Source organism: Camellia sinensis, chromosome 3 (assembly GCF_055761805.1).
Source record: "Camellia sinensis isolate YWXY chromosome 3, ASM5576180v1, whole genome shotgun sequence".
Lineage (NCBI taxonomy): Eukaryota > Viridiplantae > Streptophyta > Magnoliopsida > Ericales > Theaceae > Camellia > Camellia sinensis.
In genome coordinates, this window is record NC_138963.1 from 80,257,983 (window position 1) to 80,318,930 (window position 60,948).

The 60,948-nt window shown below is 36.5% G+C and overlaps 2 protein-coding genes across 2 annotated transcripts; one reads left to right on the top strand and one right to left on the bottom strand.

Moving 5' to 3' along the window:
* Positions 1–33,611: 33,611 nt before the first annotated feature.
* Positions 33,612–34,364, bottom strand: LOC114276707 (uncharacterized). The gene has a single exon (XM_028218526.2). The coding sequence runs from the start codon at positions 34,362–34,364 to the stop codon at positions 33,612–33,614; it is 753 nt and encodes a 250-aa protein (XP_028074327.2).
* A 4,952-nt stretch (positions 34,365–39,316) lies between these two features.
* Positions 39,317–40,208, top strand: LOC114276701 (uncharacterized). The gene is made up of 2 exons (XM_028218523.2): positions 39,317–39,475; positions 39,603–40,208. The coding sequence occupies exons 1-2, from the start codon at positions 39,468–39,470 to the stop codon at positions 40,153–40,155; spliced, it is 561 nt and encodes a 186-aa protein (XP_028074324.2). The 5' UTR covers positions 39,317–39,467; the 3' UTR covers positions 40,156–40,208.
* Positions 40,209–60,948: the final 20,740 nt, after the last annotated feature.

The window sequence follows — 60,948 nt, forward strand, 5'->3', positions numbered from 1 at the left end:
ATTGCATATGCCATGGCCTTGGTTTGCGTGCCCGTGTGCACGCATTTCGAGGCGCTTCATTTTCATCCATCGGCCTCTTATGCGAGTGCGGCTGAGGCTCTCTCATGTTAGTATAAGTCCATGTTGCATTTTATATGCCATGTTAGCCATTGAATTGCATATGCCATTGCCTCGGTTTGCGTGCCCGTGTGCACGCATTTCGAGGCGCTTCATTTTCATCCATCGGCCTCTTATGTGAGTGCGGCTGAGGCTCTCTCATGTTAGTATAAGTCCATGTTGCATTCTATATGCCATGTTAGCCATTGAATTGCATATGCCATTGCCTCGGTTTGCGTGCCCGTGTGCACGCATTTCGAGGCGCTTTATTTTCATCCATCGGCCTCTTATGTGAGTGCGGCTGAGGCTCTCTCATGTTAGTATAAGTCCATGTTGCATTCTATATGCCATGTTAGCCATTGAATTGCATATGCCATTGCCTCGATTTGCGTGCCCATGTGCATGCATTTCGAGGCGCTTCATTTTCATCCATCGGCCTCTTATGTGAGTGCGGCTGAGGGTCTCTCATGTTAGTATAAGTCCATGTTGCATTCTATATGCCATGTTACCCATTGAATTATATGTGCCATTGCCTCGGTTTCCGTGCCCGTGTGCACGCATTTCGAGGCATCTCATTTTTACAACATAGTGCATACTAGGCTGAATCTTAGTTGCATTCATGCATGTCATGCATATTGCATTGCGTTCGGAATAGGAGTTAGCCCGGGCACGGGAAACGAGGTGCGTTTCGTACTCCGAGTGACGGAACGCGTCTCAATTCCCCAGTCACCGACACTCCGGATCATCCATGATGGAGTTAGGTTTTGATGTGTTTTCATGTATATTCATTCTATATTGAATTGTGCAATTCAGCTCCTCGGCCATCATGCATCGATATGCGTGATTGGTGGCACGAGGATCGAGGCATGCATATATTTGTGAAATACATTGCCATGTCCCTTTCCTGCTCTCTGTTGCAGCAAAATCAAGAATCAGCGGTCTTCCGAGGCTTGGCACGCATTTCAAGAACAAGTGTAAAACAGAGGCTAATTGGGGCATCCCAGTGGATTTCCGCGCAAGGCAGCCCAGACATACATCATTCATCAGAAGCAAGGCAGTCCCTGGCTTGCACGCCAGTTTGACAGCTGCCTTAGTTAAATTGATTAATTAAATTAGGAATTTGTATATTGTTTGGACTGTATTATTTGGACTGTAATATTCTTTCATTTGGGACTGTATATTTATTTGGACCCTCTGTGTGAGGGCATAACTGTAATAAGTGTGCGTGTGTGTGTTGTATGTCTTCCAACCCCACGTCTTTCTCCCTTTTATTTATCCGCTTATGATGGTTAGATTAGGGCATATTTCAATTAGCATACAGTATGACAGCATGTTTGCATCATTCACCTGTTTTGCATGCACCGGGCTCGGCGCATCATACTAACTGCATTGTATTTTCAATTCCAAGTTGAATACTTGTTAGCTGTTGCGTCTCATATGCCATGTTTAGAATAGCTGAGCCTGCTATAGTTTGCATTCTTGCATGTGTTGCATTAGGCGTTTCTGTATACTTAGGATTCATGCATGATTTCTAATGAGTTTCTGTTTTGGCTTGGAGTACTCGGTGAGTTTTATGCTTTAGCATCCTTGCATGAGTGTAAGTAACTGCCATGAATAGCATGCTTACCATGAGGCTAATTGCTTATGTGATATAACTGCGTGAATGCCTGTGGGTGAAGGTTGGGTTAGTTGGATTGGGACAATTCATCAAATGTTTGTTTTAAGCCCACTAGATAGTGGCAAAACCATCTTTTCTAAGCCTACCCGAGGGTGGCAAAATCTGCATTTTAAGCCTACCTGCGGGTAGCAAACCATTTTCAAAACAAACGAACATGAAATGTTCTGTTCCAATTCAGGCGACTCAGTCTATACTTGTATACTGTGCGCATCACATAGTAACCTAGGCTAATAACCGGAATAAGAACACACAATGTTTTCAAAAATAGATATCATGGTTAGTAGAGGCCGATCTTTGATCGGGCGAGCGGGGGTGCTCACGAAGTGACCTTCCCCAATCGTACCCAAGTTCCCGAGCCGAGGCAACTTTGGTGATGACGGACACGTGGCCTCAGTCAACGAGTCAGGGTTTCCTAAATTTCCCAAAATAAAATATTTAGGTGGCGACTCTGTATCTGGCAAAGCAGTCCATGTTTGGCATTTCTTTCAAAATCTGTTTTCTCAAAACGATTTGCCGGATTTGGACTCTTTGGTTTTTTCAGATTAAGAACCGTGACATTTGAGAGTCCTGAGCTGTAGTGACCCCAAATGAACAGAACGGGAGCTCACCCTCCCGGGGCGTTCGGGACGTCTACAAGTATCCGGCTGCCTTCCCAGTTCGAGGTGCACAGCTTGCCCGATATGCCACAACATGGAGGACGAGAGAACTCCTGGCCCCCGCTCCTACTTTCAGTTGCACTTTGTCTGACGAGTGCTTGGATTGGCTCAATGAAGAGGCACAGATCGGTCCTAGCTTGGCATCAGAGGCTTCGACCAGCTCTGGGAGGGGGCGCAGGGATACTTAACTTGACTATGCCCCGGATTTATTGCTTTATTAGTACTTTCAAGATTTCTTTATGAATGTAATAAAAAGCAACTTCGATTGTATGCAAGAGCAGGAGAACTCTGTTTTGAAGTCAATGAAATTGAAGGTTGTGGTACTGAAAATTTTCCGCTTTGGTCCAAAAATGGTCTTAGTTATAGAAAGATTAATTTGAACAAAGTCAACTTTTATTAAAACTTTTCAAAACCATTTTCGATAAGGATCAGAACTGGACACGCCTGAGACCTGTCACTGAGGTGCACAACCCCAGATCCTTGCAACTGGAAAGTTGCCCCTAGTCTGAAGAGTACCGCAGCACTGCACGGCAACAAAAAGTTGCCCTTAGTCTGAATAGCACTGCACCGGAGATTCAAATGGAAGTTGATAGACAAAGATGACTGAGATGATCAAATGGACAAAGTTGATCGGGGAAAAGTTTATGGCTGAACTTCAGGATGAAGTTGCCCAAGTTTCCCGGAGATGGGAATCAAGCCTTACGTAGTTCAGGCTTAGGTTCACTTGAGTATTTTCACTCTCCTTTTACGCTCTAACTTTTGCCAAGGCCGCCCTTTGCGGGTTTTCAACCTTGCGAGCTCAGTTTTTATGTTTTCCAATTTTTTTTATGCTCTAACTTTTGCCTAGGTCGCCCTTTCGGGTTTTCGGCCTAGCGAGCCTCTCAGGGATAATATTTCTTCAACTTATCCATGTTGATCGGTTGGGAGAACTCTAGGCCATCTAGATCCATTAGAACCACAGCTCCACCTGACCAGATAGCTTTAATGATGTAGGGACCAGTCCAATTGGGTCTGAACTTGCCCCTTGGGTCATGGATGGGAGCTCGGTTGTCCTGGAGCTCCAAATCTCCTTCCTTTAGATTCCTGGACTTAACTTTCTTGTTGAAAGCTCGGGCAATTCTGCGCTGATAACCTTGAACATGGTACAGTGCTTTCAGACTTCTCTCATCAAAGAGCATGAGTTCCTCAATCCTGCTCTGCTGCCAATCTGCTTCGGCTATTTGACACTCAGCCAACACTCGCAATGACGGAACCTCAATCTCGATAGGTAGAACGGCCTCCATCCCATAAACCAATGAATACGGAGTCGCTCCGGTAGAAGTTCTAATTGAAGTCCTGTAGCCCCACAGAGCAAATGGCAACTTATCTGGCCAATCCCGGTAGGTTTCCACCATCTTCTGCAGTATGTGTTTGATATTCTTGTTGGCGGCCTCGATTGCTCCGTTGGTTTGCGGCCGGTATGTGGATGACTTATGGAAAGCCACGTTGTATTTTTCCAACAAGTCAATCACTTCCTTCTTAAAGTGGGAACCATTATCTGAAATGACCTCGTTTGGGACCCCGTAGCGGCAGATGATGTTGTTTCTGATAAATTTTGCAACGTGCGACGCCTTCAACAACGCATACGATTGGGCCTTGACCCACTTTGTAAAGTAATCTATCGCGACCAGGATGAACTCATGCCCATTCGACCCCTTCGGAGTGACAGCCCCGATCGCATCGATTCCCTAAACTGAAAATGGCCATGGCGAAGTCATGTTGTACAGCTTCGACGGCGGGATATTCATGCGGTTTGCATGAATCTGACACTTGTGGCATCACTGGACAAAACCGATACAATCCTCCTCCATGGTGGACCAGTAGTAACCCTGTCTGAGGATCTTCCGTGCTAGCATTACTCCGTTCATATGTGCACCGCATTCTCCTCCATGGATGGCCTCCATCAGGCGCTTCGATTCCTCGGTTTCAACACATAGCTTATACATTCCCAGATGACCTCTCTTATACAGCTTACCCCCACAGATGATGAACTGAACGGCCATTCTTCTGATCGCCCTTTTATCCTTGGCATTTACCCCTGGCGGGTATGCTTCCTTCTCCAAGAAATTCCAAATGTCATAATACCAGGGGTTTTCGTCCTGAACCTCATCTATAGCAGCGATCGACTCATAAGCTGGCGCAAATTTCTGGTCAATGATGACTGGACGCATCCGGATTCCAAACGGGATGTCTATCATGGAAGATAGAGTTGCTAAAGAATCTGTGAACCTGTTGTTCTCTCTTGGAAGATGAGCAAAGTTTAGCTTTTCAAACCGAGGAATTAACAAGTCCAAGGTCTGGTGATACATCATCATCTTCTCTTCTTTGACCTTCCAGTCTCCTTTTGCTTGAGACACAACAAGGTTTGAATCCCCGATGACGTCCAACTATCTTGCTCCTAGTTCCAGGGCTGCTTCTAGATCGGCAATGCATGCCTCGTATTCTACTTCGTTGTTTGAGACTTTGAACCGGAGTTTGAAGGCTAGAGGGATACGGGAATTGTCGGGTGCTATCAGCAACACTCCTATCCCATACCCGTACTGATTTGACGCTCTATCAAAGTACATCGTCCAATACTCGTCGTTGATGTGCAAAATGGCTTCATCTGGGAATAAGTATTCAACTGCTTCACCTCCTTCCACTGGATGATCGGCTAAGAACTCTGCCACTGCTCTTTCCTTGACTGACTTGCGCGTCACATATTTCAGGCCGAATTCGGAGAGCAACAACAACCAACGAGCTAGGCTACCCGTAAGTGCCGGTTTCTCGAAAAGATGTTTGATGGGATCGAGTCGTGAAACCAACATTACGGAGTGAGCCAACCGGTAGTGCCGCAGCTTCCTGGTAGCCCATACCAAAGCTAAGCAAGCCTTTTCCAACGGCGTATAGCGAGTCTCATACTCTAGCATCTTCTTGCTCAGATAGTAGATGGCTCTCTCCACCTTGTCCTCTAACTCTTGTGCGAGCATACACCCCATTGTGGTCTCGGTCACTGAAAGGTACAATATTAACGGTCTCCCCGACTCTGGCGATAACAACACGGGCGGGTTCTGTAAATATTCCTTGATCTGTTCAAAAGCAGCTTGGCATCGGCTGTCCCATTAGAATTTCTTGCTTTTCTTCAGGAGACCAAAAAGTGGTTCACAAGTCAAGGTTAATTTTGAGATAAACCGTCTTATGAATTGCACTTTACCCAGAAAGTCTCGCACCTCCTTTTCAGTCCTTGGTGGTGGCATTTCTAAGATGGCCTTGATCTTTGAAGGGTCGACCTCGATGCCCCTTTGTGTAATCAGAAATCCCAGCATTTTTCCCGCTGTAACACCGAACGTACACTTCTGAGGATTTAGCCGCAACCGAAATTCTCTGATCCTTTGAAAGAACTTTTGCAAGGCGGTGTAGTGGCCCTCTCTTTCTTTGGACTTGATAATCATGTCGTCACGTACACCTCAACCTCTTTGTGGATCATATCATGTAATATTGTAGTCGCGGCCCGTTGATATGTAGCTCCAGCATTCTTTAATCCAAACGGCATCACTCTGTAGCCGTAGGTCCCCCATGGAGTGGTGAAAGCAGTCTTTTCCCTGTCTTCTGGTGCCATCACTATCTGATTGTAACCTGAGAAGCCATCCATGAACGAAAGCAAAGCATGCCCCGCTGTGAAATCCACCAACTCATCAATATGCGGCAAGGGAAAGTCGTCCTTCGGACTAACTCTGTTCAAATCCCTGAAATCCACACACACTCGGATCCTGCCATCCTTCTTCGGCACTGGGACGATGTTGGCCAACCAAGTCGGGTATTCGGATACCAGCAGGAAGCCTGCGTCGATTTGCTTGGTGACCTCTTCCTTAATCTTGAGAGCCCAGTCGGGGCGGATCCTCTTGAGTTTCTGCTTAACAGGTCGGGTCTTGGGGTCAAGAGGGATCTGGTGCTGTACAATCTCAGGATCGATTCCAAACATGTCTTCGTAGGACCACTCGAAAACATCTTTGAAATCTTTTAATAAAGCGACTAAGCGCTCGCGTTCCTCTGAAGACAATGTGGACCCGATCTGGACCGGCCGCGGGTCCTCCTCAGTACCAATATTTACTGTAGTGATTTCATCAACCAGGGGTTTAACAAATCTTTCCTGCTCTTGTTCAATTAAGCATTGCAAAACCGGAGGAACTTCGTCCTCGTCGTTTTTATCAAAATTTTGAAAGTCTGAGTTAATGCAATAAATCAAGGGCACAGAAAAGTACTCAGAAATCACAGCTACTTGATTCTCATTAAGCACATCCAAATCGTCCGATTCTTCGGTTACAACAGACTCAAAAGAGAAAGAAAAAGATGACCTGGACAAGACTGTGGCATCCGGGTTATCATCCCCAGGATTACCAGACTCAGACTCAGTCGAGCTGGAACCTGATTCCGACTCACAAGACTCAGTGGAATCAGATTCCGGCTCACTACCTGACTCGGTGCTGCTGGATAAAAATCCCTCTTCATACTGCCAAATGAGAGAGGGTGTGATGGATGCATCCAAAATAGTTACTGGCGGGCCCGCAGCCGTCTCATTCCCGATCACGCATACCGAAAAGTTATCCCCCAAGCACTCATGGTCGATCGAAGGATCTGAAAGTAGACATGTCAGTGCTACTCCCATTTCAAGTTCGGTGTCCTCAGACTGCACTTTCTTATTCTGTTCAAACTCAGCTGATGGGTCTGTCTGCTCTTCGGCAACGTCATCCCTGGATAATTGCAGGTCGAAGAAGATCTCGAAACCTGGTACGCGCTTCCTCTCCGCGTTTAGCCATGGCTCTGAGAAGCCACAAAATGGAAAATCTTCCCCTTCCCAGACGAAGCGTCCGTTTAGGGTACCCTGAATGGGCCTATGCATCAGCTCAAAAGGCTTCCCGGCCTGCTTTGCTTTGGCTCTTCCAGCCATTTCCTTTCCCTTCCTTACCCAGTCCTCTTTGGTGGGCAGATATCCCAAGCCAAAGGTATGAGGGTTGTGTGGCACTTCGGCCAATGCTACGACGCCCTTCCGGCCACTCTTTCCTAATCCCATCCCGGGGATGTGTTGTAGCTTGTTCATGAGGTATACAGATTAAGCACTGACATATACTCCCTCATTAACGGCCATGATATTCTGCACAACCCGGGCCTCAGCCAGAGTAAACCCTGATAAGAACACATCCTCCATGCCGTGCTCGATTTCCAAGACTGGTGTAGACACTTCTGGCGGTGGATAGATTGATAAATTTTCGAAAAAAATGGCCACCCAATTCCCGTGAGGGTACTTCAGCATTTGATGCAAAGTGGAAGAGACTGCCTTCACTTGGTGCAACCACGGCCGCCCCAAGAGTAGATTGAAGGTTGCGGGAACGTCCAAGACATGGAATTCAATGTTGTGTTGTCCTGGACCAACTTGGGTCTGAATTTTGACAGTCCCCATCACCTCTCTGCTGGTGTTATCATAGGCTCTGATCACTTGAGTAGTCGGCACGAAGTCCGTGGGCTTCAACCCGATCGCATATGCCGTCCTTGATGGGCATACATTAATGGCGGATCCCGTGTCGATAAGAACCACTGGCACCCACTTGCCTCTACATTCCACGGAGATGTAAAAGGGTTTGTTATGATTTGCGCCCTCAGGCGGCAATTCTTTATCTGAAAAGGTTAGTGTCAAGGAACCTCCTCCCGGAAAGACCAGTCCAACCAGCTGCTCCAGTGTGGTATCTATAGAGAGTTTGGCCTTGTCCATAGCAGATAGGACAGCCTATCTGTGCACTCGTGAAGCCATAAGCAGTCCCCAGATGGAGATGTCTGCTTGTATCTTCTTTAACTGTTTGAGTACAGCCTCCTCTTCAAGCTGTTTCTCCTTCTGTTTCTCAGCTTCTTTATCCTTCCTAGATGCCTCTGGCTGGTCCAAGTACGGGGGCTTGAAATACCGCCCGCTTCTCGTCATATGGTCGACCTCTCCGACATACCAGGTGTCATTTGGCTGATGGTTTCCCCAATCTTCATCTGTGTGGGCAAGACATAAATCATCGTCCTCCCACCACATTCCATCGGCTGCCGACAGACACCTGTCTGGCTCCGGTATGTTTGTACTCTCAGTACTTTCAGCCCACATGCCCGCAGCATCTTCTGTCTTTGTGCACACAGCACTTTCGGTCTTCTCATGGACTTTGGCTTTCCAGATTCTCTCAGAATTCCAAATCTTTTCTTGTTCTACCTGCGTTAGCGCAGTTTGTTGTTCAGCTTTCCCTGCATTCACAATGCTCCTGTTCTGAGCGAAATTCTTCGTACCGGTGCTTTACAGCAATGTAATCTGACTTCCGGCCCTTCCGGCCACAGCTAATATTCTTGCCCCTGCTGGGCTCTGTTCTAGTTGGGGCTCTTCCACCACATCCGGTTGATCATCCAGCCATCTAGTGGCCTCTGTCGATTCCTCATAATCAAACTAGTTGACTGTCGCGCTCCTTGATTCTTGGTCATCGAAAAATTGTAGGTTGCCAAAGTCCTCCTCCACAGCTGTCAAATCATTTGCCCCTTGCTCAAATCCTTCCCCCTGGATTACACACAGCTCTTCCTTCTCTGGCAAATCTATACCCAGCCCAATCTGGCCTATTGACAAGATGTACTCACTCGGATCATAGACTTCCCCAGCAAAACTCTCAGACAGTTCAATCCCAGACTCAACAATTCCATTCTTTTCTGAAGTCTGCCCTGCCCTATCTTCGATGGTCACCACCGTCGGCTCTGGTTGGGTTGTGGAGATGTCCAACATGCACAAAGAGTCGGTGTAGTCAGGAAGGAGCACCTCTGGCTTGGGTAGGTGGGATGGGGTGATATAGATACTAGGATCGTAAGATGTGACCCCAGTTTGGATAAAATTGATTCTATTGGGAGGGGGGAGCTTGGTTATGCGGTGGGAGAGGATTGGTTGTGACATTGGGTTTGTCGGGAGGCGCAATCACCTACTTGTCAATAAGATCCTGGATCTCGTGACGCAATCTAAAACAACGGTCGGTGTCGTGACCGTGTTGTTGGTGATACGCGCAGTATTTTGCTGGGTCATAAAAGGGAGGGAGTGGATTTGGTAGTAGCCTCGGCTCCAGGGGCTTCAAATGCTTTTTCCTGATTAATACCCCTAGAGCTTTGGACAGGGGCATGTATAAGGGTGTGAAGGTTCCTTGGCCTCTGGGTTGGTATTTGGTGGTCTGCGTGTTGCTTTCAGATGCACCGGAGAAGGGCGTGGCTGCCATGGGTCTTGGAAGGGGAGGGGGAATGGTGGTGACCATGCTCACCTCTAAAGCTCTTGCAGTTGCAGCGCCACTCGGGCCTGTATTGTTGTTACGGTTGAAAGTCCTCCTTGGTTGCTCCCTATCTTGGTCGATTAGACCCTGTTTCATTGCATCTTCAATCTGTACCCCCATCTCGTGCAGGTCTGAAAAAGTAGGGAAGGGGAGTACAATCATCTTTTGCATCAATTTTGGCTGGAGATTGCACACAATCATACTGATCTGGTCTTTATCGGTCGGCCTTAAAGTCATCATCGAGGCCTTTGCCCTCCACCGGGTTACGAAATCCGAGAAACTCTCCTTGGGCTCCTGCCTTGTTGTTTCGAGATCATGAGTTGTAATCTCAATTTGGGTGTTGTAAGAGTATTGCGCAACAAAGGCTTCAGCCATTTCATCCCAACTCCGCTTGACATCATCCTCCAACTTTGCATACTAGATGGCGGCTACACCCGACAGGGTCCGGCCAAATAGTGAAAGCTTCTGGGGTCTAGTTAGGCCCATTGGCCGCAGTATATCTGAGAATAGCCGGAGGTGGACCATGGAATCCCCAGACCCGTCGAAGCGATCGATCTGCGGCATTTTAAATCTATCCGGTAGCGTCACGGCCACATCGGTATATCCGTCTTCGATATCCGGAATAGCCTTTACCCCTTGTGATTTTTTAAAAAACTTCTCGAGCTTGCTCAATTTCAGTGCTGTTGGGTCTATTTTGAACTTGAAGGGAGAGTCCGGGTGGTTGATAGGCGTAGGTGCCTTAGACAGTTGAGGCAGAAGTGGGGGCGGAGCCGGCCCCGTTGGAAGGTCTGTGTCCTCCTGGACGTTCTGGACATTTGGCAAGGTGTTCCGGGCATTTGGCAGGACATTCTGGACAGTTGGTGTCTGCTCTGGTAACGGGATCCCTGGTGGGGGAGGAACTGGATGTGAGGCTGACGCTCCGGCTTGCTGCTGGAGTAATTAGCTCCGCCTGCTGGGCCCTGATTGTGGCCTGCTGTTTAGAGAATTCCGCTTGGCGGACAGCGTCCTCCTGCATTTGCTTCATGCTCTCTTGGAGCTGACGCATCATTTCCTCCATTCCAGCTACGCTCTGCTGATCCTGCTGACTGACCGGTATGTGTATTTCTATGGCAGAAACTAAAACCTCAGCCCGACTGTTCACTGCTAGGGTAGACCACAGTTCTGGTAACCTCTGCTCAGACACACTGCGTTTTCTTGGCCTTCTTCTGACAACTGGGGGTAAAGAATGAAACACTGGCTGTCCGTCAACCAGATCCTCGAATCGATTGAGCCGACGACCTCTTGTCCAGAGTGTTTGGGGAATATCTATTTGGCCGGAAGCAATTGTGCTAAAACTGTCCTAGCAAAAGATAAATAAAGCAATAAGGAAATAAATAGCCAGATAAACGAACAACATAACATCTTAAAATGAATACACAACACACGGCTGGGCATAACAACACACGGTCGATAAGCTGAATACACATTGTCCTCAAACACTGATCATTGTCCCTGAATCACTGTTCCCCAAGACTGAATCTGATACCCACGGATAACTGATTCTCAAACACTGACTGATGCCCGTAGGCCTGATGCCCATACTCATAAACTGATACATGCATTTCCCTGTAGAGACGCACTCTAAAAGCACATAGCAGATAAGTGAGAGCCAAAACACCCCTATGTTGAGGTAGGGTTTTCCCTGTCCTATTTTTTCAGGAGCTAGGGTTTCACTACGCACACAAAAGTTTCGAACAACCTATATCGGGTAAGCAACCTGTCCTAGTTTGGAATGGTCACTATGGATCCGAATATGCACTAGGTCGAATGGTTGAAAAGGGTGCCCCGGTAAAACCGGGGTTTGTGTTCCCATACTGGCAGAGCCCATAACCGGTCAGCCTTATGGTCATGCCTTGACAAGACAAGCCTCCGGCAAACCGTTCAGGAATAACAGATGGCAAACACGGTGTCCTAGGCGCACCAATGCACATGCAATGCAAAGAAACACACAAGTGTAGTCAAAACAAGATATCATGAGTTCGAGTCAAGTTCTCTAAATCCCCAGCGGAGTCGCCAGAAACTGTAGACGTCCCCGAACGGCCTGGGAGGGTGAGTCCCATTCTGTTCATATTGGGGTTCACGGTTCTTAATCTGAACCAAAGAGTCCAAATCCAGCAAATCGTTTTGAAAAAACAGATTTTGAAAGAAGTGCCAAACATGGACTGCTTTGCCAGATATAGAGTCGCCACCTAAATGTTTTATTTTGGGAAAATTTAGGAAACCCTAACTCGTTTACCTAAGGCCACGTGTCCGTCATCACCAAAGTTGCCTCGGCTCGGGAACTTGGGTACGATTGGGGAAGGTCACTTCGTGAGCACCCCCGCTCGCCCGATCAAAGATCGGCCTCTACTAACCATGATATCTTTTTTGAAAACATTATATGTTCTTATTCCGGTTATTAGCCTAGATTTATTATGTGATGCGCACAGCATACAAGTATAGACTGGATCGCCTGAATTGGAACAAAACATTTCATGTTTGTTTGTTTTAAAAAAGGTTTGATGGTGCTACCCGCAAGTAGGCTAAGACGTGGATTTGCCACCCTCAGCTGGACATAGAAAACATGATTTTGCTACTATCTAGTGGGCTTAAAACACACATTTGATGAATTGTTCCAATCCAAATAACCCAACCTTCACCCACAGGAATTCAGGCAGATATATCACATAAGCAACTAGCCTCATGGTAAGCATGCTATCATGGCAGTCACTCACACGCATACAAGGATGCTAAAGCATAAAACTTACCGAGTACTCCAAGCCAAAACAGAAGCTAATTAGAAATCCATGCATGATCCTAATTATACAGAAATGCCTAATGCAACACATGCAAAAGTGCAACTATAGCAGGCTCGGCTATTCTAGACATGGCATATGAAATGCTATAGCTAACATGCATTCAACTTGGAATTGAAAATACAATGCAGTTAGTATGAGGCGCCGAGCCCGGTGCATGCAAGACAGATGAAATGAATGCAAACATGCTATCATACTGTATGCAAATTGAAACATGCCCTAATCTAACCATCATAAGCAAGTAAATAAAAGGGAGAAAGACGTGGGGTTGGAAGACATACATCACACACACGCACACTTATTACAACATTGCCCTCGTGCAGAGAGTCCGAATAAATAATATACAGTCCCAAATGAATAATTACAGTCCAAATATGTACAAAACCCTAATTAATTAACAAATTAAATTAGGAAAACAATAAATTGGCATGCAAGCTAGGGACTGCCTCAAATCTGCTCCGGATGATGAATGATGCATGCTCCGGTTGCCTTTGTCGGAAAATCCCTTGTGATGCCCCGGTTTGCCTCTGTGTGCAATTGTTCTTGGAATGTGTGCCAAGCTCCGGAAGGCTGTCGATTTCTGATTTGCTGCAACAGAGAGCAACAAAGGGGCATGGCAAAGTATTTTCACGTATGTATGCATGACTACTCTTCGGGGAGTGTAGTCCTTGATCCTCGTGCCACCAATTATGCATATCGATGCATGATGGCCGAGGAGTCAAATTGCATGACTCAATATGAAATGAATGCACATATAAACACAACAAGACCTAAACTCCATCATGGATAATCCGGAGTGTCGGTGACTGGGAATTGAGACACGTTCCGTCACTTGAAGTACGAAACGTCCCTCGTTTCCCGTGCTCAGGCTAACTCCTATCCCAAGCACAATGCAATATGCATGACATACATGAATGCAATTCTAACATGCAACCTAGCATACACAATGCTATGAAATGGCATACACGACGCACGAGGTAACATGGCATACGCAATGCGCTAACATACAACCTAGCATACACAATGCTATGAAATGAAATGGCATACACAATGCACAATGGACTTACACCAACATGAGTGGACCTCAGCCACACTCACATCAGTAGCCATTAGATGAAAAATGAGACTCTCAAAATACGTGCATGCGTGCACGCAAACTGAGGATCGAACCTAAGGCATAGAAATACCACTCTACCAAAGCATGGCAAGGCATGGAATATGGTATGCAAACATGAAAATTTTAGCACTGAAATGTGATACTAAACAGCCCCGAAACATGGAAAGATGGCACCCGATGCATGGAATGAACTTCGAAATTCGAAACTAGGCACATGGAATGACTTACAGCTATACAAATCATGCATTATTTGATCATGAAGCATGAAGACAGATGCAAGATAGTCCCAAAACATGCATATTTCCAGTTTATAACAAGTCTCAAAAATGAACACAAATAAGGCTAATCTATCATGCAAAAATGGCCCTAAAAGAGAGATTAAACACAAGGGGACAGCATCTGGCCCCAAATGGAAAAGATCCCTTCAACAAAGTTGAAGAGGGGCTCAAAACAAGGTACTTTATAGTTTACATCAAGCCACGAAAATAATCACAAATAAGGCCAAACTATCATGCAAGAAAAGGCCTAAAAGAGGGGTAAAGAGACAAGTGGTAGCTGCTATTCTCAAACAGAGGAGAGCCCTTCAACAATGTTGAAGAGGGGCTCAAAAAAAAGATATTTCACATTTTATGGCAAAGTCCAAAACAGCTCACAAATAAGCCTAAAATACTATGTAAAAAATTGGCCTAGAAAAGAGATAAAGAGGCAAGTGATAGAAGGAGACCTCAAATAGAAGAGATCCCTTCAAAAATGTTGAAGAGGGGCTCAAAACAAGTTATTTTACAGTTTATGACCAAGTCCAAAACAACTCACAAATAAGCCTAAAATACTATGCAAAAATTGGCCTAAAAGAGAGATAAAGAGGCAAGTGGTAGTAGGAGACCTCAAGCAGTAGGAGGTCCTTGATCAAACATGAAAAGGGGCTCAAAATACGACTATTTACAGTTTGGGTCAGAGCCCAAAAATGCTTGAAAGCAAGGCTTAGATATAGAGCAAGAAAAGACTATAAAAGGGAGAAAGAGGACTCACCCTTGAAGACCAATGAACCAGTAGCTTTTGGTTGAAGAAATGGTTCTCCTAACCTCTGGAAATAACCTCCAAGTTGCTGGAATGGAGATGGAGGTGTGGTGTTATGAGGTGGTGTAGAAATGGTCCAAGAACAAAGGTATTTGATGGTTGAATGAGAGAGATGGAGGATGTATGTATGCAAGGCTCCAATTGGTTTTTGTCAACCCTTAGAAATGATGGAGAGGTGCTGGTCTTATAGAGGGAGAGAGGCAAGGAAAGGGGGGGAAAATGAAATTCAAATTTCCCCCAAAAGAGCCCCCCTCGAATACAGGATATAGGGGGAAAAAGAGGGCATATCTGTAAGGAACCAGGTGAGAGGGTCATGGCCGGCCAGATTTTGAGGGTTCAGGGGGCCGGCCGGCCACCCCCATGGCCGGCCGACCAAGGGTCAAAAGGGGCAATGACAATTGCTGGTCGGCCACCTCATATTGGTGGCCTCTCATGTCTGCACAACACAACTATGTGGTTGAAACCCAAAGAATGTGAACCAGGAGAGAGAAAAACCCATTTTTTAGAGGGGTTCAAAAGGGTCAGGCACAATTACTGGTCGGCCACCAAATATTGGTGGCCTCCCAGGTGTGTATAACACAAATATGGGATTTAGGGTTCAAGAAAGTGGCCCCGGGGTGGTCAACATTGGCTTTCAAGTGAGGAAAACGGGCGTCGGAGAGCGATGAAGAAATAAAGCTGGCTTTTCAGAACAATTGCTGGCCTCTCACCCTCCTACAAGCTTCCTAACTATGAAAATAAGGTCTCCACCAAAAAAGAACCAAAACGGATGCAAAACGCAGGTTCGGGGACCGAAACGCGAGGCTCAGGGCCCCGAAAATGGGCTGTTAAGCACCAGAGGTGGCATTCGACCACGAAGTTGGTCTCTCGGGCCACAGTGTCCCCCAAAAGGGAGTAAATAAGGCGTATACCAAAAACCGGAGCAAACGGAGGTGGTTAGGTGGTCCCGAACCGAGGCACACGGCTGTCGGCTCTGAAAAATCGAAAACTGAGCTCCAAACGGGAAAAATGGCCTACGACCACGAAACGTAGCCTACGGCCACTGAGAGATGATCTACGAGACCTCTCTCTCCCTTCGGGAAGAGAAAACAGAGAAAACAGAGCCTGGTTCGCAAACCGAAGCAAGGCACGAAAGAGTCCCGAAGTCCAGAGGCAAGGCTTGCAGCCGGGACTCTGAAACTTCTGAACGAGCACAATATGCAATATCACCGAGCGCTCAACTGGTGACGTCTGAGTCTTAAGGTCAGTCAAAAATGGGGTGTCTACAATGTGTTGCATTAGACATCTTGTATAGTTAGGAATCATGCATATTTTTCTAACTCATATCTTCTTAGCTTGGAATACTAGGTGAGTTTTTAGTGCTTTAGCATACTTGCATGAGTGTAAGTGATTTCCATGATTAGCATGCTTACCATGAGGCTAAATGCTTACTTGCTAAACTGCTTGAATGTCTGTGGATGAAGGCTTGTTGTTTGAATTGGAACGATTCAACAAATATATGTTTTAAGCCTGTTATTCTAGTAACCGGTGAGTATGTGTCAAAGTAATCAAGACCTTCTTTTTGTCTATACCCTTTGACCATAAGTCTTGCCATGTATTTGTCAATTGATCCATCCGCTTTCATTTTTTTTTTTGAAAATCTACTTGTACCCAAGAGGTTTACAACCTGGTGGCAAATCCACTAATTCCCAAGTGTAATTTTGCAAGATGGATTCAACTTCACTATTGACAGCTTCTTTTCATAAAGGAGCTTCAAGACTGGACATAGCCTCTTTAAAAGTTAAAGGCTCATTTTCTAACAAATATGTTAGAAAATATGGACCAAAATATTTTGAAGTTCTAGCACGTTTACTATGCCTAGGTTCTTCCTCCTCATTTTGATCTAACTCTTGCTCTTGATCATGTTCTTGATCCTGACTAGTAATAGCATCATGAGATCTTTTATTGTTTCTAGTCTCTTGTCTACTCTTATTTGGAGATACATGTTCAAAGAAAGATGCATTTCAAGATTCAATAATAATATTTACATGTATTTCGGAATGTTCTGATTTATGAATCAAAAACCAATATGCACTATTATTCTTAGCATAACTAATGAAAATGCAATCAATGGTTTTAGGACCTCTCTTAGTCTTTTTAGGATTAGGAATAGCCACTTTAGCCAAACACCCCCACACTTTTAAGTATTTGTACGATGGGACTCTTCCATGCCACAATTCATAAGGTGTTTGATTAATTTTCTTTCGGGGTACTTTATTTAAAATATAATTTGCAGAAAGTATTGCTTCCCCCCACAAGTTCTGAGGTAATCCAGAACTTATTGACATGGCATTCATCATTTCTTTTAAAGTCCTATTTTTCTTTTCAGCAATTCTATTTTTCTGATGTAAGTAAGGAGCGGTGGTTTGATGAATTATTCCATGTTCTTTACAAAACTCACCAAAAGGTGATTCATATTCACCACCTCTATCACTTCTAAGTTTCTTGATTTTCTTACCAAGTTGATTTTCAACTTCATTCTTATATTGAATGAAAGTTTCCAAAGCTTTATCCTTGGTTTGAATTAAATAAACATAACTATATCTAATATAGTCATCTATAAAAGTGATAAAATATTTTTTCCCACCTCTAGTTTGAATTGATTTAAAATCACAAATGTCACTATGGATTAATTCAAGTGGTTCCATACTTCTTTCAATTGAATGAAAATGAGGTTTGGATAATTTTGCTTCAATGCAAATTTCACATTTATGATTTGAATCAATGTCAAATTTAGGTAAACATTCTATATTAATTAATCTACGCAAAGATCCATAATTAAGATGTCCTAGTCTACCATGCCATAAATTTGAAGACTCAAGCAAGTAAGAAAAAGATTAATAACTGAGGGTACAACGGTCATTACATTCATCATGAAAAGGCCATCAGACATGTAACATTTTCCTACATATAACCAATTGTTAGTAAGTACAAATTTATCACTCTCAAATACTAGCCTAAACCCATTCTTACTTAACAAAGATCTGGAAGCAAGATTCTTGCGAATGTCTAGTACATGCAGCACATTTTTTAGAGTGAGTTCCTTTCCAAATGTCATCTTCAGAACAATCTTCCCTTGTCCTTCAACTTTGAAAGTTGAGGAGTTGCCTATAAAAAGTTGTTCACCATTGTCCAATGTACAATAAGATGTGAACATCTTTTTGTCGGCACAGATATGGCAAGTAGCACCAGTGTCCACCTACCATTCTTTTGGATTTCCGACAAGATTTTCTTCGGAAACAACTGCAGAAAGATTGATGTCATCTACACCATTGGAAATATTGTCCACTTCGGTCATATGGGCTTGAGCAGGCTTCTTGCTTGTTTTTCTTTTGCTTTTGCCTTTACTACGGCAATCTTTGGCCCGATGTCCCTCTTTGTCACAGATGTAGCATTTGCCATTAAACTTGTACTTTTTATTTTCTCCCCTTTTAGAGCCTTGTGAAGAACTTTCTCCAAAAGACTTTCATTTCTTAGCTTTTGGAGCATGTTCCACCACATTTGACTTAGACTTCATAGGATGCTTACCGGCCCGCTTTTCAAAATTGCGGTTGTCCTCCTCAATCCTCAAACGCACAATTAATTCTTCCAAAGACATTTCTTTGCACTTGTGTTTGAGGTAGTTCTTGAATTCCTTCCAGCCTTGTGATAATTTCTCAATTAAGGCTGCAACTTGGAAGGATTCACTGAGAGACATGCCCTCTGCGTGAATGTCATGCATAATGAGTTGGAGATCTTGAACTTGGCTGATCACAGTCTTAGAATCAACCATTACAAAATCCAGGAATTTGCCAACCACAAATTTCTTTGAGCCATCATCTTCCGTTTTGTATTTTTTCTCCAAAGACTCCCAAAGTTCCTTTGTTGTCTTGACAGGACTGTAGACACTGTATAATGTGTTGTCAAGTCTGTTCAAGATGTAGTTTCGGCAAAGGAAATCAGCATGTTTCCAAGCATCAACCGCAGCAACCACTTGCCGGTCAGTTTCATCCTCTTTCAAAATAGGAGCATCTTCACGGAGAAAACAAGCCAGGTTCAAAGTTGTAAGATAGAATAACATTTTCTGTTTTCATATTTTAAAATCAGTTCCTGAGAACTTCTCTGGCTTCTCACCTTGATTTACCAGTACTATCATAATAGGAGAGGGGGTTGGCGCAATTGTAGCCACCACACTAGTACTTGTTTGGGTATTAGTTTCAGTAGCTATGAATTCTAAATTATAAAACAAAATTAGAATTAGAATTTATACTACACAGAAAATTAAACCAAATTCACGGAATTAAATTCTGTAAAATAAAAGAAACAAGAAATGTAACTTTTATTTTTCAATTAATTTAGAAATAAAATAAAATTTTATTTAACCAAATTAATTCTACACAGAAAATTAAATTTCTGTAATACTTCAATAATTAAAACACTAAAACAAAATTTTAATTAATGAACACTCAGAAATAATTTCTGAAAACCAAAATTAATTTCTGAAAAAATTCCACAAATAAATATTTTGAATTGTTAACGACACCAGTATATTACTACTAGTTGTTAAAGAAAATAGACAATATATTACTACTATCCATCAAATAGTATATAATTACTATTTATTTTTCCAACCAGAATATTATTTTGTAAATCCACAGAAAATAATTTTTTGTAAAAAAAGAAAGAGAAAGGGAAACAAACGAAAAATTCTATAAACAGAATAATTCGATTCTGTCTTAAGATTGTTGGAACAATCTTCTATGTAAATAAAATAAATTGAAACAAAGCCAAACAAATAAAATAAATAACGTACCGAATTTATTTATCGAACCGAATTCAAAAATAAAAGACCAAGTCGAGTATGCGACACTCTGTCCTTAAGACAGATTCGCCCCGCTTCGGTGCTTACGGACTAATGGCTTCTATCTCTCAGGATACAATGATCTTCACAAATTTGTAGTAGTACTCCAAACAAATTTGTTCGGCAAACTAGAACCTTATGTTCTATACTCTCTTAATTTTTCTCTAAAACTAGAATGAAGAATAAATAATGCAAATGAGAAAATAGGACAGCAAAAATGTAATTTTCAGACTATTTTGGATGATTGAACACTGCTGGAAATGTTGGTATTTATAGCCAACCAATCTGAGTTGAACATGTATCAAGGAAGTGAACATGTGTAGTATTTAAACTGAATAGATACTGCATCGTTTCAACAGATAACTGCTGGGCAGTTAAATCTGTTGAAACTGCAGCAGTTTAAAAACCTTTCTGGAATATTTTGAATCTGTCTGGCAGTTTGAATCTGTCCGAAAATTTAAATCTGATTAACCTTAGTTTGAATCTGTTCAAACTGCTTAACAGATATGCAACTGCTATGAATAGATGCAGTTCAAAAACCTGGATAGATCTGCTGGACAGATTTGAATCTATCCGGGTTCAAACATATGTGAAACCTGATGGACTGTTTAATCTGTTAGAAATAAATGGACATAAAATTTAAATTCAAATTTTGAATTAATTTCTCGCAATAATTTTTTGGAAACATTTCAAACGAATTTTATCCAAAAAATTAATATAAGAACCGACCTGACCCACAACCCACACTCACGCCCGGCACGGCTCGACTGGACGGAAGGCCGCGGGGCGGTGGCGTGCGTTCGCGTGTGGTGGTTTGAGCCAAGGTTCCATTTATCCATAACTCCTACCTTCTACAAACTTGGGGTGCCCCTTGGGACCCAACCCAAGTATTGTAACCTAGAGCTTATATACTTAATAAAGCTCTCTTAAAGTTTCAATGTGGGATAACCCATTTTAAGGAAACCTACATTTAATTCTTTAAATGTCCATTCCACGAACCCAAAAACGACGTCAACTTCCCATTCATTCATAATTGGTTTTGACGAACCGTCTTCACCGTGTGACTTGCCATGCGGCAAGGAACACGTCACCGCTTCGAACCCATCCCAAAAGACGTTTGGGGCCTACTCCATTTTGGGCTCAAAGTTGGCCCAAAATAAGCCTTATAAAAACCAATTTTCCAACACTTTCTTGCGCTCGAGTGGGATTTGCAAACTCTCAGTACTTTGCACGTCTGCAAAAGTACTGGAGGGGTGTTTTCCACGCTCGAGCGGCGCTTCCTACGCTCGAGCGGGTGGGCGCTCGAGCGGTTTGTATGTTGCCTGCAAAAGTACTAGAAGTGTGTATTCTGCACTCGAGTGGGACTTCTTGTGCTCGAGTGGAACAACTTATTGTGTCTGATGCTTGAGAGTTAACTCTTGTGCTCGAGCGGACTGTGCGTATATCAGATCACAAAAATGACTTTTTACATCACTTTTTTCAGATATTTTCATCCTAAAACCTAAACTTGAGACCCTCTCTCTCTAAAACCCACACACTCTCTCTATATTTTCTTCTAGTTCTAGTGGTTTCTCCACCCATTCATTTTTGTTAAAAAGATAGAGCATCTCAAGATCCACACTTTGATCCGAATAGAGTTGGGTTTGGACATCTATGGAGTTCCACCTTTGCTTGACTCATCTTCTCTTTTGAGGTAGGGACTTACTACACTTTGTTATGGCTTTTAACTTAATTATTTGTGGTTGTGTAACAATGGTGGGTTTTGGGAGTATTATGGACAAACCTAGGGTTTGGAATATAAAATCAAAAGAGGGGTTTTAAGTAAATGTGAAATAGATGGTCATGGGGTTAAATGTAAGGTTGTATTGTGGCCAGATGCTTGATTTGGGCCACTTGGGTTGCTATTTGAAAAGAGGAAAGTTTTGCTCTAAATGGCTCGAATGTTTATTTTGTATAAAAATATGAAATTGGTGTTGCAAATATGAAATTGGTTGGATATTGGTAAAAAACGGTAGAATTGGATATTTATATTCTCATACTTATGGAAATTTGAATATATCTGTCTTGAGATTAAATATCTGTTTAGAAATATCTGTATTGGGCTATCAGTGGAGGATAGTCGTGATTGTTGTAGAAATTGCATGAGGATTAGGTCAATTGAAACTAACCTCTTATTGATTGTCATTGAATATGACTATGTTTAAATACATTGTATATGTATGACTGATTGGGAGGAGAGAGGGGATGTACTCACATTGTTTAGGAGAAGATAGGGGATGAACTCCTTTGAAAATTAAGTTGGCCAGAGTGTCTAGGGTGAAAGTCCTGAAATATTGTATATACATGGGTGCTGATTCCCGCGGACGAAATTTCCGTAAAATGGCAAAGTGAAGTGTTTATGTGTTGGTTGCATTGATTGGAGAACCACCGAGTTGTAGTCTCGGTTGGATTGTTGAAATATAAATGAAATTGGCTCATAAATTGAGATGATATAAATTGACTATAAATAAACTGAGGAAAACAAACTGAAATATGAATATGGGTACCTTGTGGTCATATAAATGAGGATGTTTTATTTCAAGCATTGCATAAGAACATCGTACTTATACATTTGTTAAATCTCATATATATTGTGTTAGATTGTTTTTACTGGGCTTTGGCTCGCCTTACTTTGGGAAAATATTTTCAAGTACAGGTGACATACCTCCTCCAAGGACGTAGCTTGGGAGGACCTTGGAGCCAAAGACTTTTTTTATGTTATTTTGTATTTAATGTTCGTTCAAGCCAACGGCTTTATATGTACAGAGCTTATGACTCTCTTTTGTTGTAACCAACCAATGACTTGTGAAGATGTAAGCTCGTAGGGCATTTATTTTGTTGATCACTAACTAGTGTTGCATGCTATAGATTCAGGATGTACATTTATGAACGTATATTGCATGTCTTACCTTTTGTAATATGGACTATGATGAATGAAAATATTTTATTTCTGTTATTCTTCCGCTTATGAGTTGGGTTTATTATATTTTTTTTGGAGGCGTTACAGTAAGGCACCAACTACCAATACACCCTAAGAACAAAATAAAAGAAACAGCAGCCAAACCCCTCAAGGAAAGGCATCCACCAAGCATTCTATTAGATGCAAACCAAACATTGCTCTACCATTACCCCATTCTTTCACCTAAGCAAAACCTTATCTATCTCAAATTGCAAATAAAATCATGAACTGTGAAATGGTCTTCCTTGGTGCTTGACTTCATCCATAAAGCCACTCTACTTTTTATCAATTTGCATAGCTCAGCCAGATTAGGAGTGATTGCCTTGAACACACATTCATTCCTATATTTCCATATGGACCACAGCATAGCCAGGGGAATTATTCTCCAAATCCTTCTTTTCTTCTTCTTTAGACTCACCCTAGTCCACCATTGGAGAAGGTCTTCAACTGATCTTGGAAAGGCACCTTGGATATCCCACCATTTTAGCATCACAATCCATATAATCCAAGAAAGGGGCAAAACATCAACACATGCTGCAGTGTTTCATTCTCAAATTTTCAAAAAATGCATAAAGTTGATGCATTGCCTGAGAGGATGACACAGCGGAATACACGAGGATTAGATATCGTTCTAATAGACGAAAAAAGCTCTTGAATTCACAAGAAAAATAAAATCTTGAATCCATAAGGAAGACAAAGAATTCTCAAGAAACTGAATTATATTGTATAAAAGTTATCTTTGCCATAAAGCTTACATAGATATTTATAATAATGTAAATCTTAGAGATCAAGTATTCTTGGACACCAAGAAAACTGATATTAGGAAATAATAAACTAATTTAATTATTGAAAAACAAGAAACCTACAAAATTAGGAAAATAAAATATTCTAAAATATTTATATTAAATTACAAGAATTGTAATCAACTAATATATCAAAAATGTTAAAAATAAAAATGTTACCCAAAAAGCAACCTAAGAGAGGGGTAAATTAGGTTTCTACAAATTAAAATTAATAATATCACAATAAAATTAACTACTAGTACAACAAATTATTAACAAGCACAATGATGAACTTAGCAGTAAATGATCAAGCAAAATAACAATGAAGTATAACTAACATACAGGGTAAATCAAATGATTAACACATGAATATTAGATAACTATAGCAGTAGTAGGAAAGTAAATAGATTAAAGAAGAGGAGACAAACAGATTTATAGTGGTCCGGCTTCAACCAAACCTACATCCACTCCTTAAGCTTCACTTGAGATTTTTCACTATCTTCTAGCTTCACAGGGGTGCTAGCAACCTCATAAGCATGGAGCAATCCTCTATAGATTTTACACAGACTTCACAAGCCCAAACTCTTGCAAATCTTAGGTGATTCACAATCACTCTCAAGATTTCAAGAACATAGTGTTTGCAACAATTTTACAAGATGAAATGGTATTTTTGCTTTCAAAGAAAGCTTACAATAAATATCTCTCCCAGATGGATATACAAAATGAAGTTCTGGTTTTTCTGTAAACCTCACACAGGAAAGATAGGCTTAAAGCTATACGTCTCAATGTATAATTTTTGAAAGAGGATGTAAACAAAAATTGAAAAACACACCTCAGAGAATTTTTCAGAGAACAGATGTGAGTGATTATAGATCAAAGAATATTTTCTGATTTTTTGTAACTTGTTTACATTAGAGGCTTTGGTATATATAATAAAACTTATAGCCATTTATAGCTGTTGTATTCAATTGAATTTATAGCCATTTATAGTCATTTATAGCTGTTGTATTCATTTGAATTTATAGTCGTTTATAGCCGTTGTACTCCAACATTACTAATTTGAATATCTTCTACTCCATCATTACAAATTTGAATATCTTCCACTTGAACCTTTTGAATCTTTTGAACTGCTGCTGTGCTGGGCTGTTTGAACCTCTTGTTTGGGCTATTTGAACTCCTGATTTAATCAAATATTAAATACATTCTAATAACATTTAGGATAAAGGTTTAGGTGAGAAATAATGAGACAAAATAAATTTTGATTCTATTTTTCTCTTTCAAATAAATTAAAACATAATTAAATAAATCATCGAAATAAATTTTGGATTTTCTTTTTCTTTTTCAAATAAATTAAAATATAATTAAATAAATCATCAAAATAAATTTTGGATTCTATTTTTCTCTTTCAAATAAATTAAAACATAATTAAATAAATCATCAAAATAAATAAGTCTAACAAAAAATATAAAAATTTTAAGAGATATTTTGAATATTTCAGTTGATTGTCCCACTTCCAAAATTTGTATGTAGAAAAGTTTATTTTTTGAAAGTTCTTCTCTATATACTTCAACTAGTTGACAAGATCAATTAGACAAGTATTGAAAATCAAATTAAATTGCTTCATAGCAAGAAAAACTTATTTTATGTAGAACTTGCATGCTTTCTTGATTTTGCACCATCTCTGATTCAATTGACCCTTCAATTATCAATCTTGGAACATCAAGCATAGCATCAACCAATTTCTTTGTTGCATGGAGTAGCTATATTATCTCTTCTTTTTATTTTCTCGTTGTTACTGGGCTCAATCCGATATCCTTCTTCTTCAATATTTTTATGATCTATACGTAAAACTTTCTCCCCAATATTCAAATTAGCAAGTGTTGATGCATTATCAACACTCGAACAAGACTTTGTATCTTCTTCATTAGTTTTACAAACAATCTCACCACAAATAATAATTAGATGTGAAGTCTTTTATTTTGGAACTACAATTTCATTGTAAATTTTTACAAACTCCGTGAAAGTATCTTAATTTGTATATGACAATATATCTTCATGATCATAAAAGTAAAATTTTCTTCATAAATTTTTTTTCATTATTAACTATGAATGAATTTTGTCTTTACCTTTGCAAACTCAATAATTTTGTAATCCAATCCACCACTTCAATGCAATTTTATCAAGTTTGTAGCATGTAAATATAACCTTATTTTCATGAGGAATCTTCATGAATTCAAAGAAATTTTCAAGATCAAGAAACCAATCAGGAAAATCTTTTTTTTTTTTAAACTTACTTGAACCGTTAAAATATGAAATTTGAGCAAAAATGGCATAAGCTAACAAATTAGCCATGGGAGAATCTTCCAACGTAATTACTGTCAACTATGGTTGCCTCTGGTTGACGATTAGTCCCAAATCGGCAAATAGATTACAAATCTCATTGCGAAGTTTGTGCACCTCTAGCTGATGTTTCTCAATTTCATCCAATATAGCTTTCACCCTATGATCAATGTCAATAGGGATTGTGTGTTCTCCATTGTCTTGTGTCATTGAGCTAGGTGAATCCATACTCTGATACCACTTGACGCAGCGGAATACATGAGGACTATATACTGTTCTAGTAGATGAAAAAGACTCTCGAATCTACGAGAAAAAAAGAATCTTGAATCACAAGGAAGAGAAGGAATTCTCAAGAAATTGAATTATATTGCATAAAAGTTAAATAAAATTTGTCTTTACTATAAGGCGTACATAAATATTTATAATAATGTAAACATTGGAAACCACGTATTCTTGGACACCAAGAAAACTCAAATTAAGAAATAATAAATTAATCTAATTCTTGAAAAACAAGAAACCTAAGAAATTAGGAAAATAAAATATTCTAAAATATTTATACTAAATTACAAGTATTCTAATCAACTAATATATCAAAAATATTAAAACTAAAAATATAAAAATTCTTAAAATCCTACATCATAAGACTTCTATTCTTTGAAGGAAATATGCAATTTTACTCTATTCTTTCATGCAAGCCATCCAAAAAATTAAACTTAGAAGGGATGTATTTATTATTATTATTATTAAATTTTTTTTATATCCAGAACACCCCCAAGGAAGAATCTTTAGGATCTACCCTTACAAGTCAAACTGGAGAAAAGCTAACCGATCCACTTAAACCGTCGGACTTCCACTTGACTAGTAAGGGATTCGAATCCAGATAAGTGAGGAGAGAAATAAACTCTCTTACCAAATCGGGTGGCCCTTGGTGGTTAGGAGGGATATACTTAACCCATACTAATTTACTGGTTCTAAGAAAAGACCCAAACATTGCTACCTCATGTTTATAGGCAGATGATACAGTGAATTGACTTGAAGTTGTACCTACCCAAGCTAGGATTTAGGGATTTTATTGTGCTGAAAGGTACAGTAGGCTACTGTGCTTCTTTGTGGAGAGTTATCCCAAGCCTCTTTCGATAATCCGAACCGTTCATATTGTAGGATTCGTCGAGTAGATTAATCATGCGAAAAATCAAATTCATTGGATTTTTGTAGCTCTATAACAAAAGCACATTTGTTTTTATAAAAATTAACAGTTAACATAACATTCATAAACTTTTAAAAATAATTAGGACCTAATCATGAAGTTACAAATATCTAATTAATTCGATTTTTTGTATGAATAATATTCTTGACAAACTCTATAATATGATGGTTTAGATTATTGAAAGACACTCGAGATAACCTCTCACAAAGGGGCATAGTAGGTTGCTGTGCATTGAAGGCACAGCAGCCCCATGTCCAACCAATAAGGTCTGTCAATCTGATCAGATCTAGTAACAGGTGCAGCCTCTAAGAATGTTGTTAGTCTTCTAACCTCCAAATCTTCCCAATCATAGAGCTCCCTTTTGAATTGGAAATTCCACCCTCGCGATGATCTTCTTCTGACATAAATTGCACACAGTGATTCATTCTTAACCATCAACAATCTAAATAAAGTTGGGAACTCATCTTTTAGACAAACATTATAACACCACTTATCCAACCAAAATTTGACTCTGTTTCTATCCCCAATCTTTATTTGAAAATTGTTCAAGTATAGCGTAGACAACCTGTGCCTCAGCATAGCAAGTATAGCCCACACATTCCACTCACATTTGTTCTTTATGTTCTTAAATTTCTACTCAAATCTATCATACAACCTAACAAAATTAAAAAGTGTAAAGCAAAATGGGAGGTTATTATAGCATAGCACCATTTACCACAAGTGTCGTTAGGATTAGTCCAATGATAATGGTGGTCTCATACAACTATTAATATGTTAGTTTATACATGTGTTTAGGTTTTGATAGTAAAATTTAGAATTTACTGTGCAATCTAATATGTGTATGATTTGGTTTTCTAATTGCACAGAATTAAGATTCTCATGGGTAGATTTTTATAAATAGTCATGTGAATTATAAGGTTTCTATGAAAAAGATTGAGAGGTTAAGGTGAGGGAAAAATAGAGATGGGCGAACGAGAGAAAAAATACTGTGGGCATCGGGTGAGTAAGGGCTCAACTACCTTTTTGCATAGGGTTTGGGTAGTGGTGTGAGTTTTGAGTGTTTTGGATATCTCACATATATTTTCTATTTTATTCATAGTGGAAACTCTTTCTCCCGTGGATGTAAGCAATTTAAACAGAACCACGTAAATCTGTCTGTAATTATTTTTTCTCTTTGGTATGTGCGTAAATGTTTTGCATTGGTGGAATGTGGCATAAATCCCAACAAATGTCTCCATCAAGCTTTTATAGTTAAGATATGAGTTGGTGATTCTATTTAATTGAATGATTTTGTTATGTTAATAAATGCTATAAGTAACTCACCTTCTTTTGTTTTATTTGTAGTTATAATTTTATTTTATTTTTTGTTGTTGTAAATTTAGCATTTTTTTAAGATTTGAATGATTGTTCTTGCACCCACTGCAATTCTCAATTTGTTTAATTCAATTTTGCTATGAATACAATATATATATATATACATGGAGAAGGATCCCCTCCAGTCCAAAATCTGAACTAGAGGGTGCTATTTGGGTCCATGGGGTCCATTACGGGCACTGTTTTGATAATTCAAACCGTTCATTTTATCAAACATTTCGTGTATTTTATCCACACACAAAATTAGGTCAATCCAATAACTATAACTTGTTCAATTTATTACGTTTGTTACTAAAAAAAATGTATGATTATTTTTAAAAGCATAATTGTTGTCTACTTTTTTAGTGAATAATTGAACAAATTATAATTATCGGATCGACCTAATTTTTTTGTGGGTGAGATATACAAGATACCTAACAAAATAAATGGTTTGAATCATCGAAATGAGACTGGTGGGCCCCACTGACCCAACCAACGTATTCTAATCTAAAATCTAGACTAGAAGGAATCCTTCTCCCTTACAATCTTCATTAATGTAGTTTATTTTAAAAGGGGTTTGTTTAATTATATTTTGTTTTCAATTTTATAATTAATATCATGTTTATGAACTTATTCATTGTTGAAAAAAAAATGTAAAAATTTAAGTGCACGAGTAATTTTAACAGAAAGAGACATAGATACAAATCAAAAAATAAGTTCCCACACATAGAACTCACTCTTTTATGGACTTAATTCATTTTGCTTTAAAAAGAAATAAATAAATAAATAAATAAACTTAATTGCACAATTAAAGGGAAATTTGGCCATAAACCCCCCTTACCTTCTTTTTCTTGTTAAAAGGACCAAAATATATATATATATATATACTTTCAAAACCCCTCATAATTATAAAGTCTTGTATAAAGGACAAAAAAATTCAGATTTATATTTTATGTGACAAATTTATCCCTTCACACACACTCTCTATCTTTCTCCTCTTTTTCTTCATCAATTTGTCATCTCTCTCGCAGCTCTTTCTTTCTCTATCTCTTTCTAAGAGCTTTGTCCACTGCCATCACCACCATCACCTTCTCTATTACTACAACTACCATGACTACCATCGTTTTCACCACCTTCGTCGTCTCTACTAACATCGTCTCAACCATTGATGTTGTTCGTCATCGCTACCACCGCCAATGCCACTGTTTCACCACTAGCATCTCAACCACTAGCGCCATTCGATGCAACCATCGTCATTCTTAGTGTCTAAGACTTCAAATCTGAGATTGATGATCTCAGATTTAAGATCTATCATCCCAGATCTATATTCTCTCCCTCTTTTTCTTTTTGTCTCCTCATCATGCTTTGTTTTTACGACAGTAAAATTTTACTCTGGTTTGAACTAGATTTAAGGCAATATATGTGTTCTCTCTATCTCTCTATTTCTCTATTTTTTTTCACTGGTATGTCCTCTATTTTTGTTTGATAGAATGAGAGTAAAATTTTACACGGGTACGTGCTCTGATTTTGTTTGACAGAATGAGAGTAAAATTTTACTCTAGTATAAGCTTTGTTTTTGTTTGATAAAATGAGAGTAAAATTTTACTCTGTTATGTACTCTATTTTTGCTTGATAAAATAAGAGTAAAATTTTACCTCTAAAGCAATATATGTGCTTAACGATATAAAATTTTACTTTGAATCATAATAAATTTTACTCTGATTCAGAGTAAAATTTTACTCTGAATCAGAGTAAAGTTTACTAGGATTCAAAATAGAATTTTACTCTGAAATATACTGTGATGATGACTTTACATGAGAGCTAATATATATATATATATATATAAAAATATATATGAAGGTAGTATAGTAAAAGAAATAAGTTTCAAAATATTATGGGGTTTTGAAAAGATCTAAATAATTCTTGTCCTTTTTTTTTTTTTTTTGATAAGCAAACAACTTTATTGATGAAGAAAGCAGAAAACATGCCACTTTACAACAACAAAGCTAGGACAAAACCTAAGATTGGTGAGGAACCAATCAAAACAACACAAAAAGAAGAAGAAAAACAAAACAAAGCAACAACAAAGCACTAGAGTAGTAACAACAATACAACAGAAGCTCTCCTGTAAAAAAGAACTGCAAAAACTCCCCTGTAATGACCACAAACACTCCCAGAACAGCAAAGGCAGTGGCAGCTATGCAGAGGCAGTAGCAATACCACAGTAGCTCCCACAATAGAATAACAGAGGCAGTAGCAATACCATAGAAGCTCTCCTGAAGTACACATTTCTTCATAGACCAGAAGAAACACTAACACCACAAACATTCCCAGAACAGTAGTAGCTGTGCCTTTGAAGCTCAACACAAAACATCAACCAAGAGGCAACCTGCTAATTCCAGTATAATCTGATGCAAATTAGTGACTATCTCCTCCACTGAATACTGCATCCCCACAATATTCAATTTACTCCAAAGGGCTACCCTTACCTTCACCAACTCTGCAAATTTAATCCAATCTACTAGTTTGCCACAAAAAAGACCATCATTCCTTATTTTCCATAATGACCACAAAACAGCTAAAGGTACCATTTTCCACAATCTAAGAATCACCTTACTGAATTTGACTCCTGACTACCAGAGCAATAGATCCTCAATTGAACTAGGTAATATTCAGACCAAACCCCACCACTTCATCATATCAATCCACACCTTCCATGCAAATGGACAAAACAACATCAAATGATGAACTGTCTCCTCCTCTGATTTATAGAACATACAGAGTGAATCTGATTCCTCATTTAACACTCCTAAATTTTTTAACACAGCTGCAATTTTAAGTCTACCTCTCCAAGCTAACCAGCCACAAAATTTTACCTTGGAAGGAGCAAGATTTTTCCACAAAGCCTTAGTAACAGTGAGAGTTGGACCTTTTGAAGACATCCACCACTCCCAGGCTGTTGCTACTGTAAATGACCCTTCTGGATTGGCCCCCCACTAACAATAATCCTCAGACTCTAAAGAGAGATTAGGTGCTACCCTAAGCAACTCATACAATCTTTGTACCTCATCTTCCTTCCAAGCTAACGGCGATCTTTTGAACATTAAGTTCCACTCATTTGAATGACCCCTCCTCTGGTAAATCTGCTGAACAGTGCTACATTTCTCCTTTGACAAGCTATACAATCTAGGAAACTCCTCCTTTAGGCATAAGATGTTCATCCACTTATCATTCCAAAACTAAATTCTACCATCATTCCCTACCGATATTTTAAGGTTTAATAAATAAAACTTAACCATAGCAGGTCTTCTATCAACAAGTTTGAGGATATCACTCCAAACCCTGGACACTGAAACAGTAATAGACCTAAATGGGATCCACCTACCCCATACCACACCATACTTACAACATATAATCTGTTTCCATAGAGCTCTATCCTCTAACCCAAACTGCCACCACCATTTAAGCAAATGACAATCATTGACCTCTCCAAGATTTCTTACCCCTAAACCCCTTTGCTCAATGCTTACTGATATCTCTGTCCAGTTGACCATGTGAAGCTTCTTCTTTGTATTAGAATCTCCCCACAAAAATGCTGCCTGAATCCTCTCTAACTGCTTAGCCACACCCACAGGTAGTTTAAAAATTGATAGGAAATATGATGGTAGACTGGATAGAACTGCCTTAATCAATGTGATTCTACCAGCAAAAGAGAGCATTTTTCCTTTCTATGAAGCCAATTTCTTCTTGACTTTCTCAATCACTGGTTTGCAAGTGCTCTTTCTTCTTGGATTTGCCCCCAGAGGTATACCCAAATAAGTAATAGGAAGCTTTTGGCTATGACAGTGTAGAACTGAGACAAAATCTTTGATATCCTCCTTCTCATTAACACCAACCCCACTCCACATACTCTTGTGGAAGTTAATTTTTGACCCAGACATTAACTCAAAACACCTTAAGATTCTCTTTATAGTGACCAATTCCACTCCATCCGCCGCACAAAAAATAACAGTATCATCTGCAAATTACAAATGAGAAACCTTTAACTCATTAAGCCCTATAGTTACCCCTCTTAAATAACCCAACTCCTTTGCCCTTTCAATCAGCAAATTCAAACCTTCAGCAGCAATGTTTAACAAGAATGGTGATAATGGATCACCTTGCCTAAGCCCTTTTTCAGGTATAAATTCAGCAGATGGAGAGTCATTTACCAATATAAAGATCTTAGCTGCTGGTATGCATGTTTTGATGCACTTCACCCATTTTTTCCCAAAACCAAAATTCATCATCATTGAAAAAAGAAATTCCCAATTTACTGAATCATAAGCCTTTTCAAAGTCCAATTTCAGAATAATTCCTCCCATTCTAGATGATTACCACCAATTCACCACTTCATTAGCAATTAATACGCCATCTAGAATAAACCTTCCCCCAAAAAACGCTGACTGGACTTCACTAGTAATTGATGGCATTATTTCTTTTAGCCTTCTAGACAAGACTTTAGCTAAAATTTTATAAACTGAACTAATAAGGTTGATTGGTCTGTAATCACCTAAGTCACTTGGGTTCTCTTTCTTTGGTATCAAAGTGATAAAAGAACTATTCAAACCCGAGACCAGCTTCCCATTCGCATGAAATTCAGTCATGAACTGTAGAATCTCACTCTTCATTATCTTTTAGCATTTTTGAATGCAAGCCATATTAAACCCATCTAGCCCAGGAGCTTTATTCCCATCACAATCATGTATAGCTTTCCAAATCTCTTGCTCCGTGAATGCTGCTACCAGATTATCATTCTGCATAGAGTTAACAGATGAAAATATGCCAGAGAGTTTAGGCCTTGAACACCACTCCTCAGTAAATCTTCTTACAAAGTAATTAAACACTGCATGTTTAACCCCATCTGGTTCCACCAACCTCACTCCCCCCTCCACAACTGAATCCAACATATTTTTCCTTTCCCTAGAACTTGCCATCATATGGAAAAACCTTGTATTCTTATCACCACATTTAGCCCACACAATTCTAGATTTTTGATGCCATAAGCTCTCTTTTCTCCTACTCAAATTCCACACTAGACTTCTTACGACCCTTTTTCTAACCATTTCAGACTCAGATAGAGTCCTTGATTCAGCTACAAAATCAAATTCATGATACTCCTCCTCTGCCCTCTTTAATTGAGCATCCACATTTCCAAAAACCTCAGAATTCCATCTCTTTCGATGGGCCCTCAGATTAGCTAACTTTCTCTTTAGTTTGAATCCAGCCTATCCTGGATCAACAGCTTCCTGCCAAGACTCTTCACTTCAACTTTGAACTTAGGATGGAGTAACCAAGCATTAATAAACCTAATTGGTTTTGAACCCCAATTTCTAACATCTTCCTTTAACAGTATTGGGCAATGGTCAGATATATTTCTAGGTAGTCCCCATTGCTTAAATGAATATTCCTCAAGCCACCTACTATCCAAGAGAAACCTATCTATCCTGCTCCATCTCTCCCCATCTTGAGCATTACACCATGTGAAACTTCTTCCCAACATAGGCAAGTCCATTAGACTTAACTGATCAATTAACCCATTAAAATCAGTCATGCCTCTATTCCTTCTTGAGCATCCCTTTCTTTCACTAATATACCTAATCTCATTAAAGTCTCCACCCACACACCAAGGATTAGTGTAATGGGTTTTTAGTCTACCCAGAGCATCCCACAATTGCCTTCTCTTAACTACATTATTTGGGGCATAAATATTGACTATAGTCCATTTAAAATCCACTCCAACAATTCCTGAAAGCATAACAAACTGTCTTGAACTGCAGCACTCCTTAAGTCTGAATCTATCTGGATTCCAAATGCATAACAAACCTCCTGTAGTACCTTCTGCATCCTCCCCCATGAACTCCATCTTTTCAAATGGCCACATCTGCTTAATGAACTCTTCATCCATGCTACTCTTTTTTGTTTCTTGTAATAGCACTACATCTATTCCCCCATCTTTCATCATTGCCTTTATTTTCCTCCTTTTTTTTCTGGTCTTGTTAGACCTCTAACATTCCATGTCATTATCTTCATAAGGAACCAAATATTACACCTACTCCCCTGCATTAGCTACTTAGGTTTCACCAGCCATTCCCTTGCCTTCAATCCTTTCCAAATCCTATTTTTCCATCTGAATAATTTTGTTTATAGCTTCTTCTTCTTTGCCTCCAAAATTTATGCCAAGTAGCTGCCCCATCTGGACTGTTGCCTTAGCTTCCATAATCATCATTCTACTTCTTCTACTGGACTCAGTATTCATTGATAGAGAATTCGACAAAGTTGCTGCAATGGCTCTGAAAATAGCACCTCTATTAAAGCTTTGTGGAAGCACTCTTCCCCTATGTAAAGGCAATGTCTTACCTTTAAACCCAACTCCTCTATCACACCCCTTATTTCTTTTTACTCTATTGAGAACCCTTCTTCAAACTAGTGCACAGCTCCTCTCTCCATCCTTTTGAGCTGCTTGTGAGCCGACTTGATTGAACTGTGTCTGGGCTACACAATCACTCAAATTTGACCATGAATGTCCATTGGGCCTATTTTGATTGGCTACACTTTGGGCTCCCTACAACACTATTTCTAAATTAATATTGGACCGACCCATTTCAGATCCTTTCAGGCTCTTCATAGACCCTAATGTGAATATATTGGCATCAACATTTTGAATGCTCCCAACCACCTTCTCTCTTGAATTTTTCACAGACCTCATTATTCCATCACAGCCAGAGCCCCTACCTATTGAGTTTCCCTTCTCCAATGTGTCTTTTGCCCTGCTTGTCACTTCAGCACTAAGTAACACATCATCACCACCTTCACCTTCGTTGACCAATTCCTTCCACCCTATAATGGTGCCGGACACCATATCCTGCCTACTGCCGGAATGTGAATTTGTAGCCCCATTAAGCTGAGTATTGTCCAGCCTGTGTTTATCCCTAATGGGAAACTTATCTGTTCACACACTCGAACTGGATAATAATTCCCTTTGTATTCAAGTGTTACCACTTTGTTGATAAACTCTCTGCTTTTTTGTGATTATCCTTATTTTACGTCATTGAAAGGAAACTAGGTTGCTTGTATCCTCATCCAACCGAACTACATCGCCCCAAACTCTCCCAATGTCATTAAAAGTTCTTCTATTCCATAGATTAAAAGGTATGCCAAAACAAAATAACCAAACACACTTTTCACTTTCAACCATTCTCCCATTTTCCCATTCCTCCATTGATGTACACCACTCATATACCTATTCCTCCAATCTTACTTTCCATTCCTTCATCTGTTCCACAGACTTAAATGTTAGCAATGCAATTCTTGTCCTTTTAAAAGACAAATTAGACAATGAGTGATCTATCACTAAATGTCCCAATGATTTTCACATAATGAGAGGGGTAATCTTCTGTAAAAATCTTTTTCCTTATATTTGTGTTTCACTTGTTATTTTGTTATTTCATATTTATATATTGGGTAATGCTATGATACACATCATATACAAGTTATGACAATCATAACTCAATCTTATTAAAGTCTTAACTAAAAAAAGAAAAAGAAAAGTTATAACTAAACAACATACAATGTATAATAAAAAATAAAAAAATCAATCATAATAAAAACAATATCATAACCAACATCACAATAAGTCATAATTAATATAACAATATATATATATATATATAACCAAATCGTAACTAGCACGTTAATAAATTATGATGAAAGGGCTCAAATGTGATAATTAGATATAATGAATCATAATTAATACTATAATATCTATATAACGAGGAAGCTCAGGTTTTGAATTCAGATGTGACTTTTATCCCTTTGTCAAAATATAGATCATTAGATTGAATTCAATCCAATGGCTCACAATGTCTCTCTCTCTATTTGGTCCAAAATATGGACCATTTTCTGCGCACACCTCTCTCTCACAGACACTCTCATCTCTTTCTTTCTGATTTCAAATTTTGAACACAACCCCCCTCTCTCTCTCTCTCTCTACCTCCATCGGACGTGCTTCCCTGTCAGAGCCCAACGCCGGCGACCGAACCCCAAACCCCCTATTAGTCTCTTCATCTTCTCCCTTCCTTCCTCCCTCTCTCTCTCTGCCATCACAATCGTCATCAACAGTGGCAGCCCCAAACCCCCTTCAATATTAACGAAGCCATTGCAAAAGAGATCAGAGATGTGAGAGATTCAGAGATGGATGTATGTATGTATATGCATTTGTGTGTATTTTATATATAGATTGTGCGTATTATATGGATGTATGTATATATATGCATTTGTGTGTATTAGATACGATTGTGTGTATTTATGGATGTTTGTATATAATTTCAGAGATTGATGTATGATTATGTATCGGCGTTGGTCACCCTTTAAATTTAGGCATTTTCTTCTCTCTCCTCTCTCTCTCTCTCTCTCTAAAAATTGTTAAGGAAGATGGATTTAGGAGGGTTCTTCAAACCCAAAGATGGAAACACCCATCAAAATTCTTCAACTAATAAATTGCCATGTACACTGTTTTCACTCACTTCTTTATTATTTTACTGTCTAATTTGAGTTGAAAATGTGGTGTCATTTTCATGTTTTTTGAATTGAATTTGTTGAAATTCATGTTAATTAATGTTTGTTCAGCTATATTTAGGTGAATTTTCCTTACACTTCAACAATTAGCTTTGAAAAAGAACTACAACAACAATAACAATTAGTTTATATCACAATGGCTTTGTTGACAAATAGGGTTCTGTCATTAGAGAATAGAGAGATGAGCTCTTGCCAAATTTTGGCATTGTTATAATTTGGCACCAAAAAATAGCACATGAATTGGAAGTGTTATTGCCAAATTTTGGCTTTCGCGTGAAGGGGAAGCACACCATTAGAGTTGCTCTAACATGCAATTTCCATGTCATTTGAATCTTTAAAGCTGCTTTGCCACATTCCTAAGCATTTTTTTTTATTGTGGGGTATAGGTTATTTAAGAAAATGGAAGTCATTGCTGCCACCGTTGATAGTAATAAACAGAATTGACATTTTTTTGGTGGTGTTTCTTTTGATAAGTGTGTATAAATGTGCACTATCTGAGCATGTTAATGAACAGATTTAAGTATTCATTTTATGTATTATCAAATATGTAAAACAATTATATGTATCTGTTTACATGTGGTATAATCATAATAAGTTGCAAGTCTTCCCATTTAATAACTTCTGTTGTGGGCAACTTATTTTTGGCCTTAATTGGTTCCATATTAGTGTATCAGTTTTATGTTTTTGGGCCAAAACTTGAAAATTGAACTGCAAGTCCACATGACATTTGGTTATATATGATTAGAGACAATGCAAATATTGAGAATACAGATATCCCAAATATTGAATCAACTCTTTTATATATAGATACGATTATGGTTACTGATGGTTTTCAAGATGGTTTTGAAATGGGTTTTGAAGATGGTTTTGAAATGGGTTTTAAGATGGTTTTAATTTATAAAAGAGTAAGGATTGAGGATGATTTTCTTTTTTTAAAAATGGTTAAAGCTGATTTTAGGATAAGTTTGGAATTTTTCAAAAAGACTTGCTGAAAAAAAAAAAAGAAGAGAAAAATAGTAAGGATTGGAGTACTCCTATCAAATTAAGTTTTTAACCAAAATTTCAATTGAATTTGATAAAAAAAAAAAGAAGAGTAAAGATTCGAATTATCATTTAGTTGTTGATGGATGGCAGATATTATTCTGAAGGGAAAGAAGAGAGTTGCAGATGTTATGCCAATTGTTACAAGGCATGAGTGTAAAGAACTTGAGGCCGAACTCGAGGTATCCTATTGTTTATTCAGTTCAATTCATGTGTCTAATATGTATGTGTAATACCATATACATTTGATAGTTTGAGAGCGAATTGAATCTGAATTTAATCCAATTCTTTCATTTAGGGAAGGAATGTTCTAGAGATGAATTATCTAATTGGACCTTTTGGCACCAAGGTTTGAATTTTTGGACCTTTGTTGTGTACTGTGATTTCTGCTTTACTTTGATTGTGCTTTCATTTGTATCCAATGAGTTCTGCTTTATTTCTATGCATTTTGATCCCAATCTAATATGTATTTATAAAATTAATTTGAAATGTTTGATTTCTCACATGGTTTTGATTTATGAAATGAGCTTGATTCTTTAATGGGAAATAGGTGTTGATTTTCTATGGTTTTGAAAAACTTTTGATTGATAAAATCATTGGAATGAAGACTGAAGTGGGTCTTTCTGAGTAGAGAATTCTAATTTTACATAACGAAACAGATGGTGTTTTTTTTTTTTTATAAAAAAAATTGGAAATTGGAAGAAGAAAAGAAACATACATTTTTTGTGTTGGATGGGTTTATTTTTTGTGGGTTGAGAAAAGAATGGGTTGGTTTTTTGTATTAATTTTTGACTTTTTATCTAATGTTTCAAATTTAACCAATATAGATAGGAGTTAAATTAATTTTTTATTTTTATTTTTATATATGATTATGGATGTATATATGTCTATACATATGATTCCAATATGTATATATATACATATGAACTTTTATCAGGTACTACAGACTCTATAAATTTTAATATGATACGTACAAATTACAACTATATTTTAATCTCAATATTATTTATACCGTACCTTTAAATACGGACATACACTAATATATATATATATATATATATATAACCAAATCGTAACTATGGCGTCAATAAATTATGGCCAAAGAGTTTAAGGCCATAATTAGGTGAAATACATAGAATTTTCGTTAACTTATTATGTGTGTGCAAATCTTGTGCACTCCTTACAATGTGGCCAAAAATATAAGAATTAAAAATTAAAAATTTAAAAAAAAAAAAAGGGCAAAAAAAGAAGTCAGGCCAAGTAAACCCTTTAAAAGCAAAGCATCTCTCCGTCTCTTTCATATCGCATGCTCACTTTCCCTTCCGCTTCAGGGAAACCATTATAAACCTTACAAGCAACAATATTCCATAACCACCATGACCATCTCTCTCTCTCTCTCTCTCTCTCTCTCTCTCATATTTATCTACAACTAGGAGGAGAATAAACAGTCATGGCCAAGTACACAGTCTCCCTCACATATATATATATATATATATACTAATTTATTTTTTTTAAAAAAAATCATTGGTTTGGTATATGAATTCTCTACATTTAAACTCCAAATTTCTGTGTGTTTAACTTTCAGATCATCGTCATCAACCTCACACCAAAACCCTTCTCCATCCTCCTCCTCCACCACAACGAGCGTCCGCGTCACCGCCCTCGACGGCCTAGTAAACGTGAACTCCCTCTTCACAATCGCAGTCTTCGTGGGCCTCTCCCTCGCCACCCCACACCAGCACAGCCTCAACCCATCAACCTGTGACGCCGGCATCGACGTGGCGAAAAAGCTCTTAGTCTTCGAAGTGGTGTCCTTCAGCTTCTTCCTCTTCTCGTCCTTGGTGGCTCAGGGACTCAAGCTTGCCATCAACATATTGAACAGCAGAGATGTGGATGAGGCGTTTCGAGCCCACATTAATATCAAGGTCCTGAGGTTTGGGATGGGTGGTTCGGCCGTTGGATCGGTGATGGGGTGCTTGTTCTTGATGCTGTCGATGATAAATGTTGTGGAGATTAAGTTGGGGACCCTGTCTTGTGGGAGTAAATCTACGGTTATTTCTGCTGCGGCTTTGATTGTGTTGGTGACTTCTGGACTTCTTGTTTATGTTTCTACTGCTGTTTATGCGTTTCTGCACTGAAAAATAATTGGGACTTGTTGTGGATTCAACAAGTTCTGTTTGTTTCTTCTTCTTCTTCTTCTTCTTCTTCTTCTTCTTCAAAATTTTTATTTTATTTTCTTGTATATTTTCTTGTTTTTTCAAAATTTTTATTTTATTTTCTTATTTTTTATGAACCCAAAGTTTTGCAGCCGAAAGTTCTTTAGAAAATTCAATGATGGTTCAAAAAATGTTTACACCTCACTAAAAAAAAATCTCTTATAATTTGATTTATAATGATGTGACGTAATATACATTAACTTTTAATTTGTTATATATTCAGTTATGTATAACCTATTTTTCTTGACACATCACTATAATAAATTTAATAGGGAGATTTGGTGATAGCCCCCTCACTATCTAATTTGTCTTTCAAAAGGATAAGAATTATATAAGTACTTTCAAAATCCCCTAATATTTTAAAACTTATTTCTTTTACTGTATTACCCTCATATCTATCAGCTCTCCTATTAAATCATTTTCACTATATATTTCAGAGTAAAATTTTACTCTGTATAAAAGTAAAATTTTACATTCTGAAACTAAAAATAAAATTTTACTCTGTATGAAAGTAAAATTTTACTCTGAATAAGAGTAAAATGTTACACTCTGAAATTAAAAGTAAAATTTTACTTTGTATAAAAGTAAAATTTTACTCTGTGGTTCTGTCAAATGAAAAAAACAGAGCAATAGAACCAGAGTAAAATTTTACTCTGGTTCTGTCAAATGAAATTAGATAAAAAAAACAACAAAAATAAATAAAAAACAAACAAACAAACAAAAACAAAACAAATTAATCAATAAATTAACATATCTAATTGAGAAGAAAAATTTCTAAAACTCGATCAACAATCACAATTCTCAATGAAAAGAATACATGTGTTCAACAACACTCACACACACAAATATATATATATATATATATATATATACACATATATTCAAAACTCAAATCTGTGTTTAAAAAAATATGTATAACCAAACAACTCCGCCCGAACTCTTCTCCACGTGGTCATTGCGAACTCGATGGATCTTCAAATTGCAATAGAAGCTTCAAATTGAGTCTAATTTCGCTTCGAGATAGCAAACACAAGTCTGATTGCGATTCAGTTAGCGAAGTCGATCTGCAAGTCGTTCGAACTTAGAGTTTGCAACCTTTAAGCCAGATGCAAACTGAAATCGCAATTCCAATTAGAACTTGAAATCCAAAGTTCTCATCGAAGTTGACTCAAAGAACAACGAGTCACAAGAGAGAACCCAAGGTCAGATCGCGAAGGACTCCAGTTTGTAATCGTGAGTTCCAGAAGCTTGAATTCAGGTTAATTGTCAAATCGGATCAATTTTGCGATGAAGTCCTTGGTTTCTTAACAGACGCAAATTAGATTAAAGCTTCAAACTATGCTTCAATTCAAATACACAGGTCAGATTGTGATTGCTTGAACCAGGTCAATGTTCTAAGTCAAAGATTGAATGAATCTTAGGCTTAGATGAACTCGATTTTGGCTGGCCAGAGTCATAGAGACCAAGAAGGTGGAGAGAGAGTGGGTGGAGAAGGTAAGAAGATTTAGTTGAGGGTATAATAGTCTGAAAAAATATTTAAATAATAAATTTTGTCCTTTATACAAAATTTTATAATTATGAAGGGGTTTAGAAAATTTAATTTTTTTTCTTAATCCTTTTAACAATGAAAGGAAGGTAAAGAGGGTTTATAACCAAATTTTCCAATTTAATAATCTAATTTGTAGGCTTCCAGCACTACTATATTTTTATTTTAGATGTAGCTTTATTTTTTAAGACTAAGGCCTCATTTGACATGCCAGGGTTATATTCAAAAAAAATCAAAAAATCATTAAAAAAATTAAAAAAAAAACTTATAACTTATATCAAAAAATCAAAATTTTCATTTTCTCTCTATTTTTTACACATTTTTTATTAAAAAAAATTAAAAAATCATTCCAAATATAATAATTTTTTTCCTCATATTTTAACCAAAAAATCAAAAAATTACTAAAATAAATTGTTCTCAAACAAGGCCTAAATATGGACCGCAACAACATTATGTGGCTGAGAACTTTTAAATAAGTTATATTTTTTTAATTTTATTTAAAATTATCTCAAAATTTTTTATTTTTCTTGAGTAGAAAAATTTTAAAAAGATTTTTAAAATAAATTCAAAAAAAAAATTAAAAAGCAAAATAAGATCCCAAAAAATCATTCAGTATGTTTGGTTTTAGTTTTCTGAATTCAATTTTTTTTAATTGAGTTTTTTATTTTTCGTATTTTTTTGTTTTTAGTGAATACTTTTTAAATTTTAAGTAATTTTTTTACTTTTTTAAATGCACCTTACTTAGATGTATCTAAATAGTAAAATATTTATGAAAAAATATTTTAAAAAATTAAAAAATACACAAAAATATGAAAATGTACTGAAATTTTGTATTTTTTTAATTTTTTTTGTATTTAGTGTATTTTTTAAGGATTTTTTCACAAATATTATAATTTTTAAGTATATTTACGTTAGGTGTGTCTGAAAATTAAAATTTTTTTAATATTAAAAAAATTTATTGAAAACATTAAAATACAGAAAATAAAAAAATAATAATTTTATGAAAACTTTTTTCTAAAAATCAGAACTAAACAAAGTGATTATTTTTTATTTGCATTTAGATTTTCCAAACTTTTCATGAATTTTTTTTTTAAAAAAAATTTAAAGGAAAATTAGTGAAACATCCCTCTCCAACTTTGTATAGTAGGAGAGGTCCAAGATATTTTTTTTATTAGCTAAGGTCTCTTAACATTTTCACAGAAAAAATTTGAGTTAGAAAAATTTCGCCCGGCTTAGAAAAATTTCGAACCCAAGATCGAAATTTTTCTGAATCGGGCGAAATTTCTCTAAGTCAAATTTTTTCTGTAAAAATGTTGAGGGACCTTAATTACTATAAAAATATTGTATATCCTTTATCTTATAAAATTTTAATATCAGGAATTTTTTTTAAAAATCCCCATTAATTAATTCTTTGGTTCGTCACATCTAGTCAGAATTTAGATTTATTTTTTTAAATTAAAATAAAATTCAAAAACAAAAAAAACCAACAAAAAAGTTTTTTTTTTAAATTTAAAATTTAATACTTAGCCATATTCTCAAAATTTTGATGCTCTTAGCCAGAGTCTCAAAATTTTAATGCTTAGCCACATTCTGCTTTGATGCTTAGCCACATTCTCAAATTAATGTTTCAATGCCTAGCAAACAACTTTAATGCTTAGCCACATTCTCCAAATTTTGTTGGTAAACGCTTTTTTTTTTTTTTTTTTTTTGCTTTTTGAAGTGATTTTTTAGTGACGATTTTTGTGACGATAAAATTTAGTCTCTTAATTTTTTTATTTTTTTTTTTTTGTAACAATTCCACCTTTGAACCCAAAAACAAAAACAAAAAAATTATTTCTAAAACTTTTATATGTTATAGTGGTTGTTCGATAAGAGCAAGCAATTTTAATCCTTAAAAGTTAAAATAATTTTGCTAATATTATTTTTTGGCTTGTTATAATGACAAAGAATTTATTTTATTTATATCTACTCCAAATTTGTCATTTTGGGGACAAAGCATTTTAGGCAAAAAAATTACTATAAATTGTCATATCACTCTTTCTATTTTTTTACACATTTTTTTATAAAAATTTAAATAATTATTAAAATAATTTGTTTTGAAACGAGACCTAAATTTCGTATCACTATTATCTAGTTCATTTCTATATGTTGCACTCTAGATGAATCAAATCCTCTCTCTTCACATATCCACATGAGTATCGGTGTGTAAAAAGTAGAGAAATTTTTTTTTTTTTTGACTTTTTAATATAGATTATAATTTTTTTTTTTAATAATTTTTTAACTTTTAAATTAAAACTATTACACGTCAAACGAGTCTTAAATAATATTAAAATTTTAAGTTAAATTTAAACAATTTATTACTTATCTGCACTTGAATGGTTGATAGCCCTACTTTTTTGTTTTTTGTTTTTTTTTGCATAGGGTTGATAGCCCTACTTGATCCCTAAAATGTGGCTTGAATAATTGACAACCATACTAATTGGGCCTACAACATGGAACAACACCATAGCAATAGATTTAATAATTTATAACTTAGTAATACTTTTGAGAGACCCACAGAGATGAAATTTTAAAAACTATTGCCAAAATTTAATTTTGACATGAGTTATAACAGACCATTCAATATACTGTTAGCACCACATAACATAGTGAAACAAATTTAATATTTCAAAATATAAATTATAAGAATATTTTATAAATATTTTTTGATTTATTTGTAAAATCATAGGTCACATAAAAAATTAAAGTAATTTTAGAATATATTTTATTTAGTCATGTAATTTTTTTGATCAACAAAAACAAAAGCTTTATTGATGAAAAGAAGCACAATACATGCAAAATTTACATCAATAGAGAAGGGAAAATGCAAGAAGCATCAAAGCTAGCTGAAGGGATAGGGGAATACGAGATTTTAATAATTTTATGAGTAAATTGGAAGTGTATGATTTACTCATGTTAGGTAGGCAATTCACATGGAGTAATTCCCAGGATGGAGCAAGGTGGAGTCGACTGGACAGATTCATGTTTAATCCAGAGTGGCTGGTAAAGTTTAAGTTCAAACTTTGGGGGTTACCACGAGTCATCTTAGACCACTGTCCAGTGCTTTTATTGGATGATGAAATTGATTGGGGACCACGTCCTTTTACGTTTATCAATGCATGGATTTTGCATCTCCTGTTCCTTCCACTTGTCAAGAAAACATAGGTAGAAGCAGAGGATCATGGGTGGGCTAGGTTTGTTTTGTGGAAAAAACTAAAAATATTAAAGGAGGTCATAACAAAATGGAATGTTGAAGTTTATGGAAATTTAACTCTGAACATCAAAAAGGATGAATAGGAATTACATGTGTTAGATCTTGCATTTGAAACCAGAATTTTGGATGAGTTTGAAGTTAATAGAAGAAGGGATGTAAGAGATGAGTTGTGGAAGTTAAGTAGAAGAAATGAGTGGCTATGGTTGCAAAAATCTAGACTCACATAGGCATTGAAGGGGGACCATAACACCAAGTTTTTTCATCTTATGGCCTCAAGTAGACAAACTAGAAATCTTCTTAACTATGTCTCAGTGAATGGTATTGTGCATGAAGATTCTCAAAGGCTGAAATCTGAAGTGTTTACTCACTTTAAGAAGTTGTTCTCTGATGAGTGGAAAATAAGTTGGGTGGACCCTTCCAACATATTGATAGTGAACAATCATCTACAGTTTTGGAAGCTGAATTTTCTACAAAAGAGGTCTGGGCTGCAATTAAAGGCTGTGATGGCAATAAAGCTCCTGGCATGGATGGATTTAATTTGATGTTCTTTCAGAAGTGCTAGCCAGTTTTCAAGAATGAATTTATGCACTTCTTTACGGAATTCCATGAGCATGGGATGCTACATAAAGGGTTGAATAACTCTTTTGTGGCTCTTATCCCAAAGAAAGATAATCCTACCAGCTTGGTTGACTTTTGACCAATTAGTTTAATTGGTTCAGTATGCAAAATTTTAGCTAAAGTGCTTGTTGCGAGGCTAAAGTTGGTGTTGCCTAAGATCATAGGAGATGTGCAATCAGCTTTTGTTGAGGGTAAGAATATACAAGATAGGGTGCTTATTGCAAATGAAGTGGTGGACGATTGGAAGAAGAGGAAGAAAAAAGGGCTAATTCTAAAGCTTAATTTTGAGAAAGCTTTTGACTCTGTGAATTGGGATTTTTTATTCTCTATGCTAAGTAATTTTGGGTTTGGCAATAGATGGATTACCTGGATGAAAGCTTGTGTGACTACGGCAAGAACCTCAATCTTAGTAAATGGCTGCTGAATTCTACCCTGAAAGAAGTCTTAGGCAAGGGGACCCTCTATCACCTTTCGTATTCATTATTGTGGTTGAGGGCTTAAACATTTTGCTAGCCAGAGCAAAAGAGTTGGGGCTTTTAAAGGGTGTACCAGTGGGAAATTGTGAAGAAACCATATCACACTTGCAATTTGCTGATGATACAATAGTCTTTTGCAAAGCTGAATGGGTGGAGGTATTGAATGTTAAAAGGATCCTTAGATGCTTTGAGATCATGTCTGGCCCCAATATAAACTATCATAAAAGTAATATTTGTGGAATAGGAGTTCCGAATGAGATGGTGACTAACTTTGCATCTAAATTGAATTGTACGAAGATATCATTACCATTCACTTATTTAGGTCTTCCCTTGGGTGCAAATCCTAGAAGGAAGAGTACATGGTCAACTATAATTGAGAAGTGTCAGAGGAGGCTTGCATCCTGGAAAAGGAGATTTATTTCTTTTGGGGGTAGGCTTACACTCATCAAATCAGTTATGTCCAGCATGCCAGTTTATTATATGTCTCTTTTCAAACTACCTAAAGATGTTGCGAGAACTATTGATAGAATCCAAGCTTTCTTTCTCTGGGGAGGTTCTGATTTAAAAAGGAAATATATTGTGATATGTTGGGAAAATATAGTTTAAAGAGTTTGATTTGTTTTTTTGAACAAATGAGAGAAATTTTTAGTAAAATCAATGACAAGAAACTTTAGAGTAGAACCACTACAAAAAATTTGATTTTTTGCAACGGCAAAATGCCGTCGCAAATACTCATTATGCCGTCTCAAAAAACTTTTAGCGACAACAATTAATTATTAACGACGGCAAACGGGGTCACAATAGAGGGCGTTGCAAAAACTTTGTGCCGTCGCTTTTTTTTTTTTTTTTTTGCGATGGCATATGTTACTATTTGCGACGGTATTTTACTGTCGCAAATAATGTGTAAAAATACAGACCTTTTTGCGACGACACTTTTTACTGTCTCCAAAAGTATTATTTGAGACGGTAGAAATTACCATCACAATTTGTTTTTTTTTTTTTTTTTGCGATGGCATATTTCTTTTTGCGACGGCATTGATTATGTCACAAAAAAAGGTTTTTGATTTTTTGCAACGGTGTGGTGTCGTCGCAAAAAATGCAATATTTATTAAAAATTATAAAATACCTGTTTTTGCGACGGTTTGGTGCCATCGCAAAAAAAAAAAAAAAAAAACCTCCTGTAAATTAATTAAAAATATTAAAATTACCTGTATTCAATGAAAAATAATTTTAAAAAAAAACAAAAATTGCATAATAATATAAAAATTCCTCTATAGAAATAATAATTTCTCCATAATAAACATATTCTTGGATTCATAACTATACATTAACAAAATTAACCCAGTACATAATGTTCCATAATGCATATATAATGTTTAAATACATAATGTTATTCATAATTCAAAATAACAAAAATCAAAATTAAAAATTTTCCTCAGCATTCTCCATAGTACAAAAACAAAAATTAATGGCATTCTTCACAGGCATGAAATCCACAAGAAGCAAACTCTTACTCCGGAAATATCTGGAAAAAAAAATTAATGACAATATAATTATGTGTTAATTATGTGTTAAAAGGAAAATTTTCAACAAGAAAATAATTCAGAATGTAAAGAAATATTTTGAATGAAGCAAACTAAAGTGGCTAGTGCCATGACATCTTTGTTTTGATGAACCATATTTTTTAAATATATTTTCTGGACAAAAGGCTCCATTTATATGTAGCCCGTAAATCTGCTTGAAATGTGAAAAAATAGATCAAGCCTCTTCAAAAAGCTTCACAAAATCTCTTACACATACTTTCTTCTCCTCGACGAAAATTTCCCTGAAATATTTTGAAGCAAAAACAACAGAGGGTTTAGGGGTTAGTGTGAGTAATCCACAGGTGACATGAATCAAAGCTTCAGTTTACTCAAATGCACCAGTGAAACTTAAGATCCCTGTATTACTAGTGAGCAAGTGGCATAGAAAGCCTAAGGGACAAGCGTACCTCAAAAGAGTATGCTCTCACAGCTGCTAACTGAGAACCATATTGGATTACTTGAGAAATGCCACCCTATAGTGAAATCAATCAGATTGTTCGGTAAGCCAAGTTACCAATTCATGTAGGAGAGGTCAAGTTCATCCAAGTCAGATTTTTACATAGAACATAAAATAGGTTAGCAAACCACCACCACCCAAAAAAAAAAAAACAAAAACAAAAACAAACACAAACAAACAAACTATATTTATTATTTGTTGACGTTGTTACTAAAAATCGTTTGACAAAAATTGACTTCTTGTCAGGGTCTTTGGCTTTAGGTTTCAGTCTGTTAGAAGCTTAGTGGAAAGCCTGCATCTCAACCTGCTTCTCTGGCTCTACAGGCATTAACTTCTTTCATTAGCTATTAGCGTCATTTAATAATATAATTCAAGGAGAAACTCTACTTGATCATTGTTCCCTACAGAAATTGAGGAAGGCTGAACAAGAAGCACTAAAATAAATGGTATAGTAGCATAAACACAAGGCAAACTACTTTATGGAATCTCTACAATCTTCTGTCTCTGTTTTGTAGCATTTACAATGCATCATGTTACAATAAGAGGGCAATCTAGTCATGAAATTCTGCAGTAATTAGCATCACGAAAAAACCACTACCCCATTTGACTTTTTCCTTTCTTAGTTAAAAAATGGAAATTATTTTGTAAATCAAAACCAAATATTGCCCTTCTTGAAGTTTGAAGGGAATTTCCTTGTTGAATTTTGGATCACTCACCTGTAGATAATGCTATGCCTGAAAGACTGCCACAAGCAAGGCTGACCAGGACATTGGAGTCATCGAGCCTAAGGTCAACAAAAGGAGTGTAAAAAAGATGCATGAATAATTCAGCACCAAAAAAAAAAAAAAAAATGGAAATATAGAAACAGTCCATAATTGTTATGTTATTTTAAATTTAAAATCTTTCTTAACTGTTTATGATAAATGAAGGAAATAATTCATAAAGCTAATAAGAATAATAAGTTATAAAACAAATAAGTCCCAAAAGTAAGCACACAAATGTGTGTTTGAGTGCCATGTGAACATATGCAATATGCAAGAGTGCATTATCCATGCAGCGGAAGAATAAACTAAAATTTTCCAAAAGCATCATTTGCTGCCAGTGTACATATCAAGTCCAGTTTGAAGAATTGGTTAATGTCACACCCCAAGTAACCTACTGGCCAAACAACTTGAACGGAGTGGGTATACCAAGTTACCAACATGGCCCAAATGCTTAAGCCCAAGTAATATTCCAAATTAAGGTTTCATATTATATCAAAGGGAGATGCAGGATATCACAGTTATACGCATACAAAAGGGACAGTTTTCTAATGAAATATCACTGCTCAAACTGAAATTCTAGCATACATGGCATGGAATTGTATTAGGTGAGATTTACCATGATAAATAAAAGTTGAAGAATACAACATACAAAAGGGACATACTTATAATTTATAAGATGCCATAAATGAAACATTTCAATTGTTTTAACAATCCAATGCTTGTTAATGGAAATACCATTAGCACTTGTTATCTGTGGGCCTGGAACATGATCATGATGCAGTCTCTAATTCGTCAAGATCAAGAATTGAAATTCTTGTAGTTAAACTTGTTCAAAAAATTTAGTGAAGTGATGGTGTGTTAGTTATGCAATAGTGTCATTGATTCATTCCTTCTAATTGGACTAATTTTATTCTATTTTGATTCATTCCTTCTTCCCCCATAGAATTTAGAGAGGCCATTAGAGCATTTTCACAAACACACTCAATTCCAATCCAGAAGTAATCAAACGAAATAAAATCAAACAGTTTCAGAATACAAATCGCATCCAATCCAATTTGTTTCATAGAGAGAGAGAGAGAGAGAGAGAGAGAGAGACCTTATGGAAAAAGGATGTTTGCGACTCTTTTCACCGGACCCATTGCCCTCCGAACTACCCTTGGAGTCCTCTTGCTGCCACTTCCGCGACATTACCGATGCTTGCAGAAAACAACCACCACCACTAATTAAGCTGTTATGGCTATGGCGGTGGGGGCAACATAGAGATATAGAGGAACTATTTCAACCCAGTCAATAGAGGAACCGACTGGAATGAGAGAGTTGAAAAAAGAGTCAAAAGAAGCGTACCGCCTCGCCACCAAACTAGTCTCGCCGCTGCTGAACTAGTCTCGCCGCCGATTGAAACCCTTCCCCTTCAACCCCAGTCTCTCTTCAAACCCTCTATCTTCTCTCTCTCAGAATAAGGTTTGCTCACTATTTTGAAACAGTGTTATGAAATTAAGGGCTCTACAAACCTGAAAGGAAATGAAAAAAAAAAGGGGGAGGGGAAAGGCAGAGGGAAAAAAAAGGGGGGAAATTAAGTTTGGGCGGGCCGTCGGGAGAGTTAGTGAAAAAATAGGGAAATTTGTTTTATTTTTATTTTAATGATTTTTTTTATTTGGTAGAAGTAGGGGTAATATTTTAATAAAAAATATTTTCTGTTAAAATAAAGTTAATTTTTTATGGTCAATGAAAAATATTTTTTTGTGACCCATTTTTTTTTTTTTTTTGTTATTAAAAATCAAGAGCTAATTTTTTTGTGGTAGAGAAGAGAGAGCGGCAATAGTAGTGAATGTGGTGGATAAGAGGTGATGGTGGTGGTAGTGGTGGTGGCGGTGGTGGCTGCAAAGGAGATTACTGGTGAAGTTATGGTAGTGGTAGAGGAGATGGAGTGGCGGTGATGGAGAAGAGGTAATAGTAGTAGTAGTAGTGGTGGTGGTGGTGGTAGCGGTAGCAGTGGTGGTAGTGTTAGTAGAGTGGTAGTGATGGTGGTAGTAATGGTAGTCATAGGGGTGGAGTGGCAACAGTGGTAATAATCGTGGTAGTGGAATGACATTTGCAGTAGTGGTGAAGGTGGTAGAGGAGATGGGTGGTGAGAGAGAGATGAGTGAAAGACAGATAGAGAAGAGAGATAGAGAGAGAGAGAGAGAGAGAGTGATGAGAGAGAGAGAGATGAAATGGTCGCAAAAAGTGTATTTTCTTGTAGTGGAGAGCTCGGTAAATAGAGAAGAGTGGAGGGAGAGAGTGAACAAGGTGAACATAATGGGGGGAGACAGACAGACAGACACAGAGAGAGAAAGAGAGAGAGAAGAGTGATGAGTGAGAGAGAGACAGAAAGAGAAAGAGATATAGAGAGAGAGACAGACAAAAAAAGAGAGAGAAACAAGAGATGAGCGAGAGATAGACAAAGAAAGAGAGAGAGAGAGAGAGAGAGAAAGGGAGCGAAAAAAGATGATCGAGAGATAGAGAGAGAGAAACACACACACACACAGATAGAGTGATGAGCGAGAGAGAGACAAAGTGGTCGCTAAAAGTACATTTTCTTGTAGTGTCTCAATAAATCGAAAGGGAGCTCGGTAAATAGAGAAGAGGGAAATGAGAGAGTGAGCAAGGCGAACACAATGAGGGAGAGAGAGACAGACACACAAATAGATAGGCAGACAGAGAGAGAAAGAGAGAGAGAGAGAGAAGAGTGATGAGTGAGAGACAGAGAGAGAAAAAGAAAGACATACAGAAAATAGAGAGAAACAATAGATGAGCGAGAGATAGACAAAAAGAGAGAGAAAGATAGCAAACAGAGATAATTGAAAAAGAGAGACATAGAAAAAGAAAAAGAAAGAGATAGAGAGAAAATAGATAAGTGAGTGAGACAGAGAAAGAGAGATAGAGAGATTAGTGAGAGAGACAAAGAGAGAAAAGAGATAAGAGAGATAAAGAGAAGAGAGATAAACGAGAGCGAGAAGACAGATGAGAGAGAGACAGACAGACAGACAGACAGACAGGCAGGCAAGTAGAGAAAGAAAAATGATAAGTGAAATAGAGAAAGAGAAGAGACAGAGACAGAGATAGAGAGATAGGAAGATGAAAAAATGGGTGAAGAGAGAAATGTTATATCAAAAGAGTAAGACGATGTCTTTTTTTTACTTTTTTTTTGCGACAGAAAAATACCGTTGTATTTATTCAAATCATTTTGTGACTGTATATTTATGAAGCTGTCTCAAAGACACAATATTTTTTTTTTATTTTTTTTTTTGCAACGGTACCTATTATAGTTGCAAAAAACTCACTTTTTTTTTTTTTTTGCAACGGCAGTTGGTGCCGTCGCAAAAACTCTATTTTTTTCGCGACAGCAAAAGAGAGAGACAGACAAAAAAAGAGAGAGAAACAAGAGATAAGCGAGAGATAAACAAAGAGAGAGAGAGAGAGTGAAAAGAGATGATCGAGAGAAAGACATAGAAAAAGAGAGAGATAGAGAGAAAAGAAAGATGAGCGAGAGAACAGAGAGAGAGGTAGAGAGAAGAGAAATGAGCGAAAGAGATAGAGAAAGAAGAGAGATAAGAGAGAAGAGAGATAAAAGAGATAGAGAGATGAGAGATGAGTGAGAGAGAAAGAGAGAGAGACAGAGACAAAGACTGACAGATAGAGAAAAGTGATGAGTGAGAGAGAGAGAGAGAGACAAAGAGAGAAAGGGATAGAGAGTAAGAGACAGAATAAGAGACAAAGAGAGAAGAGAGATGAATGAGAGACACATAGAGAGATAGAGAGAATAGAGATGAGCGAGAGAGACATAGAGAGAAAAGAGATGAAAGAGATAGAAAGAAGAGAGATGAGGGAGAGAGATAGAGAGAAGAGAGAAGAGAGATGAGCGAAAGAAACAAAGAGAGAAAAGAAATGAGAGGCATAGAGAGAGAAAGGGAGACAGATAGACAGATAGACAGAAAGAGAAGAGTGATGAGTGAGAGTGAGAGTGAGAAAGAGAAGAAAGAGAAGAAGATGAAAAAATGGGTGAAAAGAGGTAGAAATAGAAAGAGAGAGAAAAAGAGCGAAAAGAGATAAACGAGAGAGAGACAGAGAGAGATGAGCGAGAGAACGAGAGAGATAAAGAGGAGAGAGAGAAGAGAGATGAGAGAGATACAGAGAAGAGAGATGGACGAGAGACACAGAGAGAAAAAGAAAGAGACAGAGACAAATAGACAGACAGAGAAGAATGATGAGTAAGAGAGAGAAAGAGAAGAGAGACAGAGACACAGAGAGAAAGAAAGAGACAGACAGACAGAGAAGAGTGATGAGTGAGAGAGAGAAAGAGAAGAGAGACAGAGACAGAGATAGAGAGACAAGAAGATGAAAAAATGGGTGAAAAGAGAAATATTATATCAAAAGAGTAAGACGACGTCATTTTTTTTTTTTTTGTGACAAAAAAATACCGTTGCATTTATTTAAACCATTTTATGACTATATATATATATATATATATGAGGGCGTCTTAAAGCCACAATATATATATATATATATTTTTCAACGGTATCTATTACAGTTGCAATTTTTTTATTTTTTTTGCGACTGCAGATGGTGCCGTCGCAAAAACTCTATTTTTTTGCGACAGCAATCTCTGCCGTCGCAAATACTCTATTTTTTTTTGCGACAGCATTTTCTGCCGTCGCAAGTACTCTATTTTTTTGCGACGACAAGTTGTGCCGTCGCAAAAAGTCATTTTTTGCGACGACAAGTTGTACCGTCTAAAAAAAGTCACATTTTTTTGCGATGGCAAATTGTGCCGTCTCAAAAAGTCACATTTTTTGCGATGGCAAATGTGCCGTCACAAAAAGTTTCGTCTTTTATGCCCACTTTTCTTGTAGTGAACGTTAAAAGGAAGGGCCTCTAATATCTCGATCTAAGTGTAAGTAATAAATAGGGAGGGGCTTTCTAATACAATCAAGAAGTAAGGGAGTTGCTTCTTTAGCCAAAAACTATGTTGCGTGATTTGCCCCTTATACACAAAACAAAACTTAAGACTACTGAAGTTAGATAATAGTCGTACAGTCTTGAAAAAATTGATAGTTTAGTCGTCTGTTGCATGTGAAAGAGCTTGTGAGGAATCAATCAACTTCACTACATATATAAGGTAAAGTAGTCGCTTTTCTTAAAGTCCAAAAGCTCACCAACAATGCGGGTAGTCAACTCTATGAAGCAAGCAAAAGCTTCAAGGAAGTGTCACAAAGTGATCACAAAAAATGCCTCCAATGCCTATTGTTCCCGAATTGACTTGAATGGACCTATCAATGTTGAGCTTAACAAAGGGGGTGGAGTGGGACTCTATTTGACAAAAAAAAAAAAACTTTTCTTTCATTATCTATCTATCTATACTATTATACATATGCAAATCCCAGTTTTGGTGTCTTGTAGCCCAATTATTAATTATAGAGATAAATATAAAATTACCATTAATTAAAAGGCTTATTATTTTAATAATTCAGTTAATTTAAAAGAAGCCCACCTCTAGGTAGCTCGCATGCAGTAAAAATTATTGTAAAAAGTGAATTAGTAAGATAAGGATTAGGAATGAATATGTTAGAGAAAGAAAAAAATAAGAATACTATAATTCACGAAAGTGAATTAGTAAAACAAAGATTAGGAATGAAGATGTTAGAGAAATGAAAAATAAGAATGCATAATGTAAAGTAAAGCGTGCCAACCTTCTAGTTACTATAATGTATAGTGAAGCCTCGCACCACACAACATGCTTGCTTCACGTTGTCCTTGTGGCTACTATATTTTTACGTTTTTTTTGGGGTCAAAAGTTGGCATTTGATTGTACCCAATATTTAGGGGTTGTTTGGGATGATCTAAATAAGTGTACTTTTTGACTTTTTATGAAATATGGATTGGGTTTGGGTTGGGTTTGAAGTGATGTGTTAGAGAGGTGATGTGACTTAAATAAGATGATGTGACTTAAATAGGATAGTGACTTTTTGACTTTTTATCTTTTTCAAGACATGCCAAACTTGGCCTTACTACTAAAACACTTTCACATTGCTCTTGCCCATGAGATTTGCACTTTTTTTTTTTTTTTGGCATTTTGCTAACAAGGAGTTAGTTGAAGTTTAAAAAAAATATATTAAATAAATAAATAAATAAATAAATTTCACACTTTTTACATATTTTTTAATTTTTTAAATATGTTTTTCACATTTTAAGGCAAAACACGCATCAACCTATGGCTTAGAATTACAAAAATGCTTCCTACACATCATTTTGTATGGAGTTTATGGCCTTGTTTGGGAAGTGATTATTTTAGAGATTTTTTGGCTATTTTAGTAGGCTATTTTAGTTTTTGTGTTTGGGAAGATGAGAAGGATTTTATTTGAGTTGTTGTATTGAAAAATGTGTTGAAATGATGTTTGAAATTAAAATGACAAATTTGTCACTAAAAATATATTTTTTTAAATTGATATAAAGGGGTAAAATCGTAATTTACTCATTGATGGAACAATTTGTGTAGCTGACGGTGCAGGCTGTGCCTACACTGCCGGCAGTGTAGTCTAATTTTTTTTTTTTTTTTTTTTGAAAAAGCTTTGAACAGTGGGCTTTTTGGCTAAATTTTCATTTGAGGCTATAATAGCCTCAATCTACTCTTCCCAAAAAATGTATAAAAATTATATTTGTAATTTTTTTTTAATATCAATGTACTAATATTAATCACTGTGTTTAACCTATTCCCTTTTGAAATTTGCATAAGAGAGAAGAGGATGTGTTTGAGAATTGAGACTTGTTTATGGCTTGGTTTGACAATTCGGTTAAAAGTAATTTTTTAAAATCATATCACATCTCTATCTTTTTATAAATTTTTTTAAAAAAATTAACTTTTAACTTAGGCTTTCTTTGGAAACAATTTTTTTTTAGTAATTTTTTTATTTGGAGTAAAATATGATGTAAAAAAAAATAACATGTTTAGAATGATTTTTAATTTTTTACGAAAAAATATGTAAAAAATAAAGAAAAAATAAATTTTTATCTTTTTAGTATAAATTTTTAATTTTTTAATTTTTTTAATAATTTTTTAATTTTTAAATTCAAAAGTGATGTTTTGAAAAAACAAGCCTATTGACCTTTGATGGTCAAGAAAAGAAAACCACGCAAAAGTTAGCTCTCAAAAGTGTGAAGAGAGAGAGAGAGAGAGAGAGAGAGAGAGACTGGGGAATAGTGAAAAAGTGTTGAGTTGAATGAAGTCATTAATATAGGGAAGACAGGTTGATTGATGTTATGAGAATATTCAGTGTCCTAAGTAAAATGAGTGGAGCTCTAATGAAAAATGAGCGAAAATTTTAATTAGGATTACTATTAATGATGTGATAGTGAGTTTTACTTAGAACCGGTAAGATAAATTATGAAAATGGGCCTCTTAATATATTTTTTTTAATAAAAAATTTATGTATAAAATGATAAGTATCCATAAATTTTTTATTTAAGTATACTTGAACATATAATCATTAAAATTATAAACTAAAATTTACTTTCATATACTTGAATTAATTGTTCTACTTTTATCCTCTTCTTTCTCTTTTCATTTCCAGAACAATAATTCCTAGGAAATATGGCTATAATCCCAAATACTTCAATCCACAAATCACAAACACTTCAATCCACAAATCACAATCCACTGATCTGATAGCAAATAAATTATAAAAAAAAAATTTAATGAAACCAAATTAGGACAAAAAATTTATCCAATTAAAACTGATAAATACCTAGGTAAAAAAATTAGGGCTAAACTATTTATTCCACTAATATCTAATGGATAAAGAATGTAAAAAAAATTAGGGCAAATTTATTATTCTACTAACTGATACAGAAAGAATGTAGAAAAAAAAAAAAACTAAAACAACTTTATTTAATAAAATCTGATAGTGAGAGAGAGGATTTACCATGAGAGAGAGTGTGAGAGAGAGAGTGAGTCGCCGGAGGAGTGAGTGAAAGAGAGAGAGTGAGTCGCTCACAACAATGTTGTGCTCTACGTCTGCCTTGCCTTGAACTTGGTACATATTGCCGTGATCTTCATTCCATTACTTCATTAAAGATAAAGAGAGAGAGAGATTGAAAGCAAAACAGTGCACTGAAGTGAAAGTGATGTTGTATATAGCGTATGTATGGTTTGGATTGGGCCCAAACACTTCTTTTGTTTTTGTTTTTGTTTTTTTATTGTTTTTTTATATGTTTTCATGTTAATAAATATGGGTCAAACACATTTATAAATATGTATGGGCTAAATTTTATATGGGCCCGATAAAATATTTTTGGGCCCTTTAAATTGATCTAAAAAAAAACGGTTGAGCTTATAATAATTTATTAAATTTGGGGGTCATTTTTTGGGGCCTAAGGCAGAAGCCTTACCTGCCTTAGGTCAGGGCCGGCCCTGGTTCCACCCACTGCCACAGTATATGTTATGTTTTTTTTTTTTTTTTTTTTTTTTTTACTTTTTTATCTCATTAATGAGTTTAGAGCCACCAAATTAGTACTCTCTAACATGGCTCCTGTTTTAAAATCAAATTTCTTTTATTGACACAATAATAAGAATAAGTTCTATGTAATGTCAAATCCATGCACCTGATGTTCTTTGCGTCAATAGAATGGAAATTGTGTTACGTAGATTCATCTAAAATTTAGGTTTAGTTTGACATGTTTGAAAAAAATTAAAAAGTTATTATTTTATTTAAATTAAATCATCTTATTTAAGTCACATTACTTCTCTAACACATCACTTCAAACTCAACTCAAACCCAATTCATATTTTATAAAAAGTCAAAAAGCACACTTATTTAGATCATCCCAAACAACTCCTTATACTATTTGAATTCTCATCATATTAATTTGATCTATTTAATTAATTATGTCAAACATCTTAACATTAATTCAGATCAATTAATAATGATACGCTCTTTTTTTAACCCAAATATAGCAGTAGGCGTACTTAATTTTATTATTATTTTTATTTGTACAGATTTTTTAAACATAGTAATGGAGGTTAAATAAAAATTTAAAATTTTGAATTTGAGTCATTATTGAAAGAGTTTTTAGAGATTTTTTTGGTTCTTAATTTCAAGTGTCTAAAAAGATTACTTAGCCTGTGTTTGGCAAGTGGGTTTGCAGGCTTTTTTGGCTATTTTAGCCACAAAAAACAAAATAGGCTATTTTAGCCATAACAAACAAAACATCACATCCAACCCATAATCATTACATTCTTCTCTCACAAAAAAACTCAAAAAAGCCAAAAAGTCAAAAAGCCCTTCCCAAACCAAGCTTTTAAGCCCAGGCTAAAATAACTAAAAAAACCAAAAAACTAAAAAGCCAACCCACTTCCCAAACGGAGGCTTATTGGGTGAACTTGAGTTCAACTGGACTGAGTTGAAAATAGTTGCTGAACTACTTACATCTTTTTCCCACACACAAATAAAAAAAATAAAATAAAATAAAAAACCAAACTGTTCAATAAAACTAAAAAAATTTAAATAAAAAAGCATGTGTGTGCTTGCGTAATTAAATAGAGTGAGATCAGTATTTATATAACAATTAAATGAAACGAATTAGTCATGGAAAATTCATATTATTTGAATTTAACTTTAACATACTCGGTATTTTTCATGCTATCAAGTCATACTATTTTTAAGTCCATGTAAAAAAATATATATATATTTTTAAGATTATAACTTGTACTATTGTTATTATTATTATTATTTTAGTAGTGATTCATCCCCCAAAATTAGAGGTCTAAATTGAGCTCTGGTAATGTGAAAAATTAAAATAAAAAAAAAACACAAAATCAAAATATTATATCAAAGAGAAAAGCCTCAGACCTTCACTAGGAGTGACCCCAGGGCTCCCAGTGGGGTGTGATTAGCTGAAATATATATACATATATATATATATTTTTTTTCCTTAGTCCACAGCTTCCGACGTGGAAGTGGAGGTGCTGGAAATCACCCCTCACTGAATGTTCCCAAGATGAATGCATATCAAATAGAACTCATTTTCTAGAACTCCCAGACATTTTTCTTATTATTTTGATATATGTTGGTTGAATCATAAATATTGTGTTTTGACTCAGTTTCAGATGCTTTTATTAATTACTATTATTTATCTCTGCAAATGTTTTTCATATTTTGATGAAGAGAGAGGAACAATCATCATCCACAACATCTCCAAAATAAAAGCAATGGAAAGTGGTGGTACAAAGTCATGTAAAGCATGAGTTGGCAGAAACATAAATGGCTTTGGAAAAATGCTTGGGAGCACTAATTAGTGCTCTCACTAATTAAGTGGCAGTGGGTCTCGTCATTAATGATGTGATGTTTTGGTCTTGAAATTGTATTTTTTTTTTTTTTTTTTTTCAATGCATTAATATTATTAGTGATGATATTTTTAATGGGATGAATCATTGTTGAATGGCTTTGTGTTGTCGCTTTTCATTAAATTCTCCACTGCAAACATGTCATTCTGATTGTACAATGTACAGACATTGATAGAGGTTTCTTTGTCTCGTAGGGTCTCCAAATGTTTTTTTAACTTATCTAAATAGTACCCCAATTTTTTTATATTCTATAAAATGGCCAATAGACCAATTTTATTACATATTCGACCATAAAGCGGTCAATTAAGTATAACATAGTATAATAGAATACTGTGGAAACCTTCTATTGACAACTTGGATGCTACAATCGCTACCACATAAAAAGAGTCAAACTTTAGTTGACCAATGATTATCGTCTACCATGAAACAATGTGTTAACTGGCAATAAATGATAGTCTGCAATAGAATCAAATTTAGGTTAAGTTTGACATCCTTAATATAATTTATTTTTTTATATTTTTTTATCATATTATTCCTTTATTTTTTTATACATTTTTTTATAAAAAGATAAAAAATATACTTATTTACATCATTCCAAACAACCTCTTAAATTTGAAAACGAGAGTGGCGACAAAACCAAAAAAATCCTGTAAAAAGAGTCACAACATATGGAATGGTGGTGATCGGTGAGAACGTAAAACCAATTACAAACAACTAGACACAAACAGGGAATTTTTTTTTTTTTTTTTTTAATTTAACCTCAACTTTGATATTTATAATTAGATGTTAAATCTTAGACACATTATAGACATACACAATCCCCCCAAAATAAATTATGAGTATATATGATTTTACCCTTCAAATTATTTTTTAAAAATCAATTTTGCTCGTATCTTTTTAATCATATCATTGGTATTTTTTTCTTCCCTTTCTGAATTATTTGTCGTCATTTTGCAATATATAATTAAATAATGATATACCAATTGGTGTGTATAACTTTATTCATAATCAGACTCTCTTTAATTAAATCCCTAATCAGGGGAATAGATTGGAGGTAAACTGGAGATTCCTTTTTATTATAGATGGTAGGTGCTACATTGATCCAAATTAAAGAGCTTAAGTATAAAATTGATATAACTAAATAGTACAGGCATCTAATAGATATTTTTAGCAATAGTTTGAAAGTAAAATAAAATTTAATAAAAAAATTAGAAGCTTCGGCATATTCACTCGTGATTTTGTAGTCATGTTAATTTGATCCATATAATTTTAATTGCATCCATTTATCTTTGAATTTTTGCAATTGATCAATTTAGTCTAATTAATCACGTTCTTTATGAAATTGGAGCAAAATTAAGGAAAATAGTTCATTCTTTCCCTTTGAAGTGATTGAGGAGTCGACAGTTAATTTGAAACATTTCATTTTTCAATGAACTATTTTTGTCCATGATTTTTATCTATTTTTTTTAAGAGTGGTGCTACATGCACCAATTAGTATACTAATAAGTGTATCAACACTAGTCATGACCTTAATATTGACCACACTCATTATACAAATTACAAATACTAAAAACATCTTAAATTATGTCACATCACCTATTGATACACTAATTAATACATATAGCATTATTTTTTTTTTA

Coding starts and splice junctions, on each gene's coding strand:
- LOC114276707 (XM_028218526.2), bottom strand. CDS start 34,364: ATGATGAAAGATGGGGGAATAGATGTAGTGCTATTACAAGAAACAAAA.